At 42.9% G+C, this 72,089-nt stretch overlaps 1 protein-coding gene across 1 annotated transcript; it reads left to right on the top strand.

Moving 5' to 3' along the window:
* Positions 1-18,883: 18,883 nt before the first annotated feature.
* On the top strand, positions 18,884-48,298 carry LOC105922607 (latent-transforming growth factor beta-binding protein 1-like). The gene is made up of 9 exons (XM_036129624.1): positions 18,884-19,041; positions 23,250-23,411; positions 27,476-27,565; positions 28,911-29,039; positions 29,111-29,248; positions 32,037-32,213; positions 32,313-32,474; positions 46,249-46,398; positions 46,477-48,298. Exons 1-9 carry the CDS (start codon positions 18,954-18,956, stop codon positions 46,647-46,649), a joined length of 1,269 nt encoding a protein of 422 aa, XP_035985517.1. The 5' UTR covers positions 18,884-18,953; the 3' UTR covers positions 46,650-48,298.
* Positions 48,299-72,089: the final 23,791 nt, after the last annotated feature.

Consider the following 72,089-nt stretch of genomic DNA (forward strand, 5'->3'; position numbering starts at 1 on the left):
GCTGTGAAGCGGGTGCTGTACCGATCCGTTGTGGTGAAGAGAGAGCTGAGCCAAAAAGCAAAGCTCTCGATTTACCAGTCGATCTACGTTCCTACCCTCATCTATGGTCACGAGCTTTGGGTCATGACCGAAAGAACAAGATCCCGGATACAAGCGGCCGGAATGAGTTTTCTCCTTAGTGTGTCTGGGCTCTCCCTTAGAGATAGGGTGAGGAGCTCAGTCATCCCGGGAGGTCTCAGAGTACAGTCACTGCTCCTCCACGTCGAGACGAGCCAGTTGAGGTGGCTCAGGCATCTGGTCAGGATGCCTCCTGGACGCCTCCCTGGTGAGGTCTTTCGAGGTCTTCTAACATACAGGTAGAAGGTTTAGATGAAGCTAAAATTTTAGATAGCTCAGAAAGCTCTACTGCTTTTAAACAGTTCAAACACAGCGCAGGTTCTAAAGATTCCTCCAATGCTGCCTCACTTACTGAGAACGAGGTAATCATGTTTGGGAGGATGCCAATTATTGTATTTTTAATGGAATCAATTTTATTTATGAAGAATCCCATAAAGTCATTACTGCTAAGAGCTAAGGGAATGGATGGATAAACGGAGCTGTGACTCTGGGTAAGTTTGGCAACTCAAAATTGCCTTTACCAACATTAATATTCGATAGTAATGCTGGGATAAGGCTCATAACACCATCGAAGGATGGCGGAGCAGAACAGTTACGCTTTATGCTTTAAAACAAACTCCTTTTGAAATGTCTGAAACCGGATGTTAGCAAGGCTAATCGCAGTTTGGCTAGCGCGAGCTACCTGTTAGCCCTTTTGTTCTAAACACCATGTGTCCAACGGTTTACAAAACATTTCCCAATAAATGTTTTACTTCACCCTCAGCTCCCTGTCCAAATTTGTCCTTTGTCTCTTGTCAGTTCTGTTCAGTTTGGCCATTCACGGAAGGAGCGTTGAAGGAGGGAAGTGCTGGCTGGTTGTTGGCAGGCTAGCGTTAGCTCTTCAACAGCATGTGGGCTAACCACAGCGTGTGGAGGAAATGGAGGCCTGTAGGTCCTCCAGGCAGCCTCTGACCCTGGTTGCAGTCACGATTTAAGCAGATTTCTCCTCTGCATGGGGAAGTGGCTCCTGTGCCGGCGTTTCAGCTCTGCATTGCCTGGAACCAGCTCCGTCTGGAGTCCGCTGAGAAAGCAAAACAAAGCTGGCATAGACGGATTCCTTCACTTCGGCATCTGTTTTAAGCAGAAGTGAGAGACTTATCTTTGAATCGGCTGGCAGTTTTCTCCCTATGCCAGGGAGGAACTGAGTTTCAGAAAGGCTCATTCTCACTCAGCTCGTGGAACATTCCAGGCCCCATGCATGGCTCCTGCAGGCTTCCAGTCACATGGCTGCTGAGAAAGGAGCCCCCCCTTCTCCTTGAGTGCTGGTCATTTGTTGATGGAGGAGTGTGGGTCGCAGAAGAGAAGCGAGAAGAGACTGAAGCAGAGGTGGACTGTGACTTTTTATCTGTAGGGAGTGGTCACAGCTGACCTCCTGCTGAGAGAGGCCCCGAGAAGGAGAGAGAGAGAGAGAGAGACCGTCCTAACCGGCCATGTCCCCCCATGTCTGCAGCAGGACAGAATTCCTGTCACCTTCTCCATACCACTGTTCAGAAGTTAATCCGAGATCAATTATTCATCATGCCGTTATGGCCTAACATTCCCCCTTTAAATCAGAGAATGGCAGATCCGATTCTCCATTTTCGGATTTACCAAAGGTCCATACGCCATGATCTGGAATGATAAAAGTCACTAGGGTTCCTGTGGACGAGAGGATAGTCATCGAAAGTTCAGTTCCATTGAAAAGCGTGTCTCTTGGAAGGATTGTCTCTTGGAGGCATGTTGGGCAGGGAGCTGACCCTAACTATAAAATATTCAGACATCCATCCCTTGGATGTGCCACAAATATTTAGACATACACTTCAAAATTCCAAACGAAGAAAAAAAACAAAAAACAAGACAAAACAAATTCTAAACACCGTGGTAAACTGATGGTTAACCTCCACTTCTTAAGTCCTAGAACAATAAGAAAGGGTTAAAACAGAATAAACCGTGCTAGAAATTATTTTTCGTTGAGAAAATCTCTGCAGATACTTTCAAAGTTTGCCTTTGTGATAATTTCTTTGGAATGGTTCCACCTTTTACCAATATGACCTTGAGGTCTTGCATTGTAAAAGAGTTGACCTTCATCTGGCTGCCTAGGCTTTCGTGGTTGCCTGGCTCCAAACCTTTCGTTCTGCTGGATCACTGAAGAACTGACTTTGTGTCTTTTCTTAGGCCTGTTTCCTGTCTGAAGGTTTAAGACTCTACGCTTTCTATGTTTCCTGTCACATTGCAAACGAGTGTTCCAAACAAGCTGGGCATATCTGCAGATCTCATGCATGGAAAAGTTACTTTTCTTGCAATGCATGGTCACTTCACAACGTACACTTTCATGTAAATTATGAAGGAACGGGGACTTAAAGAGTGGGTCTTCTTCAGGACCTGGAGAATTACATCCATGAGAATAAATGTTCCTTAAACGATAGTAATAATCTCTGGGTGTTTCATTTTCCTGTTGACTAACGCTGAAAGCGTCAAGAGTTATTGAAGTCTGATCCCTGTACACAGAAGATTCTTCTCTTAAAGCTTTGCAAAGAGCTGAATTATTGTCACGAATCTCTGGAGGAAGAGCTTTAATGAAAACATGAACGCATCTAGCTGTTGTTTTCCAAATAACCTTTAGTTTTTCACGAGATGAGGGAAATGGCAGGTCAAAGAGACAGCGTTCGACTTCCTTCAGATAATTATGAATGTTGGAATCATGATTTTGTGGGCCGAAGTGTTCTATTTCACGAGCAAGAGACTCAAGTTGGCGAAAATGGAAACTGTAATTATGACGTGGCCCTGGACTACCTGGGAAGTCAAATCGGTTATGTTCGTGACCTGATGGAGGTCTGTGAACTAACTTTTAAGGTAAGGAAGAATGTTCCTGATCTATTTGAGAGTTTTTCAAGGTGGGAACTCTGACATGTGGTGGGGTTTGGTGTGGTCCACGTGTGTGGCTCTCCTGGCCCTTAGGGGGTGGCACAGAGTCAGGACAGTTGGTGGTATGAGTCAGGTGTGATGTCTGCTCATCCCTCCAATCTGAACCACCTGTGTCTGCAGAGTCGTTTGCCTAGTACTCTTTGGGGCTGTCCACTGCAGCAGGATGAAGCAACGCTTCACTGTGGACAGTCTGACTTCCAGCATCTCCCACGGAGTCTGTGGAAGTACTTCCTGTAAACTCAAAATTTAAAGGTTCTGTTGTAAATTTTGGCAAGACTGGTTCTGTTCTAGGTGCTGCGTTAGAAATTGCAGAATTGTTCTGTGATTCCAGCTCCTGCAATGATTCAACCTGCTGAGGTTGATTGTGTGAAGATATCACCTGAAGGGTGGAGAACTCACTTTTCTGGTGAGATGCAGCCCCCGCTGACATCAGGAGCTTTGAGGTCCTTGGTCTCAGCATCAGCTTCCTCCATCCTCACCTCAGCCTTTGAGAGCTCACATCTGGCAGCACTCACTCTGTCCAAAACCATCTGATGCTCAACCTGTAACTGAAGAAACTGTTTAGATTTCAGTCGGGATCTTTGCTGATGCAGCAGGGTGATCTGGCAAAGAACATCTGTAATCAGAGCATCTTTAGTTGGGTTTGTAATAAAATCCATTAGTTACTTAATAATTTTATCGCATTCAGCAAGGTTAAGACTGTTTAAAATATTTAACTCATCTACAGATGAGGTCGGCAACGACAACCTTCTGCCTCTCTATGTCTGCTTGGTCCACCAAAGGTGCAGCTTCAGATGTCAGACGTTCTGGCTCCATCTTGCTAACACAAAACAAACAAAACTTATGACAAAATAACATAAGATCCAGTCTCTGCATGCTTAGCTCTGCATTTATGTTTAAACATACATTTTGCAAATACTTATTTGTGTGTCTAGAACAGGTGCGCAGGTTGACTGTTCAACATGCGGCTTATGGCGACACTGTTCTTTTATTGTTAGGAATGCTAAACCTTTAGGATTGACGAGCTCTGTAGCGACTGCTTACCTTTCTTTAGGAATTACTAGCTTTTGTGAAAGGCTTCACCTTTTAAGGAATTACTAGCTTTTTAGCTTGTACTTCTTACCTTTCTTTCAAGGGAAATTAGCACTTTTAGCTTTAAGAGCATCACCCCCCTTTCCACATAAATAGGGTGACACCTCAGATTAACTGGAAGTTAAATCTGGAGACGAATACGTTCTACACAACACAAGTAAGCCGCCCCCCTCCTTGAGTGCTGGACGTCTGTTGATGGAGGAGTGTGGGTCGCAGAAGAGAAGCGAGAAGAGACTGAAGCAGAGGTGGACTGCGACTTTTTATCTGTAGGGAGTGGTCACAGCTTACCTCCTGCTTAGAGAGGCCCTGAGAAAAGAGAGAGAGAGAGAGAGAGAGAGAGAGAGAGAGAGAGAGAGAGAGAGAGAGAGAGAGAGAGAGAGAGAGAGAGAGAGAGAGAGATAGATAGATGAGAGAGAGAGATGAGCGACGAGCGAGAGTAGAGTGAGAGCGAGCGAGAGAGAGAGAGAGAGAGAGAGAGAGAGAGAGAGAGAGGAGATTCTCCATACCACTGTTCAGAATTTAATCCGAGATCAATTATTCATCATGCAGTTATGGCATAACAAAACTGAGTGTTAAATGTCCAAAAGAATTGTAGTAATAAATAATGAATCAGACTGAAAAATGGTTACCATTCGTCCTCCTCATCCTAACGTATTCCTCTTGCAGCCAGGCTTCTGTGAGACAAAACAAATCAATCTGATTATCAGAAATCAATTCATTAACTAACAAACTCTTTGGAGGGAGAGACCTTATATTTAATAAACCACATTAAAATTGTTTTATTTTTTGGTTCAAAGTGAGCCGTATTGAGTTCAGAATACGGTTCAGAATGGGTGGGTAACAGTACAGAAGCTGCAGAGAGGTGTGTTAAACTACGACTCTGCTTCCTGGTCTGGACACTGGGTTGTCAACATTTAGGAGAACTAATAAATCCAGCCAGATTCCCAGAAAGAAGAGCTGCACCATCCAAAGTGGGATGGATGCCGTCTCTTCGGATTAGACCAGGTTTTCTCCAGAAGGTTCGCCAGTTATCAATGTAGCCCACGTTGTTTTCAGGACACCACCTAGACAACCAGTGGTTGAATGACGACATGCGGCTAAATAACAATCTTACTGTATTTACGCTTATCCTTAGCCAGTAGTTTTAGGTAGGATTCTATTTCGCCCGTTCTGGCAGACGGGTTGGTGGTGATCTGGGGGCTAGGATCTAGAGCTATGTTTCCTACGAACCGTTACACAGCCGGCCTGGTTACCCAGCTGTTCGGGTGCTGCTGCTGGAGGACCACTACGTGAAGTTACTGTATGTGGCTCCGCGCTAGCAAAGGAGCGGCAATCAGCCGGTTTTTCAACAGCACTGAGTCAGGTCTCCAATTCTAATACCCTCGCCTCCAAAGCTACAAAAACACTACATTTATTACATGTACCATTATTACTGAAGGAGGCAGAGGAATAACTAAACATCTGACACAGAGAGCAGCAGATAGGAGACTTAGTCAGAGACGGAGAAGCCATTATGAGGCTAAGGCTTGGCTAAAGCTAGGCTAAAGCTAGGCTTTATTAAGATAGCACGGTTTAAACAAACACAAGATTTCCAAAGTGCTGCAAAAAGAGATAAAATAAGTAAAATAAATAAAAATAAGTAAAAGCGCTGCCAGCTCAGATTAAAAATATGCATGTATATACATAAAATCAATGTTCTACGTGGTGTCAAAAGCCAAAGAAAGGTGTGTTTTAAGAAGAGTTCTAAAATGAGACAGAGAAGTTGCCTGTCTAATGTGCAGTGGCAACCCATTCCAAAGTTTTGGAGCTGCAACGGAAAACGCTCGATCCCCTCTGAGCTTAAGCCTTGCTTTAGGCACTGTCAGGAGCAGCTGGTCAGCTGACCTGAGAGATCGGCTATAGGGTGTAGGGGTGCAGCAGCTCAGAGAGGTAAAGTGGGGCAAGGCCATTTAAGGCTTTGAACGTAAATAAAATAATTTTAAAATAAATCCTAAAATGGATGGGTAGCCAGTGGAGTGAAGCTAAAATAGGCGAGATATGCTCATACTTGCGTGTGCCAGTTAAAAGACGTGCGGCAGCATTTTGTACCAGCTGAAGATGAGCAATTGAGGACCTGCTAATCCCCATATAAAGTGCATTACAGTAATCCAGCCGAAAATGCTGTCTCTGAAGGACTGGTTTGATCTTTGGCAGCTGCCTTAACTGGAAAAAGCTTGATTTCACTACAGTCTTTATCTGGCTGTCAAATTTAAGGTCTGAGTCCACTTTTACCCCGAGATTTTTTACAATTGGTTTGAAATATTGTGCTAAAGAACCCAGATCAACTGGGGGGGGGGGGGGGTCACAGACGAGCCACCAAAGACCATGACTTCTATCTTTTCTTCATTAAAATTCAGAAAATTTAAAGACATCCAAGCTTTAATGTTGTGTAAACACTTTAGCAGTGGGTTAACAGAGTAGGAATCAGACTTTTTGAGGGGGACATAGATTTGGCTGCACATAATAACCCCATGACACACAATGATCCCTCGTGGCAGGCCGCCCCTCCCCCACACACTCCCAATGGACCACCAGTACTCAGACACTTAGAAAATACCATTAACATGCACATGAATCCCCCATGACACACACTGATCCCTCGTGGCATGCTTAATATGCACATGATACCCCCATGACACACACTGATCCCTTGTGGCATGCTTAATATGCACAAGATACCCCCATGACACACAATGATCCCTCATGGCATGCTCTCTGATCTTACAATGAAAACTTACCATGGTTCAAATTGTAATACATGAGCTCCATCTAGTGGATTTTGCATGTATTACAGTCATACTGAAATGGCGTTTCAGTTTCAGGACTTTCCCAAATGGCACCATTCAAAGTATTACCGAAGTGGCTCTGTGTGCTTTCCCTGCCACTTAGAAACATTCTCCAGCATGCCGGCGTTAAAATTAATGTAAATGCCATTTCGAAAGGTCACCCTAACCAAACCTGTTGGCGCTTCATGTAAGTTCTGTCCACTGTGGCCATCCAAGGAAGTAGCACTGAAAAGCAGGCCTGATGTCCTGCAGACAGCCCCGACCCGGTCATGGTTTCAGCAGGTTCTCCTCAGCATTCGAAAGTGGGCCCTTTGTCGGCTTTTTAGCTCCGTCTGGGGTTCGCTTCCCTGTAAAGGCTGACAAAAATAAACAAGGGTGTTTCAGCAATCTGTACTTTGCAGCTGGTTTGTGCAGAAGTCAGAGTGCAACTTAGCTTCGGTCAGTGTGTTGTTTATCTGGATTCAGTCAGGTACTCTGCTCCCTCTTGGTCATTCCATTGAAGCAGGCTGATGAGTTCCACATAACGGTCGGTCTGTGGGCTTTTGGCCTTGAGTCACATGGCTGCTGAGGAAGGGGACTAGGTGGCTGGCTACCCCCCCCCCCCCCCTCTCTCTCTCCGGGAGCTCCAGGAGAAAGTGGTCTGAGTGAAGTCAGGAGTGTGAGAGCTTCTGGTCAGAAGCAAGAGAGTTCTGAGGTGCAATGACCTTTTATCTGTGGGGAGTGGTCCACAGCTGGCATACTGCTGAGAGAGAGGCCATCCTTTGTGCCTGTGAGGGTCCCATGTTTGCAGCAGGGGTGGGATTCCTTTTGTGGCTGTTGTCAGAATTTAATCTGACATCAATTATCTATCATGGCGTTAATATGGCACAACAACATGGAAATTCAGGGACCACTATTGCACCATCCACATGTCCAATATACTCAGCAGCAATGTCCCAGTGAATGTCAGGCATTTGGATGTCCTTATTAAAACAAAAACGAGAAAATTCAGCAGTTACTGCACAAATAAATAATACAATAAGTCTTGTGTTGAGTTATGTGACCTAATATGATACATAGGCTATTATACACAAAGGTTTTTGTTTAAGGAAAGTCCCCTAAAATGTCACATTATACCCTGGAAGAGTTACAGTAAGATTGGAGCAAGGGACATGAACGAACATTAGTTAGCAACACCCATTTATTTTATGATGGTGTTACAATCAGATCAAAGCATATCAAAGCTGCAATCAGGAATAAGATTTTAAGCATTTCACAAAGTGAAATCACAAATCACCTTCCCTGCTAGGAATAATTTTTAAATAACAATGGAATTAACATGGATGCAATGGACAGTAGAAGTAATAATGTAAACTCCCAGCTGAGGTTGAAACTATGAATCTCCCTGCTAAGAGACAACAGTGTTTACCGCATCACTTTGTAGCTTGAGATAATACACTAACAAGTAAAAACTAGAACTACAAGCAGTTATTAACGGGTTCCAAGCCCACCCACGCCCCGCCCCTTTGAGCATGCTCCTGGACTCCAGTTCAGCGTTCAAAACCATCATCCCACAGCATCTGGTAGGACCCCTTCGCAACTGGCTGCTAGACTTCCTCATCAACAGACCTCAGTCGTCCGGGTGGGGCAGAACACCTCTGATGTCATCACCCTCACCATGGGCTCCCCTCAGGGCCCCCTGCTGTTCATTCTGATGACACGCGACTGCGTCCCCAGGTTCACCACCAATCACATCGTGAAGTTTGCAGACAACACAATGGTGGTGGGCCTGATCAGAGATGACAAAGACCAGGACTACAGAGAGGAGGTGGAGCAGCTGGTGGGCCGGTGCAGAGACAACAGCCTGATCCTGAACGTGGAGAAGACGAAGGAGATCATCGTCGACTTCAGGAAGAACCTCCTCGCCACGCTCCACTGCTCATCAACAGCTCAGCTGTGGAGGTGGTCAGCAACACCAAATTGCTCAGGGTGCACATCACAGACAACCTCACCGGGTCTGTGAACACCACGTCACTGGTGAAGAGGGGACAGAAGCGCTTGTACTTACTGCAGAGGATGAGGGAGCCCACCTGTCCCCGTCCATTCTCACGACCTTCTACAGAAGCACCATAGAGAGCAATGTGACCAGCTGTCTCTCTGACTGGAGAAACGTGAGGAGAGTGGTGAGGACAGCAAAAGGGATCATCTCCTCTCCCCTCCATTAAGGACATTTCATCCCGAGCCCATAACATCATCAGAGACCCCTCATCCTGACCAGATCTCTCAACCTTAACAGCGAGATTATGTTTATTTTCTGGAGGAGTGGTTGGGGGAGTGGCTGACTGGACCCTGGAAGAGAAATCTTTGTTTCCTGACTTTGATAAGAAAATATTGTAGTTGATTCTAAAAGGCACAATATGAATTATCAAATTCACATCCAGGCAATAAAAAACACTACACATTATCATTATTATATCCATGTTGGCCTTATGTGTGAATTAGGCAGAGTTTCATTAAGCCTATACGGTCCAACATTTTTCCCTCAGCTGCCACACTTAAAGCAGCAGGGATTCACGCTGTGTCTTTACACATGATCCAGTTGCTGGATTTTACCCTGGTGCGCTGCACACGAGGGATAAGTGAAGACTGTAAAGGGCTCCTTTAGAGGGGAGAGAAGGAATAATCGGTCTAAACTGAAGCCCCTGATGTTACAAGTTCCTTAAACTACTCCTACATTTCACAAAAAATGTAGGAGTAGTTTAACAAGAAAGGTTTAACCTTTGTAGCCATGTAGCGCGAAAAGTAGCTGGGAAACGAAGGGTGTGCCAATTCCCTTTGTTTTGCAGAATCATCCAATAAACAAAGTGACCAGTCACCCTGACCTCCCACCTGATGAAGACCATGGAGCGCCTCATCCTAGCTCACCTGCGCACCGTGGTGAGCCCCACCCTGGACCCGCTGCAGTTTGCCTACCGGCCCAACATCGGAGTAGAGGACGCCATCATCTACCTGCTGCATCTACCATCTGTGTCTAAACACCAGTAAGACCATGTAGATAGTGATCGACTTCAGGAGAAGGCGCCCACCTCACTCCCCCGTTAACATCTAGGGACAGGACATTGAAACGGTGGAGAGTTTCAAAAACCTGGGTGTTCACAACAACAATAAACTGGACTGGACTTATAACACAGATGCTCTGTACAAGAAGGGCCAGAGCCCCCTCCACCTCCTCGGGAGGCTGAGGTCTTTTAGCGTGAGCAGGCCCCTGCTTAAGACTTTTTATGACTCTGTGGTAGCATCAGCCCTCCTCTATGCTGTCGTCTGCTGGGCTCCTGGCAGCACAGAGCGGGACAGAAAGAGGCTGAATAAGCTGGTGAGGAAGGCCACTTCTGTCCTGGGCTGCGCTCTGGACTCAGTGGAGGAAGTAGTGGAGAGGAGGGTGTTGTCCAAGCTCACATCCATCATGGACAACACCTTCCACCCCCTGCACCAGACTATAGAGGAGCTGAGCAGCTCCTTTAGTACCAGACTTAGACACCCTGTCTGTAAAAAGGAGAGCTACCATAGGTCATTTATTCCTGCTGCTATCAGATTGTACAATGCTGCACTATAACTGTAACTATAACTGTAATAACCAACGTGCAATAACTAATGTGCAATTCTATTTAATACACTGTGCAATAATCCTGAAAGAAGTGACTTCTGCTGCTATTGCCCCCTTAATATATCCTCTGCCATACTTCTGTTTTGTATTTTTTTATTCTTATTTTTCTTATCTACTTCTTTTTTTGATCCTCTGTATAAACGAGGACACACTGTATATAACTGATGCACCATGTCTTACTTTTGGCACCTTTTTCTGATTACTGATTACTGAGCCGATGTGACAAGTAAATTTCTCCAATGTGAGATCAATAAAGCCTATCTTATCTTATCTTAATAATAATAAATAATGGAAAAACAGACGAAAACAATAGGGTTCTCTGCACACAGTGCAGATGAACGGCATAGCCGTTCGCCTGCGCTGCGGGCTTGGAACCCTAATAATAAAATAAATAAATAATTTAAAAACAGACGAAAAACAATAGGGTTCTCTGCTCACAGAGGAGACAAACGGCATAGCCGTTTATATCAGGACCCAAAGTTCTGCACGTCTTACCTCTGACAGCATTAATCCGCCCCTCGTGAGCGTCTGGCTACATGCCTGCCTGCTTGAGTTGCGTTCAAGTGCTGTAGGACATACTCATTGCTCTTTTCTAACAGCTACTAAAACCTGCTTATGTAAAATTAATAACTTATTTGGTGGAATTTGAAGCTTAACCTAAGTCATACTATTAACCTGTTACATTAGAATCGATTTGCATCATCACTGAAGTGCCGCAGTAGCTAACGCTACCATACAGCAGTCAACATTTTTCTCTCGTGCCAAAACATTGTAACTGCTAACTATATATCCCTGAACAATTCAACCAAATAGAATAATGTCATTCTATGGCTGTTTATTCGAAGATAGCACTACTCCATGAGGAATAATTGTGCTTACCACAAACGTTGGGAGAAGCCTATTGTCCCGCCTCCAGCCGTCGTCTTCACTTATGGATGACGAGCTGTCAGTCAAAGGCTTCCTGACACTATCTCCCATGTGATTGTGTCTGCAAGGCCCAATCAGGAGGAGGCTTACAGAAGAGGTTTGGCTCCGCCCAACCTGCCAAAACACATTTTCCTTCTCGCGAGGAGAAAATGAGTCCGAGGGCAGAGAAGTTTTTCGAGAGCACAGCTGTCTTCGAGCACAGCCGCTGGATAGAAAATCGTGCGCGTGGTGAGATCCCCGAGGACGATCCCGAGTGCGCGTGGGAGGAGCTGGTGCGCGCGGAGAGCGATTTTCTCCTTTCAAAGCGGCAGTTTCTCATGCACGTGTGATTTTGTTGTGCGGTGGTAGATATACCATGCGCAGAAGTATAAACATACGAGAATGTTTATTTTGCTCATGGGAGTTTTGATATAAATGTGACGCGATAGACATCCTCCCTGTTTAAAATTTTGTTTAAAAATGTTTTCCCTGTTACTGGCCCTTGTATTGTAGATTTAAAATACCTCACTTTCAACAGGTGTGGTTCCAACTTCTTTCAAGCAAGGTATTGTTGAAAAAGTGCAACTTGGATCCTACCCAGCTTAATAATTACAGGCTTATCTCAAAGATGCCTTTTATCTTGTTCTATATAAATTGCTTGTACAGCACTTTAACTAGTCCTTACTAGTCCTAACTAGTCCTACGACCCCAAAGCGCTTCACATTATAATCACACTCACATTCTCACCCTGACGGTGGTAAGTTATGTTTGCAGCCACAGCTGACAGAGGTGAGGCTGCCATACATAGGTGCCACCGGGCCCTCTGACCACCAGGGGAATTCAGGTTAATTTTCTTGCCCAAGGATACAACGACTGAGACAGTTGGGGTGGGGGGATCGAACCGGCAACCCACCAATTGCAGGACGAACTCTCTAACTCATGCACCACTGTCACCCTTTTATGTCCAAGGTTCTTGAAAAAGCAGTGGCAGAACAGCCACTTTCCATAAAAGCCAATTTCTTTTATGGAAAAACATGAGCTCTTTAACAATTTTCAGTCTGGATTTCATAAGCTCCCTTTCACAGAAACTGCCTTACTTAAAGTTTCTAATGACATTTTAATGTCTGCAGACTCTGGAGCAGTCTGCAGACATTAAAATGTCTGCAGACTGTAATGGTTCACCTTGATCTTTCATCTGCCTTTGATACTGTCGATCACAGAATTTAGATTAATGGGCCTCATGATGTAGTCAGTATATCGGTTAAGCCTCTAGAGTGGCTTAAATCCTATCTTGCTGGAAGATCTTTGTGTTTTCAGTTCATTTCTGAGCCCTACCTGTTATGTTGGGTACCACAGGGTCTTGGGACCTATTATTTTTCTTTTATAAATTTTTCCTCCTGGCCAGATAATCAGGCAGTTCCCTGATGTCTCATCATTTCGATGCTGATGACATTCAGCTCTGTTCTTTTCTTAAGTCTACTGAATATTTTAAGTTGTCCTGCTTGATAAACTGTGTTAATGATATTAAACAGTGGCTCAGTGACAACTACTTGCAGGGAAACTCTGATAAGACGGAAACACTCATCATTGACCCTGAGAACCAAGTAACAGAAATTACGAAATTCCTGGGTGTATTGGCCTCCTCTGTCAAATCAAGCCTTAGAAACCTTGCCATAATTTTTGATTCTGCCATATCACTAGAGTGTCATTCTCACAGTTTAATCAGAAACTGCTTCTTTCAGATAAGAAATATTGATGTTGATGATCCATGATGTTGCATTTATGCTGTTTTATCTTTTTATTTTGTGTTGTGTAATGGTTGTTTTTTATTGTAAAGCACTTTGTGGTTTTTATCCTGTGAAAGGTGCTATATAAATAAAGTTTACTTACTTATTCCTTATTAACTAGCTAATAAGCTGGGCAACTTGTGCTCGGGTAGTTTACTGTGCAGGTGGATTCTGGATTTCCTCTTGAACAGACCACAGACCGTCCACCAACACCATAGTCAGGTTTGCATCATTAAAAATAAATTACCTCAAATATGAGAACCACCAAAAAAAAAACATAACGTCCAGAATACAATATCTTAGGTGCTCATTAAAACAGAGAAGGTTTAACCACCAACAAAGACCAAGTATTAAATGTTCCTGGCTTTTTGACTTTATACTTGAACAAAGAATGATTTATAAAACAACATAATTATTCCTCCCACTAGTTATCAGCTAACACTAAATATGTTAATAATGTTTGAGATCTTCAGAATCGACTGGTTTGTCTGTTGAACTTGTCAGATTTGTTGGACTACCAAAACCAGCTGGGTGTCTGTCCATACTCGACAGGGGAGCAAAAATAAGATAAGATAAGATAGGCTTTATTGATCTCACAATGTAGAAATTCACTTGCCACATCGGTTCATACAAGAAGGTGCAGAGTAGGAAAGGTGCATCAGTTATATACAGTGAATCATCATATATACAATGGATCAAAAAGGATACAAAAAAATACAAAAAGAAATAGGAATGGGCATATGTCTTATTTACATACATAGTGATCTATATATATATATATATATATATATATATATATATATATATATATATATATATATATATATATATATATATATACGTACCTACACGTATATATGTATATATACATTCGTGTATACATTTGTACATACATACATACATACATACATACATACATACATACATACATACATACATGTGTACTGACATATGTTCAGGTGGTGATAGCAGCAGAAGTCACTACATCAGGATTATTGCACGGGTTGTGGCCCAGTGTATTAGTCATTGCACATTAGTTATTACTATTGTGGTTACAGTTATAGTGCAGCATTGTACAATCTGGTAGCAGTAGGAATGAATGACCTGCTATAGCGCTCCTTTTTGCAGACAGGATGTCTAAGTCTGTCACTAAAGGAGCTGCTCAGCTCCTCTACAGTCTGGTGCAGGGGGTGGAAGGTGTTGATATATAATAGTTATAGATATATAATAGTTGCAAGCTCACATCCATGATGGATGTGAGCTTGGACAACACCCTCCTCTCAGCCACTTCCTCCACAGAGTCCAAAATAATACAAGCCATTTAGCCTGAAAGAGTTTCTATGTCGCATCAAGACAACAAATGAGACATAACTTCCGGCAAACCTTCCCAATAAGAGCTGGAAACAAATATGCAATGATTTATTTTATTATTGTAAAAAAAAACAACTAATTTGTGGAGGCTGGGTGGATTGTGAGTTCAGTCTCCAGGTTGCAATTTGTCCATCACAACAGTTGCAGTTAGACTTCAAGGGCAGCTGTCAAATAATTTGATAAAAGTATTTGAACCCCTTGGCTTTTTACCTATCTTGCTGCATTCCTCTAATTTAGATGTTCAAATCTTCTTTGATTTCATGAATAAGCAAAGACTTGAGACTTGAAAAATAACTTGTGAACATCTCTGCTTTGCAGTTGTTGGATGTATCAGAGTTGAACTGGAAGCTGAGTATAAGGAGCTGGTGGACTATCTCTTCCTGAATATGAATAAAGCAAATGAGACGATTGTAGATTTCAGGATAAAAAAAATAAAAGTAGGTCATACATTATTTTCATCATGGGAGAGGATGTGGAGGTTGTGGAGGAGTATAAAGATTTTGGTGTTCACCTGGACCACAAACTGGACTGGAGGCGCAACTGTTAAGCTGTCTGCAAGAAGGGACAGAGCAGACTGCACACCTGAGGAAGCTTATGTCCTTCAGGGTTTGAAGAAAGATTCTGCAGGTGTTCTATAAGTCTGTTGTGGAGAATGTGATCTCCTCTGTCATCATTTGTTGGGCTTGCAGCATCAGAGCAACTGACTTAAAGAAGCCTATCTTGAGAAGACATTGAGTGAGAGGTGGGGTACATTCCCGGACAGATCACCAGTCCATCACAGGGCAACCCAGAGACACAAAGGAAAAACAACAATGAACACACACTTGAGGGCAACTTGGAGAGACCAATCAACTGTGGGAGAAGGCCAGAGCGGCGCTCTTGGGGAGCTACGCAGTGACGGACGTATGTTACTGACCTGGTAGCTGTGCTGCCGCTGGGTGGGGCCGGGGTGGTTCTGGGGTCCCTGGGGCGCGCCGCCCTCGGGCAGGGGCCCCAGCGGGGCCTCGTGGGTTCCGGGTTCCGGGGGGTGTGCCGCTTGGGGTGTGGGCCGGCGCGCACCCGGGTGTCCGCCACTGCACGGGACCTCTGGTGCGCTGGGGGGCCTCGGGGCCTGTTGAGCTGGTAGGGGGGCATGACATTAACATCTCAGGGCAGATGCTCTTTCCCTTCATTGGATCGGCACTCTGCTAGTGGGGGGAGGGGAAGGAGGGGGAGTAGGGACTTACCCAGCCTGGATGTCTACTGTCGAATGTATGGTGAGTTGTTTGAATGTTAGTGTTGGGGAAGGATTAAATCTAGGGGTGGGGGGGGGGATGGACATTCTGGTGGGCTTGTGTCCCGGTCCTGGTCCGTGTCATCTCCCGGTGCGGGTTTCGCCTGGGGGGTGGGGTTTGGGATGGCTCGTGCGGGCTGGCTGGCCAGGGTCCCCCCCCCTCTTATTTATTTATTTATGTATTTATTTATTTATTCATTTATTAATTTTTTTTGGGGGGGGGGGGTAAAGCCAGTAGGATTGGTGGGTGGGCTGGGGGGGTGGAGGTGTTGGTCCTGGTGGGTGGTTGGCTGACGGGCCCTGCAACCTCTCCCTGGCCCCCGGGCTATGGTGGTGCCGCTGGCGAGGCCCCCTTCTCTGGGTGGGGCTTTCTGGGAGCAGGGGTGCCTATTGGAGTCAGTAGGGGAGCTGGCTCCCTGGGATGGCTCCCCAGTCCTTTGCTCCCCATCCCCGGACTCCTCCCTCTGCCTGCTCCATCACACCGCCACACATGTAGGTCCTTGGGGAGGGGGGCGTTACTGGAGGTTGCCACTTTCTGGTGACGTCCCTCTCCCCAATTTTATCATGCATTTTAGACACTTTCACTCCAAACATTTTCACAACGCACATTCATGTAGGCCGTGGTATGGGGGGGTGGGGGGGACGTCTGGGGTGGGGCTTATGTTGTGTGAGCCTCGTGTCAGACGGCTCCCTTCACCGCCTCTCGCATTTAGACATTGAGGGTTCTGGGCAGTTGCTTGGAGGGGGTGCGCTGGCACCAGCTTCCTTCCAGAGGGGGGGTGGGCTGTGCTGTGCACCCTCTTCGGCGCTCCCAGTTTTAAACACACTTGAGAACAACATGCAACAACACAACATCTGAGCGGGCGTAGGGAGGATCGGGGTCTTCTGAACACCCCGATCTCCGATGGCGGCAAGGAGTCTGGGGCCTGGAGGAGGTGCGGGCCACTGGGTCCGGGGTCCTGGCGGGGGCTGCTGATGGTAGTCAGCGGCTTGCCGGGTCTGGGGCTGACGCCCCTGCTCCCCCCAGGAGGGGTGGGGGGCAAGGGTGGCTGGGGTAAGGTGGGGGAGGGAGGGGGTTTATTAGGTATTTAGGGGGTGAGGGGGGTTCTGGTCGGGTGGCCCGTACGGGTCGTGTTGGCCCCCCCTCTTTGGGGGGCCTGGTCCGGGGGGGTGTCTGGTCCGGGGCGGGGCCGGGGGTCAGGCACAGGCAGTTGAATTGTGTTGACCCCCCCACTTTTGAGCGTTGGATGCGAGTGTTATGTGGGAATGTGTGTACAGCGTCTTTTTTTTTGTAAGTCTGTGTGTGGTGAGTGGGGCACTAGGGAGGGATGGTGTGAATGAGTTTTTTTTTTTTCTTCCAGGTATGGGTCCAATCCGCTCCCTCTCCCAAGAACATCTCAAGTCTCCGCTAGGTGCGGAGCCCATCCCCCCACACCCTGCCCTCCTCTGCTGCGCTGGCAGGCGCCTTGGCCCTCTGGCGCATTGACGGTCCTCGGGTTTGGGGCGGGTTCCTGGGTGGGTGCCGGCCCATTCCCGGTGGCTGCTTCGCGGGGCCTGGCCCCCCGGGGGGCGGCCGGGGCCCCCGCCGTGGGGGCAGGGCGCCCCTGGGGCCTCTGGCCCTCAGGGCCCATGGCCGGGACCACTTCAGCGGGGCTGGCTGCCGGCGGAGCCCACGGGCTCGTATCCGCGGCTCTTGGGTGCATCGGCATTGCGGTGGCTGGGGGATTTCCTCGGGTCGTCTCTCCTCTTTCCTTGGGGGGGGGGGGGGGGGGGGGGGGTTGCAGATTTCCTGTGTCGCCCCTCCTGGGCGCCCTGCTTTGGGGGCCCCTTTGGGAGTCCGGGGTTATAAGTCCCTTGACCTCTGCCTCTGTGCTCAGGGAAGGCGGGCCTTTGGTTCTCCACAACCACTATCGAGCTATTTCCTTCTGTATAATTCTTATCTAAATTAGTGCACTCTTACAAACTCCCACAGGTGCAGGGTTCCAGGTATTAAGTGTTCACTTATATACAGAAAGCCTGTAATTTATTTATTTATTTTCTTTCACTTTCTTTTTTCAGGTATCACTTTACACATGTCAGCTTAAATAATAATACATATGATTTAGCAATGGTATCAAGGTGTTATTCGATTGTATCTGTTTCTTTATGTCTGTTGGTTGTGCTGTTCTTTTTGCATCTCTCTTTCCAGGTGATGGAGCAGACGGAGAACGTTTTATCATTCTCTCCCTTTTATCTCTTCTTTCTTTCGCCTCTTCTCTTTCTTTTTTTTCTCTTCTTGTTCTTCCTTTACTCTCCCATTGTAGTGTCCATATAATTTGAAATTCTCCCTGCAGGAATCACAATAAAAAAGTAAACAAGTACAACAATAACAAAAATCAAAAAGACAAAACAGTGTCAGCTTACTGGAAAACTGATAAAAGAGGATAAAATATGTACTTGTCAAACCGTAGAGCACAATAAAGCACGAGACAGACTCAAAGGGAACAACAGACAATTCTAGAGACATTGTATTAAGCAGTTCACCGGAATAAAAAAAGGAATATCAATAAAAGATGAAAGCAATAAATGATAATGACAGTAATAACAATAATAATAAGTAAGAAGAAAAAGAAGTACAGGTCCAGATGAGTACCACAGTCATTTTAACCCATTATTTTGAATATATCTATTAAAAGGATATATTTTAATAGATATATTCACATCAAGGAACCTATGATGGTTGTCTGACAAAGAGTATCGAATTTCTTCGAGATAGATACAGGACACCATATCATTGAGCCATATCTTAAAGCAAGCAGGAGTAGCAGATTTGTACTTTGTAGATTCTGCACATGGCTCAGTTAAAAAAATCCATCAGAATCTTGTAATTAATTACTATATTATGTACTGCTGCCATGGTCTTCAGTTTTTGTTCTTCATTTAAAACTCAATTTTTGTCCTTCTTAGATGTGAACGAGTGTGAGCTGCTGAGCAGTGTGTGTGGCGAAGCAAAGTGCATGAACATGGATGGGTCCTTCATCTGTGTATGTCCTGAGGGCCAGGACTACAATGTCATGATTGCCAAGTGTGAGCCCTCTCAAACAGGTAACCCTCTCAAGCTGACAACAAGCTGCAGGCATCACAGCACACAGCTTTTTAATTACACCTGTTTTTCCACCCTGTTCATTGTGTCCCAGAGTCCATGTCATGTTTCACACAACATTCTGACGATTTGATTGATGTATAGTTTCTAAATGTAACCCTTTTTCACTTTTAAGTTATACTTATCCAAATATATTTCTTAAAAACTATAACTATAATAAGAATAATAATTCCTTTAATGTCCAGCAATGGGGAATTTGGGGAACACACACAATTACGCATTGATTCAGTAAAAGAATGCAAGAAAAGTAAACTGTCTAATCTAAAGTTAGCTCTAAAGAAAAACACCAAGAGTAGAACATGAGGGTGAATATCAGACTATATATGGAAAAAACAAAGTTGTTGTACCCTGCAAAGGTCAAAGACCAAGTCAGAAGTCTTTTACAAATCTGACAAACACATGTGAAATGGAGAATCATATTCCCAGGGATCCAGTCAGAAATGTCATAACATTAAAAATCTGGTCCACGGTTCCATCACATGGATGGAAGCCACTGTGCTCCTCTTATATTCAAGTTTCAAGAGTCATTCATAACATCTTTTTAAACATTGTAAAGGCAACCTTCACAGGGAGGCCTGATGCCATGATCTACCAGTGTCTGTGGCTCCACTTTTAAAACTTGGAACGATTAACCTATTCTGTTCACAGCCACTATTCTTGGACAGCATGCACCATTAAAGAGACAGATGAACAATAAACTATATGTTGCCATCAACTAAAGTACAGAAAAGAAAAACTTTGTCCTTGCTGCTGTATGCATGGCGGGTTTGCTTAGAGCCTTGTCACATTGTAGTCATTAAATTCACAGTGAACACCTCTGTATGCCAACATATTTTGTTTGTGAGGTCATTGTTCTGGGAGCGAAAGCTTGACACAGACCATCAGGAAAAACATCAAATAGTTGCAATGGACAAGTCAAAGTCAAGCTTGGTCAAAATGCTGTGGATGGCAAGATGGTAGCACAGATGGCTGCAGCTGGCCGACCGGCTCTTTTTGTTTTTCCTTGCATTTTTGTTTGTGTTATCGTCAATCCAAGCTCTAATCCGGTGTGGGAGAGAACAGCTTCTTGAACTGAGCTTAAACCCCAAAGTTTATGGGTTGTACCGATTGCTGAAACTGGGCTTTATTCCGCCCGAACTGCAACGAACAACAGAGGCATCTCTTGGTGCACAGCTGGAAAAGTGATCAAAACCTTCTGCTTCACCAATGTGGAATATCTAGCATGTAAGTGCAGACCATTTAAACTAGTGGGAGTTTAGCGCTGTGATGGTCATGGCAGCATACATTCAGCCTAAAGCCTAATGCTAAAATAGCCCTGGAATAGCTCCATTGTTTCATCAGCAGCCAAATGAACAGCAATCCAGAGGCAACTGTCATGGTAGCTGGAGACTTTAATCATATAGAATTAAAAACTGGGTTCCCCAAATTCCATAAATTCATAATATTTCCAACCAGAAACAATAGTATATTAGATCAGGTCTACTGCAACATCCCAGGAGCATATAAGCCTGCAGCAGCAGGACCGCGTTGAATACATAAACTGGGGGGTGTTTAAAGAGAACGCTGAACACATCATCTGTGCTTTCCTATATTCACTTCTGCACTGATGCTGTCCTACCCACAAAGACAATCAGTGTTTCCTAACCAGAAACCATGGTTAAACAGCACATTGTGGTCACTGCTGAAGGCCTGAGACACAGCATTCAGATCCGGAGGACAGGCTTGCCTACAGCAGGGCTAGGAGTGAGGTGAAAAAGGGCATCCAGAAGGCAAAGCACAGGTAGAAGCAGTGCATCAAGGACCACTTAAACAGCAACAACCCACATAACTTGTGGAGAGGCATCAGGACCATCCCGTACTATAGGCCCAGCGAACAGCAGCTCAGCAATGATCCAGCTCTCCCTGACACCATAAACAGCTTCATCACACACTTTGACTCTCCAAGCAGCAGAGGGTCTGAACACCTTCCTCAACCATAGATGCAGCATCAGCCTCTTGTCCTGCAGCTCCAGGACAAGGACGAGGTGACCTCCACCTTAAACAAGGTCAACCTCAACAAGGCTGCAGGTCCAGATATGGTGTCAGGTTGGATGCTACAAACATCTGGGCATGTTTAACCATTCTGTTGCTCTGACCCCTGTCATCTTGAAGGTCTTCGAGAGGATCCTCCTAAAATACACCAAAGACACCATCCGTGCTGGCCTGGACAGCCTGTAGTTTGCCTACAGTGATAATTGCTCAACAGAGCAATTGCTGCCTCCTTAGCACTTCACTCAGCCCTGACTCATCTGCAGACGAGTTTGCAGACAACACCAATGTGGTGGATCTCATATCCCACTACAGAGAGGAGATCAGCAGTCTTACACAGTGGTGCTCCAGGAACAACATGATCCTAAACACCAGCAAGACCAAGGAGGTCATCGTGGACTACAGAAGGTCCAGAAACACGCTCCTCAATGCACTTAGGGGGGAGTGGTTGAATGTGTGTACAGCATAAAGTTCCTGGACATTCATATCTCCTCCGACCTCTCCTGGATTGTGAAGGAGGACCCTGGTGAAGGTCCAACAACAGTTTTTCTTCCTCAGGAAACTGAAACAGACTGGACTTTCTACTAAGTTGTTAAAAAAAACCTTTACAGAGCTACCATAGAAAGCATTTTTTGTCTCAGCGTAACAGTGTGGTATGGGAGCTACAAAGTGCAGGACAGGAAGGATTTAGCACAGGTGATAAGGGCAGCACAGGGGATCGTGGGATGGTGTCTACAAGAAGTCCAAAAAAGGGCCAGAAGGATTGCCCCAGATTCCACCCACCCAGACAATGCACTGTTTGACCCACTTCTATAAGATAAATGATTGAGAAGCATCAAATCAAAAACTAACAGACTCAAAACCAGCTCCTTTCCAAAAGCTGTGAGGACTGTTGCTTTCGCAGCTTTTGTGGTCTGTTACACGTTACAGACAAAACTACTGGTAATGCCTAGTTGAACACTCTTATTTGGTTAGAGTGTTCTGGTCTGGTTGGATATCCATCCATGCAGATTGCTCAGTTCTGTAAATTAAGGCTTAAAAGTATTTTCCAGTATGCATTGCAGGCATGGGTGCATCATCCTGGGAGCGTTGGGTGATTCATTCATGCGACAACACAATAGATTCTATCATTCAAAAAGGGACTGCTATCTGACTTTTTGGACTCAAGATACAGGTCTTATCAGACCATTAAGACTATTTGCACGCTTTAAGCTTCTCAGGAAGTGTGTTGGTCAGTGCAATCAACTGATTTAATTAAAAAAAACTTAAATTAAAAACTGTGTGGAAATTTTATGTCTTTGTTGGGTCTGTGTGTTATATGTAATTTGTGTGCATCCTGAGCTGATCTCTCTCTCAAAATAATTTTAGTATGGTAACACATGGTGACAATAAAGATTCTTGATTCTTAAAAGTCATAACTACAACATTTTCATCTAAACAATTAATTTAAAAAAATAACACATTCACAGAATATCTAGAGTGGTGTAGAATACAAAGATTAATTAACAGAAAAATTAATATCTAGTATATAAACAATAGTTTTAGAAATTTTGACAGGTTCAAAATACAGTATGTAATGGTTACTTTTGGTCACGGTGTCCATGTTGACACGAAAGTATTCTGCACAAATATGAATAATAGGTTGAAGTCATGTGAGATGGAGCTCAGGCCTTGGCAGACTGTAGTAGTGCTATGATGACGCTGAGAAATGGTTTCTTCTTTGAGTTATATGTCTCAGATTCAAGCAGACCAAAAGAGAAGCAAAAAGGAAAAAGAAGGTCAACATCGGTCAAGCTTTTTTTTTAAGGAAGCAAACTGACACATGCAGAGGTTGCCACTTTTTTTTCGGACAGGTATATTAAATGTGTGCTAATGCTAACCAAAGGACCTGGAAACCAGCTGGAAAACTGGAAAACTGAAGGTTAGAACAAGAGTGGATGAGTGTGAGTGCGTCAACTACTGCCTGGGAAGAGTTAAACTTATAGCTATCTCCTTTAAAAGAAATGGCCATTGGGAAAGGAGAGAAAAAAAAATCCCTCATAAAGATTGTTTAGGCTTTGTTGTTTAAAAACTGGATAAACATTTCATGTTAGTGTTTTTCTTTTTCTTAATTTCATTACAGGGCCTTCTGTAGAGCGGAAAGATTGTTACTACCATCTGAGCGATGAGAACCTGTGTGAGAGTGTGCTGAGCAGCCATCTCACTCTACAGGAGTGCTGCTGCACTCTGGGAGCTGGCTGGGGGGACAACTGTGAGGTATACCCATGTCCAGTTAATGGTACAGGTGAGTTGTTTGATTGAAATACCTCCAAGCATCTACCTTTTTAGCAGTGCCAACATACAGCATGTTGTTAAGGTTGGTTAGCTATAAAATCAAATAAAGATTAAACTAAAAAAAAATTCAAAGTAGAGCTTCTTGGGTTAGAAGTCAATGTGAAGAATCCTGTGCAAATTCTCAATTGTCTGGGTCATGGCATCAGCAAGGCTTAAATTGAAGGCAACTGGACTTTCGTTCAGTACATTTCTAAAAACGTTTTGACACCAGTAGCCTTTGTCAATTCTGGTGGCTCGCACTTGAGCAAACTGTAAAAACTAAAAACTGGAAAGTTTACCCTGTTCCAGAGTGATGGGTGGATCAGGGTAAGAAGAAAGGCAAGTGAAGTGATGTACCCATCATGCTTAGTGCCCACTGTTGCTGAACCACTAGGTTCAGCAACAGTATGTGCTCAAAGAATGAGGTCAGCTGACTACATGAATATATTGAATGACCAGGTTATTCCATCAATCAATCTTATCTTCCCTGATGGCACGGGCATATTCCAAGATGACGATGCCAGGATTCATCGGGTTCAAATTGTGAAAGATTTGTTCAGGGAACATGAGACATCAATTTTACACATGGATTGGCCACCACAGAGTCCAGACCTTAACCCCATTGAGAATCTTTGGCATGTGCTTGAGAAGACTTTGTGCAGCGGGCAGACTCTACCATCATCAATGCAAGAGCTTTGTGAAAAATATATGCAACACTGGTTGGAAATAAATCGTGTGACATTGCAGAAGCTTATCGAAACAATGCTACTTCGAATGTGTGCCGTAATCAAAGCTAAAGGCCGTCCAACAAAATATTGGAGTGTGTGACATTTTTTTTTTGGTGGCAACTTTTTTTGGTCTTGCCTGTCATAATGTCTGATTTGACTTAGATAATAAACACGTCCCTTCTGTTAGGTGTTTTCCCCCAGTCCCTAAAAACAGCAATTATCAAACCGATGTTGAAAAAGAACGATTTAGACAAACTATTACTGCAGAACTACAGGCTCGGGTGGTTTAAATCCTACTTAAATGACAGGGACTTTTTGTGTCAGTAGGTAACTTTTTTACATCAGATGTAGACGTTACATTGATCACAAAGATCACATGCGGGGTTCCCAAAGGGTCCATCTTGGGTCCTCTTCTATTCAATATCCACTTGCTCCCTCTAGCTCAGATCATAAAAAACAACAGCATAAGTTACCATAACTATGCAGAGGACGCACAGCTCTTCATCACCATGTCACCAGGTGACTATGAACCAGTTCAAGTGGTTAGTAAACACTTAGAAAAAATCAATGCTTGGACGTGCCAAAATTTTCTATAGTTGAATAAAATAAAAGTCAAGTAATCATTTTTAAACCAATAGAGAAGCGATCAATAGTTAGCACACAGCTTCAGCTGCTTCAGCTAGTAACCACTGATCAGGCCTGTAATCTGGATGTAGTGATTGACTCAGACCTGAACCTCCACAGTCATCCATCCATCCATCCATCCATCCATCCATCCATCCATCCATCTTCTTCCGCTTGCCCAGGATCGGGTGCGGGGGTAGCAGCCTTAGTAAGGAGGCCCAGACTTCCCTCTTCCCAGCTACTTGGGCCAGCTCCTCCGGGAGAACCCCAAGGCGTTCCCAGGCCAGCCAAGAAATATAGTCCAGCATGTCCTGGGTCTTCCTCTGGGTCTTCTCCCGGTGGGACGGGCCCGGGACACCTCACCAGGGAGGCGTCCAGGAGCCATCCTAACCAAATGCCCGTGCCACCTCAGCTGGCTCCTCTCGATATGGAGGAGCAGCGGCTCTACTCTCCGGATGACCTATCTTCAATTCAATTCAATTTTATTTATATAGCGCCAAATCATGAAACATGTCATCTCAAGGCACTTTACAAAGTCAAGTTCAATCATATTATACAGATTGGGTCAGATTATACAGATTGGTCAAAAATGTCCTATATAAGGAAACCAGTTGATTGCATCAAAGTCCCGACAAGCAGCATTCACTCCTGGGGAAGCGTAGAGCCACAGGAAGAGTCATCTGCATTGTACATGGCTTTGCTGCAATCCCTCATACTGAGCAAGCATGAAGCGACAGTGGGAAGAAAAACCACCCAATCTTCTCACACTATCTCTAAGGGACACCCTACAGAGAAAACAAATTTTTGCTGCTTATATCCGTGACCTCCATAGGCATCTAAAAACAATTACAAAGTTGCTCAACCGGCCAAATTCAAATGCTAGCTCACTTAATATATTAAACAATGGTTTTATATTGTTTCATTCTCCTGTTCTGTGCCCCCATGAAAAAACACTGGACCCACCCTGCCCCCCCCCTGTTAAATCTGGCCTAGAAGCACCACTGAGTCTAACCAACCGATAGGCAGAAGTTGTCCCTTAAGCCCTTTCCCCTCTCTCTCTCATTTGTGTAATGAAGCAGAAATGCATACAGTAATGTAAAAAGGACAGGCAGACATAAATGGAGTAAAACATATGAGAGAAAAGTAAAAGACAAAAATGTAAAAACATACACAGAAATAAGTACATTTAAAAATAAGTAATAAAGTAGAAACTTATAACAGACAATAAATAAAGTAGTTATCACAAAGGTGAATAAATAAAGAAGTAAAGAGATATATACATTTGTCTACTTGTATAATTTTATTACTGCCTACATTTATTTACTGTACTTTCTGTTAATTTAATTATATGCTTATTTTTATTGAACACTTATTTATGTCTCTATTTTTAAATCTCTCTGAGTTGGTCCTCCATAGAGATCATCAACTGATTTTAGTTTCCCCCATCCAATATCTTGTTTATTCCAGTTCACCTCCCAAAACTGCTGCTGTTACCTCTCTTTTTGCCCTGTGAGCTTGGCTTTGAAAAGTTCCTTTCCCTACCTATATCCTTACTATCAGCTTCTGAATACCAGCAATCAGTACCTGTAAAGTGTTCTTTCAACACTTTCTATCTATAAATTCCTGTTCAAGATGCTGTAATCATGATAACTAGACCTGAATGTTTGCCTGTTACCAACCCCGATCTAGTCCCAGAGCTATTATCTAAAACTGCCAACTTATTGTGTTCCATTATTTCTTGTAATGCTCCCTCATTTGTTATCATCATGGTTCTTCCATAAAGTGCATAGTTTTTCTTTTTCTCTTTTAATTAGATTTTTAGGAGGTTTAATTAAGATAGAAACATGGCTCTTACATCCCTGTCTTTTCCAAAATTTTCAATAAAATTTTATTTATATAGTAACAATTCACAACACATCTCAAGGTAATTTACTTTGTCAAATTCAGTTATATCAGCCAGATCTTTTGATCCTTAAATTACCTGCATAGAACACAGTATATTTGCTTGTCAGATATATTCACAGTAATATTAAGAATGCAGTTCTTATATTATCCGTTGATTGTTCGCTCACATTTTTTTTCACTTCACATTTTAAATGAGCTGCAGGCAGGTACTCCTACTTCTTCTACTCCTATTCCTTTTCATTCTTCTCTTTTTCATTCTTGTCCTTGTTGGTGGTTGATGTACAACATGGTGCATTTTTTGTACTTTTTTACTCTGTATTTTATCTACGGCATTTTGATAGTACTATTGTGTACTTTTTATCTATATCTATAAGCCTGGAACACTTTTTGTTGTTGTTACTGTTATGTCATTGTCTTCTGATAATGTTGTCAGTGTTGTTTGTGTGTAGTCTGTGTAAGCAGCCCATTCTTTCTGCCTGCAACCAAATCTTCCCTCGGGTACAAATAAAGTTACCTTGACATTGACCTTGATTACTGCTGTTGAGATGGAGATCTGAAGGTCACAATAATGAAATATGACATGACCCCTATCGTCATCTCAACCATTGAGGCTGACTAGTAGCACCTTCATTTGCTTTCTAGCTGTTCTAAAATGTTATGTTGCATCACCAAACACTAAAGTATATTTGCTGTATTTACAGAACTGTATTTATGCTAACACAAGCTGCAGAAAACAGAACAACTTAACCTGCGATCCTCCATGTCTCCTCTATTTCAGACCAGTTCAGCCAAATGTGTCCATCTGGAAGAGGTTTTATTCCCAACGAAGACTTGTTAAATGGAATAACCTTCTCAAACAGTTACACAGGTAAGAAATGTGTGAATGTTTTACCCTGGTCTAATTCAATTCAGCTGAGTTTATTTATATAGCACCAATTCACAACATGTTATCTCAAGGTACTTTGCAAAGTCAATTCTATTGAATCATCCAGACAGCATGGCTCAAAAGTTTCTATCTAAGGAAACCCAGCAGATTGCATCAAGTCATTTTAATGCATGATATATTGAAAAAATGTGTTAAAAGTAGTATTTTATTGTTTACTGACTAACATACATGACAAGACAGCAGTTCTCTCAGAAAACATTAAACACAAAAATAAAGCAAAACAAATATATATAAAAAATTAAATGAGTGGCATTATATTGATTACATTGATGTTACAGAATACATAGCTCATATAGCCCACTGACAAAACCTGATGAGGCTGATTTTTTTTTCGTCCAAAGAACTGTTAACAACTCATTGTTAGCACACTTTTGTGAATTTAATAATCTGTGTACTGAATATTGGGTTTGTGCACAGTGTTGTACTTTTACCCCTTAGTTGTGCCCTGAACTGGCTTTGCATTGTAAGGGTAGGTGGCCCCCATGTGTTGAATAGGCGACCCAGTTTGCTGCTGAGAGGCAGCAGATCAGAGGACGGTGCTGCAAGCTATTTCCCTGACACACATCTGAGAAGATTTCCTGGAAGTTGGTTTTCATTGGGCATAGCTGTTTTGTGGCGTCAACTGAAATAAACCCTAGTGGGGTGGAGTGCAAGTTTACGTGTGACATCATCAGTGCCTTTAGCCCAGTGCTACTATAGGCAATGAGCAAATGGGAAGTGTGAATATATCCTGTCCTCAAGCTGGAAAAGTTTTTTGTGGATGTTTGTATCTTAGAGAAGAGAAATATCTCACTAATAGGGAATAGCTAACAGGCCCTGATGCTGGTGGTGGGCCTCATGTTTAGTAGAACTTTAGGTTATGCTGGACAGAGTTCTGATTTGATGAAGTTTCTGAGGGATGCTATGCTCCAATGCAAATAATAACACAATCACTTATAGTGATGTGGAATTTGTTTCTTAGTTAATATAATTTATGAACTGGGTGGTGCTAATTGTAAAGGACACATTCACCAATGTTGTTTTTTGTGGAATCAAAGGTGGGGTTGGGAGGTGCTTGCCCAAGGTGACATACATTACAAAAATGTCACTGCCCCAGCACGCCATGACTAGTGTTAAAACAAATTCTTTGCTCAGAAATGTTTATGCACAAAGACTGTGTGCATAAACATTCTTGTGATTCTGTGTGACTTCTCTTTATTCTTCATTGAACTTATTTTACTCACAGAGTTGCTATAAACAGACCCTCTTTCTGTCTTGCAATTTGCAGATGCAGATGAATGCATGCTGTTTGATAAGGAGGTGTGTAAAGGAGGCTACTGCGGGAATACGGAGGGAAGCTATGAGTGTTACTGTGCGAGTGGACACTACTACGACCCAATCAAGCTGGAGTGCACAGGTCAGATTGAGTGTATTAGAGAGTCACCTATTTGTTGTCCAACTGATTAATCTTGTTTCTTTTTTCTGTAGATGTCAATGAGTGTTTGGATGAGTCCATTTGCGGTGGAGAGTGTCTGAACACAGATGGCTCATACATTTGCTTCTGTAAACATCCCATGGTGCTGGACCCAAACAGTGGCCGCTGTGTTGTGCTTCCCCAGTTGGCTGGTGGGTTTCTAGTTTATCATTTAACCTTCATTATTCAATAAACTGGTTTTGTACAAAAGAAACACAGAGTCAAGAAAATACACTGCCCATCTCCTAAAAAACAAATCGCTTAAAGAACACATCATGTAAAACCCACTTTTTTAGGCCTTAAATCTATGTTGTTGTGTACTTTGAGTCGTTAGGAATGCAGAACAGTTGAAGGTAGTCTGACCAGGAGCTGCATAGAGATCTTTATATTCTTTTTGGGTCATATTGTTCAGTTTTCTGTTTTGTATAATGTTTTTTGAACAATTACATCTTAGTATTTACTGCAGAGCTACTGAACAAGGTCATGGACCTCTATCTAACCAATTTCGCAAATCTGCCACTTAAATAAAAAAGCTTTGCTGCAATTTTTTTGTCCGAGCTGTAGCATGATGATGCTACAAGTGGATAAATAAATAAGTTATAAATAACTCTCTGTCTGTTAGGTATTGTCCAGTAAATATCAGCTCGGGAGCTGATATTAGGACAATAGTTGAAAGGGATGAATCGAGCACTGCTGTTCTTTTAACAGCACACAAGTTCAAGAATTAATTAACATAAATAAAATGAACATCACTATGTAATGCTGTTTATCTGAATTAACACTATATTTCAATTAACAAATCCTTTCTACGAGACTAGTGAAACTTAACTAAACTACTAAGCAAAATGAAGATAAAAAAGAAGCCAAGGAACTATTTATACACAAAAAGAAACAAAAGACAAAACAAAGTGGTTGATCATCATCATCAGAATTATTCAGTGAATCCTGGTTCACTGCAGATCTGAGTTAAAGAATCAAAGTTCATCTTAAATAATGTTAATTGAGGTTAAATTAGCTTAATTAATTCAGAACAACATTTGGTATGTGTTTCAACCCATTCACAATGCAAATCCTGAGTTAAACAAAACATTATTTGATGAAATAACATTTTAAAGAAAAATTTTCTCTTTAAAATCATTAACTTTAGGGACGTTTGATTTATTAATGCGACTATACCTCCGGGAGGTGAGGGGTCGCTGTAGCAATCGATCGCTAAAAGCGGCTAATCATAAAGTTAAACAAAACACCTTTAAATTGACATTAATATTCTATATTAAAGGCGCTGCCTTTAACTCTGTGGAAAGATAGGAGCCACATTTGGGTAGGGTGAGATAAAAAAGGCATATTTCACACTTTATGCTTAACAGGGTAGAACAGAAGCAGCAGGAAAATGTGACCTCCTCCACCGAGAGAAAGAACCCTTAATAATCAAGCTCCATCATATATCAGAGCTCTGATTACCCCGTATGTTCCTAACAGAGCACTTCGCTCTCAGACTGCAGGTCTGCTGGTGGTTCCTAGAGTCTCTAAAAGTAGAATGGGAGGCAGATCCTTTAGCTATCAGGCTCCTCTCCTGTGGAACCAACTCCCAGCTATTGTCCATAAGGCAGACACCATGCCTACGTACTTTTAAGACTAGGCTTAAAATGTTCATCCGCTATTACCATATTCCATTGAAATGATTCCTGGATCAATGTGTGGTTCTGTGCTTTTATGCAGCTTTGATTCCTACAGTGTTCCAATTCCTGCATTTGTACTCTAAAATGCAGTTGCACTGGCACAGAGAGATGTGCTTCTGTGCTTTTTTGAGTTTCTGCTCAGTCTTCTCTAAATCACGGCAGGTGACCATTCACACTGAACCTGGTTCTGCTGGGGGTTTTCCTTCCTGTTAAAGGGGAGTTTTCCTCTCCACTGTCGCTTCATGCATGCTCAGTATGAGGGATTGCTGCAATGCCATCGACAATGCAGACGACTGTCCACTGTGGCTCTACGCTTTTCGTGAGGAGTGAATGCTGCTTGTCAAGACTTGATGCAATCTGCTGGATTTTCTTAGATAGGAAACTTTTTGAGCAGTTTGTATGATTTGATTGAATTTGACTTTGTAAAGTGCCTTGAGATGATGTGAATTGTCGCTACCTAAATAAAATTTAATTGAATTGAATAGATACCCCAGGACATCATCCATCGTTTCATTAGGAGCCCAGATGTTGTAAGGCATGAATCCATGCATATGGGGGCCATATAAACCAATGGAGACTATTTGGAGACGCTGGATTCAAATTTAGCAAAATGGGCCAGCCTGCTGGATCGTTTTTTAGTTTCAGTATGGATATCCAGCAGGAACTTTTTTACTTATATTTTTAAAGTTTTCCTATACTTTTTGGAGCAGTGTAAATCAAATAGATTTGTGATTTTATGTTGAGGGCTCAGATACCACTTCTTGGCTGCCAGTGTCCAGCTACTTTTAATGTAGGTGTTGCTGGTGCTCGCTGCATGGTGTTGGTAGCACAGTTGTTTTGCAGCAATAAGATCCTTGGTTTGAAGCCTCCAAAGTCCAACTACGTTAAACTGTTGGGGATAGGCACTGGCAGTGTTGGATGGATATTATGATTAAAAGGAGAAAAAAATGGAATTGGTGCCCGAGTGGTCAAAGAGCAGGGCCCTTGCTTCCTGGAGAGGCTGGAAGGTTCTGGGTTTGATTCCCACAGACTGTCAGTATGGCTCCCTGAGGGACAGGTTAAATGCAGAGGATGAATTTTATTAGAATGTTTGTTGCAATGAAAAATAAAAGATAATCATATTATAATGATAATTACAAATAAATCATAATGGATGGTGGATCACAAAGACAGTGTTGGTATTATTTGTATATTTGAATGCAAAAACTATAAGCCTATAAGTATGTTTCCATAGAGACAGTAACACTGAATGTATATGTAGAGCAACAGGAGATGGAGCTGGAAGACTATCAAGGGATCTGCTGGCAGACAGTCACAGAAACCAAGACATGCACACGGCCTCTGGGGCCCAACAGAAAGACAACCTTCACTGAGTGCTGCTGTCGGTTCGGAGAGGGCTGGGGAATGGACTGTGCTTTGTGTCCTGCCCGACACTCAGGTACACAGCAAACAGACACACATGGTGATACAAGTCTGTACACTTCTTAATTTTGTCTTTGAAATTTGGCGTCTTATCTGTCTGTTTTTCATGGCTCAGAGGATTATGCATCCATGTGTAACATTCGATTGGTGGGGAGGCTGCAGCCATACGGTCACGATGCTCTTGTTGCTGGTCCAGTCCATGAATATGAAGTGAGCCCAGACTACTTGCCGTCACCTGATGAACAGCATGTCCCAAACTTTGATGAAAGTGAAGAGTGTAAGTATCTACCCTTTTTTTCAAACCACAACTTAAAACATGAAGTTCTTGGCTCAGATCAAAGAGAACCTTTTTAGAACACTTGCCTGGCAGAAGCAGCTTCTACCGACCAACAGAATATAAATATCAACAAGGCAACATTGAACTAAATGAAACAGTGCCAGAGAGGGCACCCCCTGGGCTTTGCAAGCACTGTTAACCACAAATATATATATATATATATATATATATATATATATATATATATATATATATATATATATATATATATATAAATAGGGTATCCCACTCCCAGTTGGCTAGTGATGTCACAGTTGGTCTCTGGCTCCATCCGAATACCCTTAACTCCGAGCTCCTACCCTAGCTTCTGTTCCTTGACCTGTCATAATGTCAATAGTAAGAACTCTTATCGTAGGTAGGAAAGGAGCTTCGGACTGCTGTGCAAATTTTAGACTCCGATGTTAGTAGCTGATGGAAACGCTCATGGATGATGCAAGTCAAATCCAGGCCTACAGCCTTCCGAGATTACAAAGTGTGCGCTCTCATCTCTCTGGGCATTTCCATTAATTTCCATGAGGTTGGCTTTGCTAATTTGTCAATTCAATTCAATTCAATTTTATTTATATAGTGCCAATTCTTGAAACATGTCATCTCATGGCACTTTACATAGTCAAGTTCAATCATACTATACAGATTGGGTCAAATTATACAGATTGTCATCTCAAGCAAAGTATTGTGGGATACCTTATAGCTCCTTTGCACCAATAAGGGACCTCATGAGGTTCCTAGGCTAAATTAGCAGTGTGAGGACGCATACAGGCTCCTTTTCCTACCTCCTTTCTTACAGACTGCACTATCCGGACAGCACTTATCATGGTGACTGCTGATACACTTCCGTGTTGGCTAAAGACTCCTTACCCAATAAAGGTATTTGGATGGACCCTCTGATTCAAAGCTCCTAGTTCTGTGCCATATAAAAGAGCTTTTGACAGTTTTTAAGGTACCTGGACTGCATTTCACACTCCAGCTTCTTATATTTGTTACAGCCCATCAGCTCATCAGCTTCAGTTCGCCTAATGCAGGGGTGTCAAACATACGGCCCGCCGAACAATTTAGTCCGGCCCGATGGCTAAATGCATTATCATTATTAAAAAAACAAAACAAAAAAAAAAAAAAAAAAAACATTTTTTTCCCCCAGTGTCCTGTCTGGCATTTTGGCAATAAGAATTGTTGTCTTAATGCCAAAAAGAGCTCATCAGATTTGACTTTGACAAGTGGAGCAGTACTGCTTTTGCCAAACTGCCCCACTTGATTTATAAATGTAAATAGTTTTATTATGATTCATGTGGGAAATATCTCAAATGATATGGACACTACAATGGGAAAGTAGGAGAGGAAAGGAAGAACAAGAAGAAAAAAACAAAAGGTGAAAGAATGTGGAGATTAAAGGAAGAGAATGATAAAACAATTATTGAAAAAAAAACATGTACTTTGTTTAATTGAAAATCTGCAGTTCTTATATATTCCACGAAGGGCGGAGTGTTTTAATCAGCAGATGGTAGCACTGAGCTTCAGATGTGGAAAATTGATTTTAAATAATTTCTTAATTTTTATCTGATGTATTTTGTCATGCAGGACAGTGTTTTTAAGTTCCAAAAAATGTGACTAAATGTTTTTCAACATTGTCCAATCACTGTGATCAGTTCTTATGCATAATGCACAAGTAAATGTTTAACTGAGTAAAGGTATTGTTGAAATTGCACACACTTTTCTTAAAAACACTGAGGTTATTCATAATATATTGTGTAAAAGTGAAATTAATTTATTTTTAAATCAACAACAAGTCCACTTTTATTAGTTCTATTTAATCTTGCAATGAGTTAACTCGTGTGGCCCTCTTGAGATCAGATTAAGCTGTATGCGGCCCCTAAACCAAAATGAGTTTGACACCCCTGGCCTAATGGTTCAACTTTTAGCATGAACAAAATGCAAACCTGCCTTTTTTTATTTATCTGACATTAATATGTCAGATTAGGAATCCTTACATTTACTCATAAAATTAGTGTTTCTACTAAAGCATATGTTGAGGTTGACACTATTTCCCATCATAAATTTATTTTAGTGATAAGAGGTAAAGGTAAGCTAAATTCAGTGTAATAGTGGTTTCCTGTTTATAACGTAAAACACTTAAAGGCTGGCAGAATACAGGACTCGTGTATTTAACACGGGGATGTTTTAAGCAGCTAGTTTGTCAAAGCAGAGGAGATGACATAAGCGAGGGGTTCTGTAAAGATAAGTCTGGACGTGCACGTCTTGGTTTTAGGGCCTGTAAATGGCTTGTACTTGTATAGCGCTTTAACTAGTCTTGACGACCTCCAAAGCGCTTCACACTACAGTCTTAGTCATTCACCCATTCACACCTTGACGATGGTGAGCTATGTTAGTAGCTACAGCTGCCCTGGGACAGGCTGACAGAGCCGAGGCTCCACCACCGCCAGCAGGCAATGCGCGTGAAGTGTCTTGCCCAAGGACACAATGACAGAGACAGTCAGTGCGGGAACCAGCAACCCGCCAATTGCAAGACAAACTCCCTAACCTCTGTGCCACATCTGTAAATAAACTGCATCCTATCTTGACTAAACTGTTGTTGAAAGTAGATCATGCATTAATAGAACAATAACCTTTGAGATGATCAGAGCAGCTTAATTTACCTGCTTGTGGTTTTAAGGTTGGAGTTCACATGTGAAACCTCACAGACCAATGCACTATTAAAAGCACTTTGCTGTCGTCTTGTGACATAACTTGTCACAGTGGGAACAATTGAAAGAATGAAAGCAGCTCTCCTTTTGTGAATCTTGGTTATTGTTGATAAGCTGCAGCCTTTTCAGTACCAAGCATGCAAATATCTGGCCAGTTTTAGCTGCCCAGGGCCTGCTCATCCCACTTTTCAAGTTGTGTTTGTATTCTTAGCACTTGCTCTGTCTGTGTGTGTTAGATAAAATATTTTCCACTGGGCTTCAGCGCTGCCAGCAGGTGCCACATTCAGGATCTCACACCGCTTTAAATATTCAGAGTCAAAGATCAGCCCTCTGTTGCCCCAACAGAGAGCTGATGTAGGTAGGATAACCTGAGCCTCAACACACTGATAAATAGGATACATTTGCAGTAACTGCTGACTATAAGTTGGATTTTATGTCCAAATAAAAATTGACTGTCAACTGTTTGCAACAGTGACAAATAGTCACTGTTTGCAATGAACTGAGCAAACATTTTCTGACTCTAATATATCCTCAGAAATCCTAGATCTGGTACCTGTCTGAAGTTCTAAATGTTGATGATAATTCTGTAATATTTCTGTAGTGAAATAACATCTCTAGGCTCATCTGATTAAGATTAATCATTACCAATCAGTTGTTTGTCATAATCTTACAAATTAAACTAATTTTTAGAGGTAATTTTAGATAATACTAGTTTGTTCTTTATTTCTTCTTCTTTTTCATTGCTAATAATTGTGAGTAACTGTCTGTGTCTTTGTCGCTGTCACATCTGGATTTTCCCATTGTGGGACAATAAAATAATTCTTATCTTAAACACAACCTCTCCACAGTACAGGGGAAATAAAATGCAAATCTACACTAACTTGGCAGTTTTTCTACCCCGTTGTGTTTATATGTACAGATATATAAAAACATCCTTACTCTTACATACTGCCCCTGTTCTTACTGTAATGCATTTCTTATGTTACAGATTGTAGTTGCTGTTCTGCTTGTCTGCCTGTTTTACACGATGTGTTTGAATCTGAAGTCAAATTCCTAGTTTGTACCCACATAGTTGGAAAATGCAGTTGATTCTGATTGTGAATATATTTCAACAAGTTAAGTGATTGTTTAGAGTATTTAGAATAATATTTTGTCGTGGATGTGAATTTGGATTAGTTAATTGGTGGAAATCCGCTTTGGTTCTGGTGTCATGTGGATAAGCCATTAACAATTCTTCTGAAGCCTCCAGGTTAGTCTTGTATTTATCTCCATCTATCTTCCCTTCAGCTAGGACTAGTTGGGGTTGTGCGTTCAGTCTTATGTGCAGTGATGGTTTTCTGCCAGAAATGGCATTTTGCATGTATGCCTAAACTTACATTTAGGTCTCTTAGAGCACCCTTTTTCACATATTTGCCACCTAATGGTTTCTACAACAAATATGGTTTGGATCACGATTATGTTCAGCAGTTTCTTCCTCAATCTGGTGAAAACTGAAATATTGTTCATTTTATGAAGTAGTTCATCCAACCATGATGGTCCAGATGCAGATGCAGTCAGAATATCTGCCAAAAAAGCAGTGTTACACCTTATGCTAAACCATGCAACTATGTTGGAGAGAAAGTTCCACAATTCTAGATTTTACAGAACACGGTCTCTGTCATTTAGTTCTACACTCTGGTGTGTTCATCCTGTCTCCATGTCGCCTTTTACAGTCACTGCATTCTGGTAAAAATGTGATTTTTACATCTTTCCTCGTTGAAAGTAAAACTAAAGTAAAAATGTAGAACATTTAAACATTAAAAACTAGCCTCAGTATGTGACGTCTCATTGCACCAAAGATCTTCTCTGGTTTCAGATCTGAAATGTCGAGGCTCTGTAGTAATATTCATCTGTGGGGTTTAGTCTCAAAAGCGTGTATTTAACTTTACTGACCCTTTCACTACCCAGAGCTGATTAATCAATGTAAGGCAGGTAAGCTATTAACCAGTAGAATCTTAGAATTATCCCTTTAGGACTGAACAGATCTGTGCTGATAGAATTTGAAGGTAGAGTGGACGATTTTTTTTCAGCTTGGAGTTCTGGGGGGAGTCTTCTCATCTATCAGTTGTCCTACATGCCAATCGTTGTGACGTGCTCATGTAACTCCAATGTCTGTGCTCGTTCCTAGCTAGTTTCCTCCTGCTGCACACTTCTATTGTTTATGTATCCACTGAGCTTCTGTTCACTGTAGCTCCGCTGCTCTCACCATATAATTTGAAAATGGCTGAGAGTCAGGAGAAGTAAACTGTCTGACAACTTTATGAGAAGAGCAAAGGCAAATTTATTTGTATAGCAAATTTCAGTGCAAGGACAACACAAAGTGCTTTACGTGATTAAAAAACAGGAAGATAAAAACAGAATAAAAGCAAATTGGAATAAAATGTAAACAAAATTAAACATACAAATATTAATGATTTAAACGTCAGTTGGACTACAAACTTAAACTGATGATTTTTCAGTAAAACAGTTTAACTAGAACAGTCAAAGGCAATCCTAAACAAATGTTTTTCATGTTGAACTCAGGAACTCAGGCTTTCAGCCATTTTACAGTTTTCTGGAAGTTTGTTCCAGATCAGTGGAGCATAGGAACTAAATGCTGCTTCTCCGTGTTTAGTTCGTGTCCTAGGTATGCAGAGCAGGCTGGAGCCAGAAGACCTGAGTGGTCTGGAGGGTTGATGCCCTGATAACAAGTCTGTGATGTATTTAGGTACTAAGCCATTCAGGGATTTATAGACTAACTGTAATGATCAGAGGAAAAGGACCCAGAATTTAGCCAGACCAGCAGAGGTTTCTTTTAAAAAAAAAAAAGCTCTTTAATCACCAACTCAAAAAACAGGGGAAAAATCCAAACAGACTGTTGAACAAAAAGATGGCACAAAAAATAAACAGATGAGCAGGGCAGACAAGGCAGGAACAGACAGGACGGAGTGGCTCAGGTTTCTGGAGAAACAGGGGTCAAAATCCAAAAAGCAAACCAACATACAGAATTCGCAGGAGGAGACTCACCCATACTCAACAGGTTCTCCGGCGGGCGGCCCCGGCGTAACAGGTTCTCCGTCGGACGGCCCCGGCGTGACAGGTTCTCCGGCGGACGGCCCCGGCGTGACAGGTTCTCCGGCGGACGTCCAGGAGGCCGTCGGCGGATCAGGGCGACAGTAGGCCGTCGGCGGGCCAGGATCCTCGGAGACCGTCGGCGGGCCAGGAACCTCGGAGGCCGGCGGCGGAGCAGGAATCTCGGAGGCCGGCGGCGGAGCAGGAATCTCGGAGGCCGGCGGCGGAGCAGGAATCTCGGAGGCCGGCGGCGGAGCAGGAATCTCGGAGGCCGGCGGCGGAGCAGGAATCTCGGAGGCCGGCGGCGCGGCAGGACCCTCAGAGACCATTGGCGGGGCCTGGAGAGGGAGAAAACAGAACCTGGCACCGGACTACAGGCTAAGGAAGGCGCCAGACTACAGGCTAAGGGAGGCGGTGCCTGGTTACTGGCTGCAGGTGCGGGAGCCTGGCTACAGGCGACTAAGGGGGGAGCCTGGCTACAGGCGACTAAGGGGGGAGCCTGGCTACAGGCAACTGAAGGGGGAGCCTGGCTACAGGCTGCTAAGGAGGGAGCCTGGCTACAGGCTGCTAAGGAGGGAGCCTGGCTACAGGCTTCAGGAGGCCCCGGGCTACAGGCTTCAGAAGGCCCCGGGCTACCGGCTTCAGGACCCCTCTGGGTTCCCACGTCGCACGTCGGCGACGGACCCCTCTGGGTTCCCACGTCCAGTGTTGTAGTACTCGAGTCCGAGACTCGAACTCGAGTCCGAGTCATTAGCTAAATTTAGAGACTCGTGACTTGACTTGGACTTGAGCACTGATGACTCGAACTTGGACTCGGACTCCTACATTCAGATCATTCTGACTCGGAAATTGAGAAAAAGACTCGACTTTTTTTATATCATTAGGCTATAATTTTAATATGTCATTAGAATATTATTTGGTGTATGATTTTAATATCTAAATGTTGTACCGCGCACGTGACGTCGCCATCTCATGAGCAACGCCCCTTGCCGCTAAGGTTGGGCAAACAGTGTGAGAGCGCTCGTAGCAACCAGCCATTACACATGCAACAGATACAACCGACTTTACAGCTGTTAAACTTTCACAAGAGGATGTCCAGGCGCCCATTTTACCGGTAGAACTGTGGAACAACATACCAACGTTCAGCTCAAACGATGGATTGAGTGTCGAGGGCTCGGAAAGACTGGGAAACTGGTGGAGGGGCGAGGAAAATGCGTGACAGCATCTGCGGTGGCGGGCGGCCGGCGGTGCGCGAACCCCGCCCGCCCGGAGCCGCGGCGGTGTGCGAACCCCGCCCGCCGGCCAGAGCCGCGGCGGTGTGCGAACCCCGCCCGCCGGCCGGCACCGCGGCGGTGTGCGAACCCCGCCCGCCGGCCAGAGCCGCGGCGGTGTGCGAACCCCGCCCGCCGGCCAGAGCCGCGGCGGTGCGCGAACCCCGCCGGCCGGCCGGAGCCACGGCTCTGGCCGGCCGGCCGGAGTGCGCTTGGCTGCGAAGGCCGATCGACGCCGCTTGCGGCTTTAACATCCTTCATATGCGGCCTATCAGCGTACCTCGAGTCGCTGTTGCACGTTCCATAACAACAATGTTTAAAACCCATGGTTAGGAGACGTCTTAGACTTGGAAAAAGCGGTAGTTTTACCGAGTAAAACCAAGGGTAACTACAGCGAAAGAGTTATTAGTGCAATGGAATGTTACTGCTTCATGTCATACATCACACGTCAATAGTGACTCGACTCGGACTTGACTCGGATGAGTAGTGGACTCGACTCGGATTTTTTTTTTAATGACTTGGACTTGACTCGGACTTGAACACTGGTGACTCGAACCTGGACTCGGACTCGAGGCATAGTGACTTGACTACAACACTGCCCATGTCGCATGTCGGTGACGGACCCCTCTCACAGGACTTGGGCAGAGGCAGATCCTCCCGAACTTGATGGGAGCCGAGGCGTCGGCCGGACCCTCGGGGACAGACTCAGGAGCCAAGGCGTCGGCAGGACCCTCGGGGACAGACTCAGGAGCCGAGGCGTCGGCCAGACCCTCGGGGACAGACTCAGGAGCCGAGGCATCGGCCAGACCCTCGGGGAGAGACTCAGGAGCCGAGGCGTCGGCCAGACCCTCGGGGACAGACTCAGGTCGGCTGTAGAAAGCCTGGAGTGCTGATCTATAGTGTCCCTCAACCTCTTTTAATTTCCGCTCCAGCTCCTCTGAATAATGGCTGAAGAGAGCCTCCCTGAGGCGTTTAATGAGGGGAGCAAATGTCCTTATCTTGTCCTCCAACATCCTGCGGTCATTATCTGAGGAGGCACTAGGAGGAGCTGTGGGATTAACCGAGCCAGAAGGACAGCAAGTTGCTGCATGACTAGGGACAGGGACAGGGACCAAGGTCTCAGCCAGACCAACCGCTCGCCGGTGTTTGCGACGGCGAGGCGGCTGCAAAAAAGCGCTGCTGCCTAGGAGGTGGCGTCAAACCCGGGGGGGGGGGGCAGACCACCAGCCTGAAACCCTCAAAAGATGCCCCCTGGTCTTCAGCTCTGCCGGGGACAGAGCTCCGGGATCGCAGCAGGCTCATGTTGAAAAAAAACTAAATAAATAGAGGAGGGAAAAAGCAAAAAATGAAACGTGCTGATCTGGCGATAGGTCCTAAAACTGGCCAGGTTGTTCTGTAATGATCAGAGGAAAAGGACCCAGAATTTAGCCAGACTAGCACAGGTTTCTTTTTTAAAAAAAGCTCTTTAATCACCAACTCAAAAAACAGGGGAAAAATCCAAACACACTGTTGAACAAAAAGATGGCACAAAAAATAAACAGATGAGCAGGGCAGACAAGGCAGGAACAGACAGGACGGAGTGGCTCAGGTTTCTAGAGAAACAGGGGTCAAAATCCAAAAAGCAAACCAACATACAGAATTCGCAGGAGGAGACTCACCCATACTCAACAGGTTCTCCGGCGGGCGGCCCCGGCGTGAGAGGTTGTCCGGCGGGCAGCCCCAGCGTGACAGGTTCTCCGGCGGGCGGCCCCGGCATGACAGGTTCTTCGACGGGCGGCCCCGGCTTAACACTAACAGAAGGATTTTAAAGTCTATTCTCTGAGATACAGGGAGCCAGTGTAATGACTTCAGAACCGGGTCCATGTTCTCTACTTTCTTAGTCCTAGTGAGGACGCGGGCAGCAGCGTTCTGGATCAGCTGCAGCTGTCTGATCCACTTTTTAGGCAGACCTGTGAAAACTCCGTCACAGTAATCAATTCTACTAAATATAAACGCATGGATTAGTTTTTCCAGATCCTTCTGAGTCATTAGTCCTTTAAACCTGGAAATGTTCTTCAGGTCATAGAAAGCCGACCTTGTAATTGTCTTTAGATGCTTTTGGAGATTCAGGTCTGAGTCCATCACCACCCAGATTTTGGCCTGATCAGCGGTTTCTAGCTGAAGCAACTGAAGCTGTGTGGTATTATTTTTATTCAATTGAAGGACATTTTGGCACATCCATGCATTGATTTCTCCTAGGCATTTACTCAGCACTTGAATGGGTTCATAGTCACCTGGTGACATGGTGATGTAGAGCTCTGTGTCCTCTGCACATTTATGGTAACTGTGCAGAGGATGTTGAGGATGGTATGATGTTTTTTTATGATCTGAGCTAGAGGGAACATGTAGATATTGAATAGGAGGGGACCCAGGATGGACTCTTGGGGAATCCCACATGTGATTTTTGTCATCTTTGATGTAAAGTTACCTACTGACACAAAAAGTCCCTGTCCTTTAAATAGGATTTAAACCAGTTGAGTGCTGTACCACAAAGGCCCACATGGGAGGATGTCTGTAACATTAGACACCAAGCTGTTACCAGGAACCACTCCACCTAGAGGCCACCTCTACTCATTGTCTGCCCCTGAGTCTGAGGCTATGCAGAGGTACATTGATGACTCCCTTAGAGCAGGCATAATCTGTCCTTCTTCCTCCCCTGCGGGCGCAGGTTTTGTTTTTGTGGGTAAGAAGGGCGGCTCCCTCCATCCCTGAATTGATTACCGGGGACTCAATGACATTTCGGTTAAGAACCGATACCCTATTCCCCTAATGAACACAGCGTTTGATCAGATCCAGGGGACAAAAGTCTTTACTAAATTGGATTTACGTAATGCCTATCATTTGGTCTGGATTAAAGAGGGGGATGGAAAACCGCCTTCTATACCCCTACGGGCCATTATGAGTATTTGGTTATGCCATTTGGGCTCACTAATGCCCCAGCTGTTTTCCAAAACCTTGTTAATGAGGTCCTCAGAGATATGCTTGGGCAGTTCGTTTATGTTTACCTTGATGACATTCTCGTTTATTCCGATAACCTCACCATTCACAAACAGCACTTCCGCTCTGTCCTGCTCCGGCTCCTGCAGAATCAATTATACGTTAAGGCAGAGAAATGTGAATATCATTTCACCTCTACTACGTTCCTTGGGTTCATCCTGTCTCCTGGTTAGATGTCCATGGATCCAGCAAAGCTCCAATCGGTCACTGAATGGCCCATCCCCACTGATCGGAAACAGCTCCAGAGGTTTCTGGGTTTTGCCAACTTCTATCGACGGTTCATCCGTAATTATAGCCAAGTCGCCTCCCCGCTTCATGCCCTGACCTCTGTTAAAGTACGGTTTGCTTGGAATGACCAGGCGGACAGGGCTTTCAAACGCCTGAAGACCCTTTTCACATCTGCCCCGGTCCTTATATCCCCTGAACCGGAGAGACAGTTTGTGGTTGAGGTTGACGCCTCTAGTTCCGGCGTTGGGGCGGTGCTCAGCCAAAAGGCCGGGGATGGCAGAGTTCACCCTTGTGCCTACTTTTCCCGGAAGCTTTCCCCTGCGGAGCGGAACTATGATGTTGGCAACCGGGAGCTCCTGGCAGTTAGCCCTGGAGGAGTGGAGACACTGGCTGGAGGGTTCCAAAATCCCCTTCCTTGTTTGGACAGACCATAGGAACCTGGAATACCTGAAGACAGCTAAGAGACTCAACCCACGTCATGCCAGGTGGGCCCTCTTCTTTAGCCATTTTAACTTTTTGCTGTCTTACAGACCTGGTTCCAGGAACATCAAACCGGATGCTCTGTCCCGAACCTTTGAGACAGAGAAAGAGGGTCCCGAGCAGACACAGGAATACATCCTCCTTGACCCTGTGAGGTGTGCTGCTACCCGGCTCGGGTTAGAACAATAGGTCAGGGGCTCTCTTGACGGGATAAGTATCCCTGCAGCCTGTCCTAAGGACAAACTTTTTGTTCCGGACCCCCTAAGGGGCAAGGTCCTCGGATTCTGTCACAGCTCCCGTCTGTTCTGCCACCGTGGCATCACCACGTCCCTCCACAATGTCAGGTCTCAGTTCTGGTGGCCCAACTTGGTCAAGGACGTCAAGGAGTTTGTTTCTGCCTGTACCTGTCGCTGTCAGGCGACGCCCCTCGTCCGGCCTTCTCCAGCCCCTGCCTGTACCCTCCCGGCCATGGTCCAATATATCTATGGACTTTGTCACTGGCCTGCCCATCTCGGAGGGAAACTCCGTCATCCTGACTATTGTGGACCATTTCTCCAAGACGGTCCACTTAGTACGCTTACCTAAACTCCCCTCTGCTAAGGAGATGGGCTCCATCCTGGCTAGAGAGGTGTTTCGCCTACATGGCCTGGCTACAGACATTGTTTCTGACAGGGGTCCTCAGTTTGTGGCCCGATACTGGCCCGATGCTGGGGATTTCTGTCAGCCTCTCCTCCGGGTTCCACCCTCAAACGGATGGCCAGACGGCCAATCAAGAGGTCGAAGCCAAGCTTCGCCCACTAAGTGGGCTCCTAATCTGCCCTGGGTGGAGCACACAATTAACTCCACACCCTCCAGCTCCACTGGCCTCTCTCCCTTCTACATTGTTTATGGGTTCCAGCCACCAGTGTTCTCCATCGAGGAGAGGGAGTCGAGGGTCCCCTCTGCCCGTCTGTCTGCCCTGAGGTGCCAGCGTGCCTGGAGGAGAGCTAGACAAGCTATTCTTGCCTCCTCCCAGACCCAGGCTCGAGCTGCCAATCGCCGGCAGGTCCGAGCCCCGCATTTTTAGCCGGGAGATATGGTCTGGCTCTCCACCAAGGACCTTCCCCTCAAGGTGGAGAGCAAAAAACTGGCACCTCGGTTCATTGGACCCTTTCCCTTCTCCAAGGTGGTGAACCTGGTGGCAGTCCGTCTCCGCCTGCCTCCGGCAATGAAGATTCACTCCACATTTCATGTCTCCAAGATCAAACCTGTCAGGACCTCAAGTCTTGTGCCCGCCTCCAGCTCCACACCACCCACCCGGCTTGTCGACGGGTCCCCGGCGTACACCGTTAGATGCATACTCAGGTCGAGGAAGTGGGAAAGAGGCACCCAGTGACCCTGATTGACTGGGAGGGATACAGACCGGAGGGACGCCAGTGGGTCCCCTCATGTCTCATTTTGGACAAATCCCTCATCAGGGACTTCCACCGAGCCCATCCCGACCAGTCTATGGCATCTGGAATCCGCCCTTGAGGGGGGAGGGGCCCTGTGATGATCTCGGCACTAGCTCTGATCTTTCCCTATGTTCTACACACCTGCTCATTCTTCACCCCGCCTGCAATCAGTCCTCATCGGTCCCACCTGTTTTCACCTCCTTATAATCCCTGTGCAGATCAGAAGCTAGTACCAGATTGTCTTAAACTTGTTTAAAACGTCACTGACCTGCTTGGTTGAATTCTGGATCCAGTTTCCTGTAATTACAGACCCTTTGCTGGGGTTGCCGGTGGGTTTATTCTCATTTTTCTCAGGGAACTGTTTGTTCGCTGAGGATGGTGGTGTCTGTTCGGAATCACAGGCAGGGTTGTTTAATTTCCATACGTGGCAATACATCAAAATTCACTTCAAGTCGGCGGATTTTCAGCTCCATAACGGCTGTTTTCTATATAAATGTGTCAAATTCCTCTGTGTCGAAGAGAGGCATCCTGTGCTGATTAGCTGGAATCAGGTGGTTCTTCTCCATATCAGCTTCATGTTGAATTCTTTCTATAACAGAGGAGCGTTTTTCTCAGGAAAAATGCTCCTCTGGAGTGTAAATAGGCATCTTGTATGGATTAACTGAAAACTAAAATAGTCCATCCATCCATCCATCCATTTTCCGAACCGCTTTATCCCTCATGGGGTCGCGGGGGTTGCTGGTGCCTATCTCAAGCGTTCACAGGGCGATAGGCGGGGTACACCCTGGACAGGTCGCCAGTCTGTCGCAGAACTAAAATAGTCAACACGGGAAAAAATAAATAAACCCAACTTTCTGTAGCTTTGGCTAAGAGATAAAAAGGAGATAAAAAGTTAAAGGCAGGAAAATCCAAGCAAGCAGGGACCAGAGGAACAAGTGCCCGAGCAGGCGGAGAGGCAGAGACAAAAGCCTTACAAGAAAGAAATAAGACCAGAGTGTATTTGGGAGATTCTTTCACGTGATCCCCCTGAGGAGCAGAAGAGCAGGTAGGATGGCCTTGCGCATCCGCAGTTATTCAAAAAGGACTTGGGACTATTTTAGAAAGGACTATTTCTTACTTACATTTCTGGGAAAATCGTCCATTCTACCTTTAAAGGATTGCTGGCGTCTCTGTTAGTGTAAGATATATCTGTGCTGGTTACCTCTGTCTCTTTGCCTTTATTATCAGACATCAAAGAAGGGGGCAGGAGGAGTCAGGAGTTCACAACATGGGGGTTAAGAAACAAAAGAAAAGGCAAGGGGGGTTTTACAACATGGGGTTGGCACACAAAGAAGTGTAGGATTAACATATACAGCAAGACATTCCTTGTCTGGGAGAAACATCTGTTTCTTCCTGTGTGAAGTTAAAACAGTAGAACATTCCTTAATAAAAAGAAAATGATTACATTCACATTTCTTTAACAATGTCTGTGCTGCAGATCGCTACAGTGCATTTGAGGGCCTGCAAGCTGAGGAATGTGGCATCCTGAATGGCTGCGAGAATGGTCGGTGCGTCCGGGTTCAGGAGGGTTACACCTGTGACTGCTTTGCAGGATACACCCTTGACATGTCGCGCATGGCCTGTGTTGGTAAGAGAGAGCTCACTGTCATGTAAAGCCAATCCCACCTTTATTCTGTTTTATGCCGACCCTTTTCTCTGTCTGCAGATGTGAACGAGTGCTCAGAGCTGAACACCCAGATGCTGCTGTGTAAAAATGGAAAATGCATCAACACAGTTGGCTCCTATCAGTGCGAGTGTCTGCCGGGCTACAGGGTTTCTGACAAACTCAATTACTGTGTGAAGGTGGACAAACAGCAAACATCTACACACACTCAGTGAGAAGAAGCAGAGACCACTAAAACCTCATGTACAAGCTCATAACTTCCATACTTAAGAGGACGTCCGCTGAGTAGATGAAAAGTTCTCAGCTGCAACCAAATTCTACATGTCCTCAAGCACAACTGAACATCAGCACTGAGCAGGACGAACAACGAGGGGAGCAACAGTTAGGGGGTTTCTGTTCTCTTAGCACAACCTAAAATACGTTTGGATTTGGATTTATCAACTCCCAAAATTTCCCTTAGAATTTATTGTACCATGATATGTTGTCAACAACAACATGTATACTGCCCAATCTGAGAGCCAGCTGTCTTTTATCTTAATACATTTTTATTATTATGCCTGAGATAAAGTAATGATCAATTGGTTAAATAAATTACTTGTATCACTCTAATGGCCAAATATGGGGAAATTTGCTGAATGACTACGGCATTAAAGAAAATGATGGTTCTGATTTCATTTTTTGTTTTGTTCAAGAGATGTATAAACCTGCTGTGGGATTAACATGACCAATATACTGTAGCTGGGTTTCTTATGTTTATGTTTCTGCTTCAAAGGATCAAAAAGAAAATTTTTTGCTCCCAGAGTTACATAAATGCATGGTCTATTATCAGAGGCTGTATTTATTGAAGACCTTGATGGGTCAATGGTAAGCTGACGTGAAATTTCTTTTGCTAGAAGTAGAGTTGAGGTGTAATTAGATCTGAGAGGAGCAAAGGAATAACCCCTAGCGTGGAAAAAAATGAGGCACTTTTTCGGTCCTCAGTTTACATCAAAGTCCTCACTTTACCAGTTAAATGAGCAAAAAATGTTCTCACTCAGTTACAAGTACAAGAACACACACAATCAAATCCACTATATTCAGCACTGTATAAAGAAAAAACACATAAGCCGAAGTTAAACTATAAAGTTATTTTATGAACATTCAGCTTATTTCTGGGAGTGAGGCGTGTGTTAAAAATGTATGTTTCGTTATTTTTTTCTAAGTGCCTTTCATTTGTCTATAAGTGGTGCTTTATGAGTCATTAGAAACAGTTTAGTTCTTTTACCTTTTTTGACAAACCCAACATATACATTGTTTACTGGGGGATCCTGTCATATCCACAGCACTTCAAAATCATCGTTGAATATTTAATTCTGCAGGGATTCCGGCTGCCCGTTCAATCACTTCCTCTGTCCATGCCCTCTGGGAACAAGTTTTTATCATCACACCACAGCACCATCGGGTCATTCAGCCTCCAAGTGTCCCTGAGCTAGAGGAAGTCACTTAGCTTTGGTAATAAGCTTTTCCTGAAGTTTTCTCTTTGATGTGTAACAGCTGTCAGATGCAATCAGACAGCTGCAAAACACAGAACAAAACTATGCTTCATGTTTTCCACAAAGAACTAAATGAGCTGTTGCTCCCTCCCTCCGTCTTTAAGGGGCCAAAACCATCTTTTCCTGACTGGGTTTCACTGCATAGTCTTGCCAGGTTGCGATGCTGCTGTGGGACAGCGAAGGGAGAGAAGAAACGATTGTACATTTCAACTAAAGAGCAGGGAAAATAGCTTCTGTATTTGTAATTTGTACAAGTAAATGGCTTTTTCTGGTAATTCAAACATAATGTACAATAAACCCACTGGTAATAAACTACAAATTGTGATATTTAATGGCACTACTTTGTCCTTATTTCCAATCTTAAAATATGCACCGAATATGATCATGGTAGTATAGTAATTAGCTGTCATTTCATCCTTACCATAGCCATTTATTGACATTTGTCAGTTAAAATAAAGAACATTTCAGCCTTTTTTGTATGTTTAAGAAGTTTTATTAGCAAATGCTGTGGGAGAAAAGAAGTGACGTTTTGTAAAAGCCTACAAAGAATGAATGTTCTGTCATAAAGCTTGTACTTTGACAATAACAGCTTCCTTTAGCTCACGCTGACCATGGAATTATTTCTGGGAGCCATATCTGTATAACTGGATAAACATCAGCTTGACACCAGAAATGGTGTCACGAATGTTTGTCAAAATGTTTGACAGACAAAATTGTTTAGAATCCTCAATATATCCCAGTTTGTATTTCATTCTTTGAGAGATCTCAATGTAAGATAATTGGGTGACTGCATTGTGTTCTTTCATACACTGATAAAGCTCTCTCCCATGAGCTGGACAAATCTGGGGTTCTACCTGAGTCATCTTTGACAATACACTTATGTTGTGAAATTACGCACCGTTTTAAAGTTATTTAATGTTTAATAAATAAGTCTTTGTCTATTAGGTATTGTCCGGTGAATATCAGCTCTAGAACTGATATCACGACAATAGTTGAAAGGAATGATTCGAGCAGGGTATAACTGCAGGCCCAGCCAGCAGCAAACACGCCCCTGTAGGAACGCTCACACAGTAAGAATGCCCACACACGCCCCTGTGGGAGGTCCAACAGTGTGGGCATGTTGCTCTGCTCCTTGCGTGCTTGCATTTTCCTGCTTTTTACTTTTTATCTCCTTTTTATCTCTTAGCTAAAACTTCAGAAAGTTGGATTTAGTTATTTTATTTATTTTTCTTTTATTTATTTTTGATTTTGATTTTCAAAAGATGCTTATCTTCACCTCAGAGAACTTTGACAAGCTTCTACAGAAGATAACTGTTAAGGAACTGAAAATCTGCCAACTCGAAGTGAATTATGATGTAAACACCGCGTATGGAAATGAAACAACCCTGCCTGTGATTCCGAACGGTGACCACCAGCCCAGCGACTCAGTGAACAAACAGTTCCCTGAGGAAAATGAGAATCCCTGGACCACTCTGGGTGCAAGACCAAAGGATCAAGGAAACCCCCACTTAGACAAAGGAAACTGGCTGATACTACAAGAGAAGTGTCCCAAGACAAGTGAAACAACAGCGGGCTGTTCTCAAAACAAATGATAGGAGTAAACCTGCTGGAAATGTTGGAATTCCGTTACTAAACAGATTCGCTCCACTCCAAGATGCGGCCCAGGAGGATCGTGACAACAATCAAAGATATGTCAACAATTTTCGCTCTAAGGAACCAGAGAAAAAACACGCCACAGGGCCAAGGACCCTGATTTTATGCAATGGATCTGTAAGTGGGATTAAACATTCCTGTAACAAGAAAACACAAAGGTGTTGATTTATAACGATTCGAACTGTGGCCTGGTGTCTGATGTATCAGACATTCTTCCAAGGATCTTGAAAGAACGCCCGACCTTGGAAAAACTCATAGTACAAGCTGAAGCCCTGGGCGACGCCACCTGGAGAAAATCAGAAGTATTAAAAGAGGATTACATTCGTCTGCTGAATTTAGTTGATGGCCTTAATGTCAAGGTGTTTCTCATTGGCCCTCGGCTGCCCATTAAGTGTGGAGATGAGATTTTTTCCAGAGTTCTCCTGCTAAACAAATGGCTAGAAAAAACATGTAAACAAACAACTGTAACATTCATAGACAACTTTAACATCTTTTGGGAGAGGAGACATCTGTTTAACAGAGATGGTTTCTCTCTAAATAGCAAAACGGCTGATTTCAACCATCTTCTATTCTGTGAACCATGCACCATCAGCTTTGTCCCAAAACAAAGCTTAACCAGTGCCAAAACAAACGATAAGCCCAGTACAGCCCGATCAAGCCAAGATAAAGATGGCCAGTAAGATGACACAGAAAGAGGCTACGTCAGAATTACACGAGGATTCATCCCAGATCTCAGCAGGACAGAGAAAGGACTCTCCTTTTATCTTCCAAAACAAACCAAAAACCTCCATCGCCACGAACACCGGTCCATACTGCCCCCACCTCCCCTTCTTCTCCACAAATGTTCCTTTTCTGGAATTTTCTCACAACATGAACAAAGTATTCAAGATTGGCCTACAGTTGACATCCTCTCCACACAGCCATTCTCACAACCGCAGCTCTGTGACTAAACAAGCATCTTCTAAAAGCCTCAGAGCCCCCCCCCCCCCCTCAACGTATCACGCAACATTCCTGCGTTCAGGACCTTCAGATAACTTCTCTGTGATACACACAGGGCCCTGGCAGCACGTTTATCAGATATGACCGTTTCCAGCATCAGCTTGGGCCTTTTGTCGAAGATTATGGAATATCTGTGATGATACGTGGCAGAAATAAGAAAACCAGAAGGATAACAAACAGGAACAAAAACTTAAAAGTCATAAACTGTCAGATGCAACTTGTCACTGAGACATCAACCACCAAGTCATATAAACTGGGTTTACTAAACACTAGATCTCTGCCAAACAAAAAACTCTGCAGTGCTATTATAAGTACTGTTCTTTCTATTCAATTATGTTAGACTTTGAAAATTCACTAGGAGGCAATATTTTGTTGGCGAGGGACTGCAAAGTTGAGAGCCCGTGATTGCTCAAGGTTTTCCACTTTTTCAGCATGGCCATGCCTTGCTTTTTTTTCTTTTTTCATGTTTCACCCCATTCCTGTTCTAAGGGGTGCGTTCAAGTTCTGTTTTCATGTGTTATATTTTTATATTCTACTGTATTGTTTATCTTATGCCACACCCGACCAGCCTTAATCTTTATCCTTGTATGCAGACGTAATATAAATGTTACATTTTATCTAACTTGATGGAAGGTACAATTGACCTGAAGATGGCCAGCTGGAATGTAAAGGGTTTGAATAATGTAGTTAAGAGAAAGAAGATTTTGACATATTTAAAGTCCTCTAAAGTTGATACAGCTTATGTTCAGGAGACGCATTTAACCAAATCGGAGTCAATTAAACTTAAAGGTTCTTGGATAGGAAAAGTGTTTTCGAGGACTGGAACAAGTAATAGTAGAGGGGGTTATTATTATTATTATTATTATTATTATTATTATTATTATTATTATTCACAAGGCTGTTCATTTTACTGAAACTGATGTATTGCGAGACCAAGATGGTAGATATGTTGTTGTCAAAGGATAATTATTGGACACGGCAGTAATTCTTTGCAATATATATGCACCTAATTCAGACAGACCAGACTTTTTTCATAATCTATCACAAATTCTTCTGGATTCAGACGGTGCTCAAATAATCATGGCTGGAGATTTTAACGAAATCTGGGACAGAGATTTAGACCGGTCGCAACCAAGCACTAATACAGAAAGCCGGTGAGCAATGGCCATCAGGCAGTTATGTTCTGATAATGGCCTTCGGGATATCTGGAGACTGATGCAACCCGATAGCAGAGATTACACAAGGATAGATTATTTTTTTAATATCAGAAACAATAGTAAACAACTCAGTTGACTCAAGCATAGGAAACATTGCAATCTCAGACCATGCACCGTTTTTTCTCTGCGTAAAGAAAATCTCACAAACTCCGAAAAGCCGTAGGTGGCGGCTGAATGTATCATTTCTTAGGGACAAATCATTCACTAAACTGATTAGAGAGGAAATTCAATTTTTTAAGGAATCGAATAAAATGGGCGATACATCTCTAAGTACCTGGTGGGATGCACTGAAAGCCTATTTAAGAGGGAGAATAATATTGTATGCAGTTTTTTTTAAAAAAAACTTGAATGAAAAAGTAACTTCTCTAGAAGCAGAGCTTAAAGTTCTTGAGTCACTACACCAAACTAAGAGCAGGACCACTTTGAATAAAATTGTGAATGTGAAATATAACTTAAACACCTTATATACCATAAATGCTGAGTATGCCTTATTCTGAACTAAACAGGCATACTGGGAAATGGGAGAAAAGCCAGGCCGCCTTCTAGCTTACCGTCTCAAACAGCTTAACAGTATGAACCACATTCCAGGAGTTAGACAATCAGGTGGCACTGTCACAATGTCATCCCAACAGACAAATGATAGATTCAGAACTTTTTATAACAATTTGTACTCTTCCCAAGGTAAGTCAGACGATCAAACATTTGAAACATTTCTTGCGGATCTCAACCTCCCTCAACTCACAGAACAGGATAGGGAATATTTAGAGGCTCCTTTAAATACACAGGATAACTCTCGGGCCATTAAGAGCATGCCACCGAACAAGGCACCAGGTTTAGATTGTATTCCCTTGGACTTCTACCAATCATTTGAAGATATTTTAAGTCCTTTGTTATTAGATATCTATAATGAAGCCTTTCAAAATGGCTCCCTACCACAATCAATGCATTCTGCACTTATAACGTTAACTCACAAGAAAGGTAAAGATGCTCTAGATCCCAATGGATATCGACCAATTTCTTTACTTAACTGTGACCAAAAACTCCTAGCAAAAGTACTCAATTAAAAAAGGTTATTGTTAGCATAATACATATAGATCAGTCTGGATTCATCCCTAACAGATATGGCTCAGATAATATCAGGAGACTAGTGAATTTACAATATCATGTATATGACTCAACACAACCAACCATTGCTTTATCTTTGGATGCAGCTAAGGCATTTGATTGCGTGGAATGGGAGTTCCTTTTTAAGATTCTGGGAAAATTTGGCTTTGGGAGCAATTTCTTCACATGGATAAAAACCTTCTATGATAAGCCCTCTGCCTGTGTATTAATTGACGGTCTCATATCTAGTCTATTTCAGTTACAAAGGTCAACGAGACAAGGTTGCTAGTTTATTCGTGATTGCAATTGAACCTCTGGCTCAAAAAATTCGCTGCCATACAGCCATACATGGTATTAATATGGGCAGCATCCATCACAAGCTTCTTCTGTACGCAGATGATATGTTGGTCCTTCTAACCAAACCTGAAGAATCTGTTCCCGTTTTATTAGATTGTATTGAAGATTTCAAATTATTGTCTGGATACAAAGTAAATTGGAATAAGTCTGAAGCTATGCCCATGTCTGGACACTGCCCCTCCTCTCTATATAAAAACTGGAGATTCCGTTGGTCTCCCTAAAGTATTAAATATTTGGGCATACAGATCACCTCTGATTATAACAATATGGTTAAAATGAATACAGGTCCCTTGATTGGAAAAATAAGAATTGACTTTGGTAGATGGTCTAAAATTCATTTGTCCCTGTGGGGAAAAATTAACTCTATTAAGATGATGACAGCACCAGTTGTTTTCTATCTCCTCTGTAATATTCCTTTGCATATACAAGACTGTTTTTTTAAAGAGCTAAATGTCTTAATATTGGGTTTTCTATGGGGTAAATCCTATCACCGTCTGAGTCTTAAAAAGTTACAAGCGAGTGTTGACAGAGGTGGTTTTTCCTTACCCAATTTTAAATGGTATTTTTTTGCAAAACAACTTAGAGTTTGGTTACCCACTTTCAATTCCTCTTCTAAACCTTCCTGGTCTCAGCTGGAGTCTGATACAAATGGAGGTGAATCTCCATGGGCTACTTTATTAGGTGTCAAAACAAGAATGCATAGAGATCACCGTATTATTACAGCAGCCAAATTAATTTGGAATAAAGTACACAGAGCAGGTCGCTGGGATTTCATTAAGTCATCACTAGCTCCTCTATGGAATAATAACAAAATTCTTATTGGGGGAAACTGGCCACAGTGGTTTGAGGTGGGAATCTCCTGTGAGAGACGATAGGATATACCCTTCTGTCACTTTTTGATTCATGGATGATTAATTACCTTATCAAACCCCACACTGACCTCCACATGACCCCCCTCCCCCACTTCCGGAATTCACACCCCACCCCCACCCATTTCCGGTCCCCTCCCCCACTCCAGGAATCCACACCCCTCCTCCATTTCCGGTCCCCTCCCCCACCCCAGGAGTTCCGAACAGCCTGAATGAAACTGACACAGATTCAACAAATAGGATCTTCTCGGTAACATGGTAATCAAAGATGGGGCTTACCGGTCAATGGTTTTTCCGCGCAAGTCTGAGACTCAAGATAAAACAACCCCCGTTATTTTTGTGCTTGACGATTATAATGCAGACTGTGGCGTGTTCAGACCCTTGTAAACCATTCCCTTTGACGCGTGGCGTGACAAGATGACTGCAAGAGCAGACCGAATGTCAATGCTGTTTTGCGACTGTCGCAACTGGAGAGACGTTTTGAGGTCAAGAAAGCGCTAGCTTTTTAGACCCGCCCCCTCACAACAGCCAATACGTAGGTATATTTCTTTTCTAAAATGAAAATAAAACTTGGTAGAAACTGTCATGGTTTAGTTTTTGGTCTGGCTTTTTTCCTGTTTTTTTCAGTTCCTCCTCTCACTCAGCTCACCCTCCAGGTCCGTGTGGGTAATTATATTTCTGATTAATCTTTAGTTGAAAACGGCACTCCTCAGGGGAGCGTCATTAGTCCAGTACTATTTTCTATTATGATAAACGATGTTTATAAGAAGGTTAAACCTGACATAGGAAAATCACTTTTTGCAGATGACGGGGCAATTTGGAAAAGAGGAAGGACTATGGAATATGTTGTAAAGTTCAGGATGCTACTGATGTGGTGGAAGATTGGTCTTTGAAATGGGGATTTAAGTTATCTGTTGAGAAATCTCAATCCAAGTTTTTCACGAGAAAGAAAGTCAAAGAAGATATTTGTCTGAAATTGTATAAACAAAGATTAGAAAGGGTAAACGTTTTTAAATTCTTGGGGTTTGATAGTTTGCTTACGTGGAAAAATCATATTAATAAGATAGAATATAAATGTAAGAAAGTATTGAATATTATGAGGTGTTTAACAGGAAGTGTATGGGGAGCTGATCGTATGGCGTTGAAAAATGAATATATTGCATTAGTTAGATCAGTTTTAGATTATGGTTGTATTGTTTTTGATTCAGCCACTAGTTCATCTTTAAAAAGGTTGGACATAATTCAGGCTCAAGCACTGAGCCTGAATTATGCCTGAACCAGTAAAATCAAGTCCAATATCGGCGCTTCAAGCGGAGGTTTTTGCCATTAAGTCTTAGAAGGAAACGGTTGAGGGCAAATTATTGGGCTAATTTACAAAGTCAAAAAGAAACACATATAACAAAAAGAATACTAATTGAAAGTTGGGAAAGTAGTAAAATTAAAAAGGAGGTATTTAGTAAGGGAATTATTCAGATAATTGAGGAGTTAGGAATCAATAATTGGGCCGTTAGTCTAACTACCTTAATGCCAACTATACCATCATGGTTACTACCTCAACCTAGTGTTGAGCTTTCTTTATTAAAAAAGATTAGTTGAAGCAATAACATGTTAAGTATACAAGCTTATGTGAACACTTTGATACATGAGTGATATGGGTATTATGTACATGTATTCACGGATGGGTAAAAAAATCCAGAGAATGGAAAAACAAGCTGTGCTTTTGACATTCCTGATTTAAAAGTTAAAGTGTTTAAAAGATTAACTGATCATTTCTCAGTTTATGCAGCAGAAACGATGGCAATCATGTTAGCATTACAATGGATAGAGGAAGTCAAACCCATGAGAATACTAATATGTTCAGATTCAAGTGCAGCATTGGCTAGTCTCAAAAGTGTGTCATCTAAATGTAGGGAGGATATTATGTTAGAAAGTGTGTTATCATTATACCGAGTACGTAGTCTGGAGATTGATGTTCAGTTTTTATGGATTCCAGCACATAGTGGCATTCAAGGGAATAAGATGGCAGATTCTGTAGCTAAGAAGGGGTTGACGATAAATAAGGTAGAAGTACCAATTAGCAAAGCAGAAATCAAATCCTACATACGAAGCAAAATTAAGGTACAGTGGCAAAAATTATGGGATAATGGAAATAAAGGAAGACATTTATATAAGATACAGCAAAAAGTGGGGGAAGAAGAGCCTCTGGGGAAGAGCAGGAGAGAACAGGGGATGTTTAGCAGAATTAGACTAGGCCACACGAGGGTCACTGCATATTATTGGGAAGCATTCACAGTTTCAGCATTCCAGAAACAGTGGAACATGTGCTGTTTGAGTGTATTAAATACTCAAATGAAAGAATGGATCTAAGGACTGGAACAAGAAGGAATCAAACAACTGAACATTAAAAATATCTTCTCAAATAAATCCGGAAAGATGGTGCGTAGGATCATGTCATCTTATCTACAACAAACTGGACTGGATTTCCTTAAATCCTGAGGATTTAAGGAAAAGTAACTAAAGATCAAGTATTCAATTTTCAATTCAATTTTATTTATATAGCGCCAAATCATGAAACATGTCATCTCAAGGCACTTTACAAAGTCAAGTTCAATCATATTATACAGATTGGGTCAGATTATACAGATTGGTCAAAATGTCCTATATAAGGAAACCAGTTGATTGCATCAAAGTCCCGACAAGCAGCATTCACTCCTGGGGAAGAGTCATCTGCATTGTACATGGCTTTGCTGCAATCCCTCATACTGAGCAAGCATGAAGCGACAGTGGGAAGAAAAACCACCCATTAACGGGAAGGAAAAACCTCCGGCAGAACCGGGCTCAGTATGAACGGTCATCTGCCTCGACCGACTGGGGGTTACAGAAGACAGAACAGAGACACAACAAGAGAAACAAAAAAGCACAGAAGCACACATTGATCTAGTAATCTGTTCTACATTAGATGGAAGTAGCGTGTGAGCCGTCTTCTCTGGATGATGTCACAGTTAACAGAACGCCAGACCAGGTGTACCTACTATGAAGAAAAAAGAGAGAGAGCAAAAGTTAAAAGCTGAAATGACGACAGTCATTTCAATGTAATACAATGCAAAACTGGAGAACAGTAGACTGAAGAACAGTAGAAATCAGTAGAGTGAGAAAATTAGACCCTGATGTCCTCCAGCAGCCTAGGCCTATCACAGCACAACTATAGAGATAGCTCAGGGTATGAGCCACTCTAACTATAAGCTTTGTCAAAAAGGAAAGTTTTAACATTAGTCTTAAAAATAGATAGGGTGTCTGACTCACGGACCAAAACTGGGAGTTGGTTCCACAGGAGAGGAGCCTGATAGCTAAAGGATCTGCCTCCCATTCTACTTTTAGAGACTCTAGGAACCACCAGCAGACCTGCAGTCTGAGAGCGAAGTGCTCTGTTAGGAACATACGGGGTAATCAGAGCTCTGATATATGATGGAGCTTGATTATTAAGGGCTTTATACGTTAGAAGGAGAATTTTAAATTCTATTCTTGATTTAACAGGAAGCCAATGAAGGGAAGCTAAAACAGGAGAAATATGATCCCTCTTGTTGATTTTCATCAGAACTCTTGCCGCAGCATTTTGAATCAGCTGAAGACTTCGAACTGCATTTTGTGGACTTCCTGATAGTAAAGAATTACAATAGTCCAGCCTTGAAGTAACAAATGCATGGACTAGTTTTTCAGCATCACTCCTGGACAGAATGTTTCTAATTTTGGCGATATTCCGGAGGTGAAAAAAGGAAACTCTGGAAACCTGTTTAATATGAGATTTAAATGACATGTCTTGGTCGAAAACAACACCAAGATTTTTAACTTTATTACCAGAGGCCAAGTTAATGCCATCCAGATTAAGGGATTGATTAAGAACTTTATTTTTTGAAGACTCTGGCCCAAAGATTACAACTTCTGTCTTGTCAGAATTTAAATGCAGGAAATTTAAAGTCATCCAGCTTTTGATGTCATCAAGACATGACTGCAGTCGAAGTAACTGATTGGATTCATCAGGATTTATGGATAAATATAGCTGAGTGTCATCAGCATAACAGTGGAAATTAATCCCATGCTGTCTGATAATTTTGCCAATCGGAAGCATATATATAGTAAATAGAATTGGTCCAAGGACTGAACCCTGTGGTACTCCACAAGTGACCCTAGAGTTTGAGGAAGATTTATTATTAACATGAACAAACTGGAATCTGTCCAACAGATAAGATTTAAACCAGCCTAATGCTTTTCCCTTAATCCCTACAGTATGCTCAAGTCTTTGTAGGAGAATATTGTGATCAACTGTATCAAATGCAGCACTGAGATCTAACAGGACAAGTATAGACACAAGTCCATTATCTGAGGCCATGAGAATATCATTGGTGACCTTCACCAGAGCTGTTTCAGTGCTATGATGAGCTCTGAAGCCTGACTGAAACTCCTCAAGTAGGTCATTACTTTGTAAATGTTCACATAGTTGATTAGCAACTACTTTCTCAAGAATTTTAGATAAGAAAAGAAGATTAGATATAGGTCTGTAATTTACTAACTCATCTTGATCAAGAGATGGTTTCTTAAGTAAAGGTTTAATAACAGCTACTTTAAAAGCCTGTGGTACATATCCATTTACCAAGGATAGATTAATCATGTCTAAAATAGGACCACTGATCAGAGGGAATACCTCCTTAAACAACTTGGTTGGGATTGGGTCTAACATACAGGTAGAAGGTTTAGATGAAGCTAAAATTTTAGATAGCTCAGAAAGCTCTACTGCTTTTAAACAGTTCAGACACTGCGCAGGTTCTAAGGATTCCTCCAATGCTGCCTCACTTACTGAGGATGAGGTAATCATGTTTGGGAGGATGCCAATTATTTTATTTTTAATGGAATCAATTTTATTTATGAAGAATCCCATAAAATCATTACTGCTAAGAGCTAAGGGAATGGATGGATCAACAGAGCTGTGGCTCTGGGTAAGTTTGGCAACTGTACTGAAGAGAAATCTAGGATTATTCTTATTCTCCTCAATTAATGATGAAAAATATGCTGCTCGTACTCTGCGAAGGGTCTTGTTATACAACAATAGACTGTTCTTCCAGATTAAGTAGGATTCCTCTTGGTGTGTAGAGCGCCATTTTCTCTCCAATTTCCTAACATTGTGCTTCAAGGAACGCAGCTCTGAATTAAACCAAGGAGCCAGCTTCCTGTGAATAATCACCTTCTTTTTCAAGGGAGCTACATTGTCTAATGCAGAACGCAATGACGAAGTCATACCGTTTACAAAGACATCTATTTGTGAATTGGAAGAAACAACATTGCTGCCATCTACAGGGCATTTCTGCAATACGGAGGATATTAAAAAGGGGACAGACTCTTTAAGTTTTGATACAGCATTATCCGATAAAGATCTACTATAATGGAACCCTCTTTTGGGGGTGGAGAACTCAGTTAGATTAAACTCAAATGTTATTAAAAATGATCAGATAGGACAGGGTTGTGAGGAAATACTGTTAATTCTTCACAATCAATGCCATATGTCAGCACAAGGTCTAAAGTATGGAGCCAAGAGTGCGTCGGTTTATGCACATTTTGAGCAAAACCAATTGAATCTAGGATAGTTTTAAAGGCTACACTAAGGTTATCACATTCTTTGTCAACATGGATGTTAAAATCACCCACTATAATAGCCTTATCAGTATTTAACACCAAATCAGATAAGAAATCTGACAACTCATCCAAAAACTGAGTGTAAGGGCCTGGTGGACGATACAAAACAACAAACAGAAGAGGTTTTATTGCTTTGCAGTTTGGATGAGGAAAACTGAGGGTTAAATGTTCAAAAGAACTGTAGTTATTAATTGGCCTGGGACTAATTAATAAATCAGACTGAAAGATGGTTGCCACTCCTCCTCCTCTTCCCACAGATCTGGGAATGTGGAAATTTGAATAATTGGAGGGAGTTGACTCATTTATACTAACGTAGTCCTCTTGTAGCCAGGTTTCTGTGAGACAAAACAAATCAATCTGTTTATCAGAAATCAATTCGTTAACTAACAAAGTCTTTGGAGGGAGAGACCTTATATTTAATAGACCACATTTAATTGTTTTATTTTTAGGTTCAAGGTGAACCGTATTGATTTTTATTAGGTTTTTATGATTTGTTCCTTTTTGGGAAAGACACCGTCTCAATAGGATAATGGATGGGTAACAGTACAGAAGCTGCAGAGAGGTGTGTTAAACTACGGCTCTGCTTCCTGGTCTGGACCCTGGGTTGTCAGCATTTAGGAGGACTAATAAATCCGGCCAGATTTCTAGAAAGAAGAGCTGCACCATCCAAAGTAGGATGGATGCCGTCTCTCCGGATCAGACCAGGTTTTCCCCAGAAAGTTCTCCAGTTATCAATGTAGCCCACGTCGTTTGCGATAATGCTCCATTTGGCTGCAAGACGCCAGTAAAAAAAAGAAGAAGCTCACCCTCCACTCCCTCAGCAATCTGTCACACCTGTTGGGCACTAATTAGTCAGAATTCCAAGTAAAAGTATAGGTACCTCTCCAAAATATGACTTTGGTAAAAGTCCAAGTCACTGACTGAAATGTTACTTGAGTTAAAGTCCCAAAGTATCTGAAATGTCTTGTACTTAAGTATGAAAATTACTGTAAAAATAGATGTACTCAAGTAATGTAATAAAAAGTATAAGTAAGAAGTAAAACAAAGCAAATGCAGTTTGAATGACATTTTTAGATATTAGTAAACTTTAAAAGTCAAATTCACTTGAAATAATATAAATAACCAAGTGCAGGAGAAATTTAGACCAAGTTTAGACAGAAAATACAACCTTTTTGTAAACTTTCAGTTTTCCTTCTTCAAGTAAGGTCTGTGCTATCCGCTTTAAAACTGTACAAAACCAAGTGCAGGCAAAATTTAGACCAGGGGGTGTATACTAAGAACATGGTTAAGTGATAAACCAGGTCCAGCCAACCTACAGGAAGTGGTAAACCTGCTAATAGATACACCTGCAGGTTATCATTTAGTTAAGAAAATTAGGACTCTCTGCTATTAGATGCTCTACCTATACCACAAGGTTAATATAACCTGCTTTACCACTGAACCAGCTTCTTATCCTGTTGGTGGTGATGAACAAGCCCAGGCAAGTCCTTTTTCTTCTTCTTCTTCTTCTTTTTGTTTACTGGCAGATTGCAACCTTAGCTTTTAGGTGCATACCGCCACCTACTGTACCGGAGTATGTAGCATGGGCCCTATCAATGTGTTAATTATTTTATTATTATCTACATCTACATATATATCTGTATATATCTACATGTCTATATTTATATCTATAAATCTATCTATATATACATATATCTATCTATATCTATATATCCATACATACACATATCTATATATATACACATACATACATCTATATATCCATATCTATCCATATACCCATATATATCTATCTATACACACACACACACACACACACACACACACACACACACACACACACACACACACACACACACACACATATATTTACACATACATACACACATCCATATACATACCTATATACATGCACCCATATATCTATATACCTTTTAAATCTTATAGTATACTCCTATATTCTTAAGATATTTAATAACAGCTTTCTGTATTTCCTTTATCCCCTCTCCTGTTGTTCCTATTAATCCTTTCAAATTCCATTCCCTTCCTATTTGTCTTGTTTTTTGTTTTAATCTTATCCTTTCTTCATCATATTTTCTACAATATAATATGTTCTACATTTTCTATTACTTTACATTCTGTGCATTCATCTGTTTCACTTTTCTTTAATAAAAATAATGTTTTATTTAACCCAGTATGATCAAATCTTAATCTAGTTAAAATAGTCTCCTCTCTTCGATTTTTCCGAGTCACACCCTTGGCATTAATAGATTTCTGTATAATATAAAATAATTCCACTTTTATCCGTTTTCCATCTATCCTGCCATTTTTCCTTAATTTCTTTTTTAAATATTGCCTTAGCTTCTCCTTTCCCATACGGTATATTTATAATATTATTTGTTCTAATTGATTTTTTAGCTATTTGGTCTGCTCTTTCATTTCCATTTAATCCTACATGGGCTGGAACCCAACAGAATGTTACATTTATATAAAGTTTTTGTATTCTGAATAAACTTTGATGAATTTCTAATAATAAATCTTCTCTTTCTGATTTCATATTTTGAATACTGTAAAGGGCTGCCAAAAAATCAACACAACATTGCGTTCTGCATTAGACAATGTAGCTCCCTTGAAAAAGAAGGTGATTATTCACAGGAAGCTGGCTCCTTGGTTTAATTCAGAGCTGCGTTCCTTGAAGCACAATGTTAGGAAATTGGAGAGAAAATGGCGCTCTACACACCAAGAGGAATCCTACCTAATCTGGAAGAACAGTCTATTGTTGTATAACAAGACCCTTCGCAGAGTTAGAGCAGCATATTTTTCATCATTAATTGAAGAGAATAAGAATAATCCTAGATTTCTCTTCAGTACAGTTGCCAAACTTACCCAGAGCCACAGCTCTGTTGATCCATCCATTCCCTTAGCTCTTAGCAGTAATGATTTTATGGGATTCTTCATAAATAAAATTGATTCCATTAAAAATAAAATAATTGGCATCCTCCCAAACATGATTACCTCGTCCTCAGTAAGTGAGTTAGGATTGGAGGAATCCTTAGAACCTGCGCAGTGTCTGAACTGTTTAAAAGCAGTAGAGCTTTCTGAGCTATCTAAAATTTTAGCTTCATCTAAACCTTCTACCTGTATGTTAGACCCAATCCCAACCAAGTTGTTTAAGGAGGTATTCCCTCTGATCAGTGGTCCTATTTTAGACATGATTAATCTATCCTTGGTAAATGGATATGTACCACAGGCTTTTAAAGTAGCTGTTATTAAACCTTTACTTAAGAAACCATCTCTTGATCAAGATGAGTTAGTAAATTACAGACCTATATCTAATCTTCTTTTCTTATCTAAAATTCTTGAGAAAGTAGTTGCTAATCAACTATGTGAACACTTACAAAGTAATGACCTACTTGAGGAGTTTCAGTCAGGCTTCAGAGCTCATCATAGCACTGAAACAGCTCTGGTGAAGGTCACTAATGATATTCTCATGGCCTCAGATAATGGACTTGTGTCTATACTTGTCCTGTTAGATCTCAGTGCTGCATTTGATACAGTTGATCACAATATTCTCCTACAAAGACTTGAGCATACTGTAGGGATTAAGGGGAAAGCATTAGGCTGGTTTAAATCTTATCTGTAGGACAGATTCCAGTTTGTTCATGTTAATAATAAATCTTCCTCAAACTCTAGGGTCACTTGTGGAGTACCACAGGGTTCAGTCCTTGGACCAATTCTATTTACTATATATATGCTTCCGATTGGCAAAATTATCAGACAGCATGGGATTCATTTCCACTGTTATGCTGATGACACTCAGCTATATTTATCCATAAATCCTGATGAATTCAATCAGTTACTTCGACTGCAGTCATGTCTTGATGACATCAAAAGCTGGATGACTTTAAATTTCCTGCATTTAAATTCTGACAAGACAGAAGTTGTAATCTTTGGGCCAGAGTCTTCAAAAAATAAAGTTCTTAATCAATCACTTAATCTGGATGGCATTAACTTGGCCTCTGGTAATAAAGTTAAAAATCTTGGTGTTGTTTTCGACCAAGACATGTCATTTAAATCCCATATTAAACAGATTTCCAGAGTTTCCTTTTTTCACCTCCGGAATATCGCCAAAATTAGAAACATTCTGTCCAGGAGTGATGCTGAAAAACTAGTCCATGCATTTGTTACTTCAAGGCTGAACTATTGTAATTCTTTACTATCAGGAAGTCCACAAAATGCAGTTCGAAGTCTTCAGCTGATTCAAAATGCTGCGGCAAGAGTTCTGATGAAAATCAACAAGAGGGATCATATTTCTCCAATATTAGCTTCCCTTCATTGGCGTCCTGTTAAATCAAGAATAGAATTTAAAATTCTCCTTCTAACGTATAAAGCCCTTAATAATCAAGCTCCATCATATATCAGAGCTCTGATTACCCCGTATGTTCCTAACAGAGCACTTCGCTCTCAGACCGCAGGTCTGCTGGTGGTTCCTAGAGTCTCTAAAAGTAGAATGGGAGGCAGATCCTTTAGCTATCAGGCTCCTCTCCTGTGGAACCAACTCCCAGTTTTGGTCCGTGAGGCAGACACCCCGTCTACTTTTAAGACTAATGTTAAAACTTTCCTTTTTGACAAAGCTTATAGTTAGAGTGGCTCATACCCTGAGCTATCTCTATAGTTGTGCTGTGATAGGCCTAGGCTGCTGGAGGACATCAGGGTCTAATTTTCTCACTCTACTGATTTCTACTGTTCTTCAGTTTTGCATTGTATTACATTGAAATGACTGTCGTCATTTCAGCTTTTAACTTTTTGCTCTCTCTCTTTTTCTTCATAGTAGGTACACCTGGTCTGGCGTTTTGTTAACTGTGACATCATCCAGAGAAGACGGCTCACCCGCTACTACCATCTAATGTTGAACAGATTACTAGATCAATGTGTGCTTCTGTGCTTTTTTGTCTCTCTTGTTGTGTCTCTGCTCTGTCTTCTGTAACCCCAGTCGGTCGAGGCAGATGGCCGTTCATACTGAGCCCGGTTCTGCCGGAGGTTTTCCTTCCCGTTAATGGGGAGTTTTTCTTCCCACTGTCGCTTCATGCTTGCTCAGTATGAGGGATTGCAGCAAAGCCATGTACAATGCAGACGACTCTCCATGTGGCTCTACGGTTCCCCAGGAGTGAATGCTGCTTGTCGGGACTTTGATGCAATCAACTGGTTTCCTTATATAGGACATTTTGACCAATCTGTATAATCTGACCCAATCTGTATAATATGATTGAACTTGATTTTGTAAAGTGCCTTGAGATGACATGTTTCATGATTTGGCGCTATATAAATAAATTGAATTGAATTGAATTGAATTGAATCGTGCTTTGGTGGGCGGAATACTTCGAAGACCACGTTAATCCCACCAACATGTCTTCCATTGCGGAAGCAGAGCCTGAGGACTCTGGGTCAGGTTCTCCCATCTCTGGTGCTGAGGTTGCCGAGGTTGTTAAAAAGCTCCTCAGTGGCAAGGCCCCGGGGGTGGATGAGATTCGCCCTGAGTACCTTAAGGCTCTGGATGTTGTGGGGCTGTGTTGGCTCCTGGAGGGGGCATGGGAGTTTACCCAACCAGTCTACATGTGCTTTGTGGATCTGGAGAAGGCATTCAACTGTGTCCCTCGAGGGGACGGGCCCTTTAATAAGGGCTCTCAGGTTTCTGTATGACTGGTGTCAGAGTCTGGTCCGCATTGCCGACTCGTTTCCGGTGAGAGTTGGACTCCGCCAAGGTTGCCCTTTGTCACCGATTCTGTTCATAACTTTTATGGACAGAATTTCTAGGTGCAGCCAAGGTGTTGAGGGGATCCGTTTTGGTGGCCTTAGGATTGCGTCTCTGCTATTCGCGGATGACGTGGCCCTATTGGCTTCATCCGGGCGTGATCTACAGCTCTCACTGGAGCAGTTCGCAGCCGAGTGCGAAGCGGCCGGGATGAAAATCAGTGCCTCCAAATCCGAGACTATGGTCTTGAACCGGAAAAGGGTAGAGTGCCTACTCCAGGTTCGGGAGGTTGTACTGCCCCTAATGGAGGGGTTCAAGTACCTTGGGGTCTTGTTCACGAATGAGGAGAAGATGGAGCGGGAGATCGACAGGCGGATTGGCACGGCATCTGCTGTGAAGCTGGCGCTGTACAGGTCCGTTGTGGTGAAGAGAGAGCTGAGCCAAAAGGCGAAGCTCTCGATTTACCGGTCGATCTACGTTCCTACCCTCATCTATGGTCATGAGCTTTGCGTCGTGACCGAAAGATCGAGATCCCGGATACAAGCGGCCGAAATGAGTTTTCTCCGTAGGGTGTCTGGGCTCTCCCTCAGAGATAGGGTGAGGAGCTCAGTCATCCGGGGAGGACTCAGAGTAGACCCCCTGCTCCTCCACGTCGAGAGGAGCCAGTTGAGGTGGCTCGGGCATCTGGTTAGGATGCCTCCTGGACACCTCCCTGGTGAGGTGTTCCGGGCACGTCCCACCGGGAGGAGGCCCAGGGGAAGACCCAGGACACGCTGGAGGGACTATGCCTCCCGGATGGCCTGGGACGCCTTGGGATTCCCCCGGAGGAGCTGGCTCAAGTGGCTGGGGAGATGGACGTCTGGGCCTCCTTACTGAAGCTGCTACCCACACGACCCGACCCCAGATAACGGACGGACATTACTTCACTTTGTAGTCCAACTGTTTTTACTTGTTTGCTTTTAATTTCTGTTCTCCCATGTTCTATTTTGTTTCTGCATTTTATTCCTGCTTGCTCTTATTCTGTTTTATTTCCTGTATCTTAATCATGTAAAGCACTTTGCATTGTCTCTGTACTGAAATGTGCTATCCAAATAAATTTGCCATGCCTTGCGGCACAAGAATCCCGATACCCCGGCAAAATTCAGAGTACAAATAGGTTCATGCAAACCAAATCAAACCATCCACTAAACTCCCCTCACTGGGAAAGGAGCCGAACTCCGCCCCCACCAAAGAGAATAATACATAGCATTAAATAGGACAAGTGCATGTTCAGCCAGGACTTTTAAACATGCATCAATAAATAACCGTCCATACACAATTTCTCGTCTGTAATTCAGATTTCTCTGTTGCAAGATGGAGGTCATCTGGATGATTATTATTCTTGTTGGATCATCAATGAGCCAATCGACTAAGCATAGTGGAAATGGGACCCCCAACTGGCACTGCCCTCCAGGACACACCTGGGCTCCTCATTACCCACTGTAGACTTCACACTCAGAGTTTTTGTGCGACTACATCTATGGGATGTGTACAGGAAACACGTACACCTCCCTCCACAACTAGGTGAAGGAAGACCGCGTGGAACACACCAAACAGGTTACCATCCATATTCTCAAACAACTGCAGAAATTCATGGTAACCGAAGAAGACCTTGGTGGCCAAAGAGATTTTTAGGAGGACTGATAGCTTCCGTAGCAGCGATCGGATCGCTTTTCTCAGTTGGTCTCTCAGCAGCAAATTCCGTCAGTCTGAAGACCGTCCAGAGACACGTACAAGAACGAGGTGAAGAAATGCCAGAAATCCAATAGAGACTCTTCCTGCACAGTGTTGCAGTGGGTAGCACTGTTGCCTTGCAGCAAGAAAGTTCTGGGTTCAAATCCAACATGGATCTTCATGGAGTTTGCATGTTCTCCCTGTGCATGCGTGGGTTTTCTCCGGGTACTCCGGCTTCCTCTGTTAGGTTAATTGGCTTCTGTAAATTGTCCTTAGGTGTGAGTGTGTGCGTGAATGGTTGTTTGTACTGTTTGTCTCTGTGTTGCCCTGCGACAGACTGGCGACCTGTCCAGGGTGTACCCCGCCTCTCGCCCTGTGAATGCTGGAGATAGGCACCAGCAACCCCCGTGACCCCATCAGGGATTAAGCGGGTCAGAAAATGGATGGATGGATGGATGGACTCTTCCTACAACAGACACTGTTAAATATCCAAACTAAAACACTTCAGGGTAAAATGGTTACTGTAAATTTACACTCTGTATTCCTCAATAATACCATGAATGCTTTGGAGATGCTCATTGAAGTTGTCAAGAATGACATGATGTATACTCAGGTTGTTAGAGACTTAATGCAGGACCTCACTTGAGAGGTTAGTTCATCCGTCAATAGCCTTGCTGAAGGACGGATTCCTCTGTACCTAGTACCCGTAGATTTGCTAGAAAAGATCCTCAAATCTGCATCTAGTGAAACCCTGCAACCACCACAAACACACCTGGCTTACAGTCTAGGTAGTGCAATTGGACAACCTATCTGGACAACCTAGAGATAAGATTTATGCTAAACCTTCCTATAATTGAAAGAGCTAACGTGTATAGACTTAAATCAGTATTGAATGTCAGTTTTTGGCTAGGTGAGACTCACGTACACTTACAAACCCCCTCGATGTTAGCCTATTGCATTGCTGACCCCAAACTTTATTTAGTCCCTAATTTGGATTTGTGTACCAAAACCAAGGACATCCACTGGGTATGTCCAAGCAATCCATTTATCAGAGATGTTATCAATTATCTGTGTGGTCTAAGGAATGAGTCCCCTGAGCAAAACTGTTAGGCTAGAATGACCCTTAAAGATGCAGGTGTGGAAACCAAAATTGAGCGGGCAGATAACCGGTTGCATGTTAGCACCCCAGAAACAGAAGCCCTGTTGTCGTACGAGCAGCATGACACAGTTACCAGAATAAAACTGCCCAACCAAACCATTTTCTGTTCCCTACCTCAAGTGGCAGTAGTCCACATGGGAAACATGGTTCTGCATCACCTTGATGTTTACAAATATGACTCAGAGATTAAAGTAATAGATGTCTTTAAGGGGTACAACATTGATGTAAGCATTGAAAACAACTTTTACTTGCAGGGACGCAGCTGATTAAATTCAGTCTTACCACATTAAAGTTGAGCTCGGTCCCTCTGCTTCACTTCCCTAGAGCTACAGATTCGACACTCACATCATGACCGTTGTTGTGGTTCTCATTTGTTTTTGGCTGGGTCATCACCACTGTGATGGCATATACAGTCCCCCGAGGGCCACAAGCCGATTAGACTACAAACCGCTGTCTCTTTCCTTTTCATTTCTCCTTTCTTACCCTTTTCTTTAGTTCAAAGTTACAAACCTGATGACCAATGAATCCATCGACAATGGTGATTGTAAAAATTTGCATTATATTTTTATTGTTGCTTGTCATTGTTAGCCTCAATAGCCAATAGGAATGATTAGCTATAGTTAGTTCTGCCCAGGCTAGGTCATCTGACCCAGGCACAATAAATATTTTGTTTTTTCCTCTTGGATAATGAACTGAATTGCATAAATACCAAAGGACTACTAGAAGGATTGTTAAGTTGTCTCACTCATGCACAGCGGATTTTCGTCACACCGGAATGGACTTGGTTGTAGCTTTAAAGACTGGGACCAGCATCCCACTCTTCAAAGCTAAAGAGGGGTATGTTATGTCATTTTATGACGTGACAGATTGCAGCTCCCAGCATGCAACACGGTTGCTCTGACCATCCCATGAAAACCTTATCTCGTTGCCATAGAAATGATATAAAAGTTGAAGATAAACAATACTCCGTCTTCTTTTCTGGCAACCCACCAACTGGGAAGACCTAAGCAGCTATCATGCTGGGTTTTTCCCCACATGGCACGTGATTCGATTCCTCGCTGGTCCGAGCTTTGCCGAATCATCCTTTCCCCCACTTTACTTCTAAACAGGAAGGTCTGGACTTTAAAAGTAACAAATCAATTTTTGATCCCACTGGAAGCCTCTATCTTTTGGAGATCAACACAGCCTCCACTTGTTGTTTTGACCAAAAGTTGTTTTTTGGTGGGTTTTTTTGCTGCTCATTGCAAAGTGACCCGTGCCGACCCATAGCTCTACTTGAAACACGGACCCAGGGCCGAGCCAGGACCTTCTCAATAAAAGCATCAGCCTCCTTACCAGAGCAATGCAAAGTAGAGGATTTATTTTGTTTCTTTTTGTTTTTCACCCATAAAGTGATATTTTGTGCCTGGGCAGAACCTATTAGGAAATAGTTTTAATGCTTAATTACTCCAAAAGGGAGTTTGTTTAACTGTGCAGAATTTTTCTAATTGTCAGGGTTTTGTTTACTGATGAACTCAGGACGCACACACGGGACTAAAAGTTTGAGTCTTTATTGAAGGAAGTATGCTGGGTGGTGAATGATGAAGACCGGAGGTTCAGGACTGCAGAAGGTCAGGGATGAATGTGATGGCAGGAGCTGACGGCCCGGAGACAGAGAGTCCACACTTGCAAGGTGCTGCTCGGCTAGCAGGCCTCATAGCACTCAGGTTAGCAGTTCATTGTAGACACCAGGGCACAGAGCTGAGCTTCACCAGGGCGGCTAGTCAGGTTAGCAGAACTTGAGAGACACCAGGGCACAGAGCAGAGCCTTTCCAGGATGGCTAGTCCATTTAGCAGTTCTCTGGAGACACCAGGACACAGAGCAGAACCTCTCCAGGAACAAACAGTGAACAAACAGTCTTTAGAGTGACTGACAGGACTAACCTTAACAACAGGAGCAAAACAAAGCTTCCAAGGCAAAACGGGGACTGGCATGGAGAGGTGTGGAATCATGACGGCCCAGTGCTGAACTGAAGACAGAGGGAGGTTTAAATAGAGCACTTCACAGGTGGAACAAGGGTCTGACTACTTGACTGGTAAATGATTATCAGGTGTGACTGACTGCTGAGGAGGTGAAGTGAAAATTGACAGAAAATAACTGATGACTGAAAACTAACAATAAATAAAGTCAAACCTAACCCAAAAGAGATGAAAAAATGAAAGTAACAGAAAAACAAAGCCAAACCAAAACTCAACCATGACACTAATATTGTGCATGCATTAAGTGATTTTGCTGTGTTTGGTTTTGTTGATGATAAACTGGCCAGTACTAGAAGGAGTTAGAAGCATGGACATTGCTAGCAACTAGTTTGTGCAAGAAGCCTTCCCCATCTGGCTTCAGGTCTGTTTCGGTTCTCCAGTTGTGCTACCTCAAAGCTATTTAGCACATGCCTTTCAATGCCGCTGTGTCAAAGTACTGACTTGTTGATTGTGTTCTTGAATGTGATCAGTCGTAAACAACTGAGAATTAATTTATGCATTGCTACCCCTCATTTAATCAATTTTGACTTGTTTTATTTTCCTTAATTTCCTTTTTCATCTTCTTTTGAGTAGCGAGTAGTGTTTCCTAGTGTTTTACTAAGTAGAATAATTGCTGTAACAGGGAATTATTAGTTTAATAAATAACTTGTGAAATCGTAGTTTTTTGCTGTAACATCTGTTTCTAACACATAAGCACTTTTAAAACATTTTCTGTTGCTGCACATCGTGCTTGGGAACTCCTCGTGTTTCACGGTTTGCTCTCTTGGTGTGGTAGGCTAGCGTGGTAAAAGGGCGCTAGCCTAGCTTTAGCCTAGCCTAGTTTTAGCTCCACAATGGCTTCCTCTCCTACTAGCGTCCTCCAGAAGCGTCCTCCAGAAGCACCCGAGCAGCCGGGTAACCAGGCCGGCTGGGTGACGGTTCTAGGAAGCATAGCTCTAGATTTCAGCCCCCAGTTCACCACCAACCCGTCTGGGTTGATGTATTTATATTTCTCTGGGTGTATATTTCTCACTCTACTGAGTTCTACTGTTCTCCAGTCTACTGTTCTCCAGTTTTGCATGACTGTTGTCATTACAGCTTTTAACTTTTTGTTCTCTCTCTTTTTTTCATAGTAGGTACACCTGGTCTGGCGTTCTGTTAGATGTGGCATCATCCAGGGAAGACTGATCACCCGCTGATTGATTTTGACTTTGTAAAGTGCCTTGAGATGACATGTTTCATGAATTGGTGCCATATAAATACAATTGAATTGAATTGAATTGAATAGCTTAAAGCATGGCTTGGGGCTGATCATTTAAAATATTCTAGGGGGCGCTATAGAAAAATTAGGTCACGCCCACCAAAGTTTGTTATGGATTCCTGTCGGGGGTGGATAAGGATGCATCCAAGTGAGTTTTAAGCAGCTCGGCCCAAAACTGTGGAATTCAGAGCCAAAGGTATGGCAGTTGAGGTGACTTCGCCACGCCGCCCGGCTCCATCGAATCCACTTGGGGCTGGAATAATGCAGACACCCTGTCTACTTTTAGGACTTAGCTTAAAACTTTCCTTTTTGACAAAGCTTATAGTTAGAGTGGCTCATGTTACCCTGAGCTACCT

This window comes from Fundulus heteroclitus, unplaced genomic scaffold (genome assembly GCF_011125445.2).
Source record: "Fundulus heteroclitus isolate FHET01 unplaced genomic scaffold, MU-UCD_Fhet_4.1 scaffold_194, whole genome shotgun sequence".
In the NCBI taxonomy this organism is placed as follows: domain Eukaryota; kingdom Metazoa; phylum Chordata; class Actinopteri; order Cyprinodontiformes; family Fundulidae; genus Fundulus; species Fundulus heteroclitus.

What these genes read in the sequence shown, in the direction of transcription:
- LOC105922607 (XM_036129624.1), top strand. Translation starts at nt 18,954, where the DNA reads ATGAACATGGATGGGTCCTTCATCTGTGTATGTCCTGAGGGCCAGGAC. An exon ending in GTGTGAGCCCTCTCAAACAG is followed by an intron (nt 19,042 to 23,249) that starts GTAACCCTCTCA and finishes ATTTCATTACAG; the next exon opens with GGCCTTCTGTAGAGCGGAAA. An exon ending in ATGTCCAGTTAATGGTACAG is followed by an intron (nt 23,412 to 27,475) that starts GTGAGTTGTTTG and finishes CCTCTATTTCAG; the next exon opens with ACCAGTTCAGCCAAATGTGT.